Source organism: Dipodomys merriami, unplaced genomic scaffold (genome assembly GCF_024711535.1).
Source record: "Dipodomys merriami isolate MVZ:Mamm:240054 unplaced genomic scaffold, mDipMer1.0.p SCAF_1, whole genome shotgun sequence".
In the NCBI taxonomy this organism is placed as follows: domain Eukaryota; kingdom Metazoa; phylum Chordata; class Mammalia; order Rodentia; family Heteromyidae; genus Dipodomys; species Dipodomys merriami.
In genome coordinates, this window is record NW_027202270.1 from 16,420,199 (window position 1) to 16,475,924 (window position 55,726).

The 55,726-nt window shown below is 48.7% G+C and overlaps 2 protein-coding genes across 5 annotated transcripts; one reads left to right on the forward strand and one right to left on the reverse strand.

Moving 5' to 3' along the window:
- The first annotated feature begins 24,490 nt into the window (after positions 1 to 24,490).
- Positions 24,491 to 44,361, forward strand: Ptprn (protein tyrosine phosphatase receptor type N). 2 transcript variants are annotated; one of them, XM_070016515.1, is made up of 23 exons: positions 24,491 to 24,666; positions 26,129 to 26,179; positions 26,410 to 26,523; positions 28,058 to 28,154; positions 29,760 to 30,018; positions 30,104 to 30,458; positions 30,864 to 30,995; positions 32,873 to 32,907; positions 34,564 to 34,838; positions 35,042 to 35,128; positions 35,397 to 35,476; positions 35,661 to 35,725; positions 36,314 to 36,532; positions 36,943 to 37,143; positions 37,243 to 37,390; positions 37,539 to 37,612; positions 37,845 to 37,922; positions 38,032 to 38,151; positions 39,066 to 39,232; positions 42,622 to 42,675; positions 43,205 to 43,269; positions 43,455 to 43,528; positions 43,731 to 44,361. In XM_070016515.1, the coding sequence occupies exons 1-23, from the start codon at positions 24,552 to 24,554 to the stop codon at positions 43,800 to 43,802; spliced, it is 2,937 nt and encodes a 978-aa protein (XP_069872616.1). In that variant the 5' UTR covers positions 24,491 to 24,551; the 3' UTR covers positions 43,803 to 44,361. The 2 variants fall into 2 exon arrangements, with proteins under 2 accessions (XP_069872616.1, XP_069872624.1); XM_070016523.1 differs by having other exon boundaries at positions 34,567 to 34,838.
- Positions 44,362 to 46,028: 1,667 nt separating this feature from the next.
- Dnajb2 (DnaJ heat shock protein family (Hsp40) member B2) lies at positions 46,029 to 53,161 on the reverse strand. 3 transcript variants are annotated; one of them, XM_070016543.1, is made up of 9 exons: positions 52,786 to 53,159; positions 52,241 to 52,350; positions 50,621 to 50,674; positions 50,334 to 50,456; positions 49,566 to 49,658; positions 49,254 to 49,356; positions 49,028 to 49,098; positions 48,088 to 48,288; positions 46,029 to 46,196 (listed from the first exon to the last, which is right to left on the reverse strand). In XM_070016543.1, exons 1-9 carry the CDS (start codon positions 52,848 to 52,850, stop codon positions 46,114 to 46,116), a joined length of 903 nt encoding a protein of 300 aa, XP_069872644.1. In that variant the 5' UTR covers positions 52,851 to 53,159; the 3' UTR covers positions 46,029 to 46,113. The 3 variants fall into 3 exon arrangements, with proteins under 3 accessions (XP_069872644.1, XP_069872654.1, XP_069872635.1); XM_070016553.1 differs by having other exon boundaries at positions 46,029 to 46,937; positions 52,786 to 53,158; XM_070016534.1 differs by having other exon boundaries at positions 46,029 to 48,288; positions 52,786 to 53,161.
- Positions 53,162 to 55,726: the final 2,565 nt, after the last annotated feature.

Below are 55,726 nucleotides of genomic sequence, written 5' to 3' on the forward strand. Positions count from 1 at the left end.
CCCAGCACTTTTTATGCTTTTAAAAGCGTTAGTGCTTTATTTTTTTTGTCAGTCATGGAGCTTGAACTCTGGGCTCAGCTCTTGTCCCTCAGCTCTTCGGCGCAAGACGTGCTCTACCACTTGAGCCACAGCGCCACTCCGAGCTTTCTTCTTTTTGCTTATGTGGTGCTGAGGAATCGAACCCAGGGCCTCATGCATGCAAGGCAAGTGCTCTACCACTGAGCCACCTTCCCAGCCCCTACTTAACTTTTTGGATAGAGATTGTTGTACTGAAACTTTCTGCCTCCAGTAGGATGAGTTTTCATAGATTTCATGTTACTTATTTTATCTAGGCATTTACATTTATTTGCATAACTTTCAAAAAATAGTGTCTTCTTAAAGCTTTTTCTCGTAATAATGTCTTTGTTACTTCTCCCCTCCCTCTCTCTTTCTTCTCCTTTCCTGTTTCTCCTTACCCTTCCTCTTTTTCCTCTTCCCCTTTCTTAGTACTTTGTCTGATTTGCACATTTTCCTAAGTGCCAGCATTTTAGCCTCTTTGTCAGTGCTAAGTATGGGGTAGCATTTGCTGGTGTGCATCAGTGTCCTAGTTTCTAGGCTTTTCATTGAGTGGTGGTTGTGCTTGTAGGCTAGGGAGGGTGGATGGTAGGGATAATGCTAAGGAACTGAGCTCACCGTGATAATGGTAATAACTGGATTTCAGCCTAGAGGAGGCCAGGCAGCAGTGCCTTGTCCTAGATTTATAGAATTTTTCTTTTTTCTTTCTTTTTTTTTTTTTTTTTTTTTGGTCTGTTGTGGAGCTTGAACTCTGGGTCTGGGAGCTGTCCCTGAGCTCTTCAGCTCAAGGGGAGTGCTTTACCTCTTGAGCCACAGCGCCACTTCTGGCTTTTTCTGTTTAGGTGGTGCTGAGGAATCGAACCCAGGGCTTCATGCATGCGAGGCAAGCACTCTACCACTGAGCCACTTTCTCAGCCTCCTTTATAGAATTTTTCTGTCCCCTAACTATGCCGTACACATGGGTTGTAAGCATTTGCCCCTTCTTCCTGCCTAAATTGGCTAAATGACTTTTGTAGCATATCCAGTGGACGGCTGCTTTTCCTCTATGAGGAGCCCAGATATTATGTGTCATGGTAGAATGCTGAATATATCTGTAGCAGACATCCCCAAGAACTTACCTTCTCTCACCTTTTTGTTGCTGTGCCAGTCCTGGAGCTTGAACTCAGGGCCTGAGTGCTGTCCCTAAGCTTTTTTGCTCAAGGCTATCACTCTACCACCTAAGGCACAACAACACTAATCTTTCTGTTGGAGATAAGAGTCTCATAGACTTTCCTGCCTGGGCTGAGTTAGAACCATGGTCCTCAGAATTAGCCTGCTGAGTAGCTAGAATTACAGGCGTGAGCCATGTTCCTCACCTTTTCTATTTCAGTGCACTGCCAGTTTTAGCATGTCTTTTCCTAGGGACTTTCTTTTGCTGCTTGACAACAATCTTTCTGTCCCCTGGGCAGTTGAATATACTAGGGAATGCATTCTTACCACAGCAGCTCTGACCAATGGCTGGCAAGACTGTGTCCGAATGCCCCAGCTCCCTCACTTCTTGGGTGAGGCAGATCTGAGGTATGCACTTCATGCTGACTCCTAGGCTCTCCAGCAGAATTAACCTCCAAAAAATTCACCTGGGTGAGCTAGAGGTATGGCTCAGCAATAGCAATAGCGTGCTTGCCTAGCAAGTATAGGCCCTGAGTTCAAAGCACAGTACTCTGTGTGTTTCCTCATTCTTTTTTTTTTTGGGGGGGGGTCCATTTGTGGGGCCTGAACTCTGGGCCTGGGCGCTGTCCCTCAGCTCTTCAGCTCAAGGCTAGTGCTCTACCACTTGAGCCACAGCACCACTTCCGGCTTTTTTCTTTTTGCTTTTGTGGTGTTGAGGAATTGAACCCAGGGCCTCAGGCATGCAAGGCAAGCGCCCTATCACTGAGCCACCTTCCCAGCCCTGTTTCCTCATTCTTATAAAAAAAGAAAAACAGCATTTAACAATAGCCCTTGTATCGGCTGCCTACCCTTCCTATTCTTACCTCTAGTTTCCTACCAGTGTTTTCCCTTTACCACCCAAGTAAATTTGCATTCAGAGCCTTGTCTCAGGGTCTGCTTCTGAGGAAATCTGTACTAAGAATTCTCTTGGTACTGTGAATTAGACAAGGACAGATGAGAAAGAGAAAAAGACAAAGGTAGGGAAAAGCAGGAAGAAAACATCACTGATGTGATGTGTCTATAGGAAATCTCACCAAAGATATATTATTCAAAATAAGAGAGTTTATCAAGACAGCTGGCTGAAAATCCATATACCCAAATCAATTCCATTTCTATCTACTAGCAATGAATGGTTAGAAAATGACTTTTTCTGAGAGCTTGCTTCAACTCTAGATGAATCAAGTACCTGAATAAATATAAAAGGTATGCAAGACAGAGATTAGCTTCAAATATTTTGAAAGGTTTGTCTCCTTTGTCATTGTAAAACTCATTATGAAAATAAAAGTCAGTGACCAGCACTGGTGTTCACACCTATAATACCAGCTACTTAGGAGGCTGAAATCTGAGGATCATGGTTAGAAGCCAACCTGAGCAAGAAAGTCTGCAAAACTGTTATCTCCAATACCACATAAAAGCTAGAAGTAGAGTTTTGGCTCAAGTGGCAGAGTGCTAGCCATGAGTGAAATAGCTCAGGACAGTTCCCAGGTCCTGAGTTCAAGCTCTAAGACTGGTGTGTGTGTGTGTGTGTGTGTGTGTGTGTGTGTGTGTGTGTGTGTGTGTGTGTGTGTGTGTGTGTGTGTGTGTGTGTGTGTGTGTGTGTGTGTGTGTGTGTGTGTGTGTATGCACGTTCACGCATGCACACACGCAGGCAAAACAGAAGTAGAAAGAAAATATCAGTTATCGTAAAAAGTTGGCATCTAGATTCAATATAACTGATAAAAATGTCAACATATTCTTTCATACCCAAAGCCAACTGGCCTTACCAGCTAGCAAAGCTTATTACAAAACTATAGTAACTAAGACAGTATATTATTGGTTCAAGGATAGTCTGACAACTAACAGAACAGAAGAGAGACATAGATACATGGATATCTCATACTTGATTTATGCCAATGGTAGCAATTCAGATGGTCTTTCTGTTAAAGTAGCTATGAAAAGTGGATGTCCTTGTGGAAAAATGAAATTGGAAACTTACCTCCTAAAATACACAAAATCAATTGAAAGTAGTCTCTGACCTAAATATGAATGACAAAATGAAAAGCTCATAGAAAATATTAGAGGAGATATCTTTATGGCTTTATTAAGGAGCAAATTTAAACAGGATATGAGAAAGCACAGAAGAAAATATTGGTAAGTTTGATCTCATTAAAATTAAGACATCATTAAGAGAATTAGAAGACAAGTCAGTGAAATAAAATCACATAGATCTAGAAATAAATAGGAAAATGAGACAATGGGAAAAATGCTTGACCCCTAAGTATTTCACATATGAAAATATGCTCAACCTGGTAGTCATCAGAGAAATAGGTCAATCATGTAAAACTGGACATTTTTGAGCCAGGTGTGGTGACTCAGGTCAGTAACCCTAGCTACTCAGGTGGCTGAGATATGAGGCTTGTGGTTTGAAGCCAGCCTGGGCAGGAAAGGCTATGAGACTCTTATCTCCAATTAACCAGCAAAAAAGCTGAAAGTGGAGCTGTAGCTTAAGTGATAGAGTGCCAGCTAAGAGACAGAACCCAGACCCTGAGTTCAAATCTCAGTATCAGAACACACTCACAGAGAAGCAACTATTCACTTTCCAAGAATAAGAACAAACATTTAAGGAACAAATAACTTCAATGTTTTACAAGTTCCTTTAGAAAGTAAAAGATGAGGTAACACTTCCTAACTTATTCTAGATGATCAATATTACCCTGATACCAAAATCAGGCAAAGGCATTGCAAGTAAAAGGAAAAATGTATGCATTATAACTTTCCTCATAAGATTGAAAATCCTCAACAAAATAGCAAACTGAAAAAAGGACAAAGTTAAGTTTAACCAAGAAAAGCAAGGTTGGTTCAACAATCAAGATAATCTCTCATATTAATAGACTTGAGGACACAAAACCCCACATGCTGATTTCAATACATGCAGAAAAACAGTTGACAAAGCCAATAATTTTGCATGGTTACAAAAAAAATAAATACCACCCAGCTATAAAGGGATTTCCTCAGCCTGAAGAAGGGAAACTTTGAAAACCACAATCTCCGATCACCCAGTCCCAAGTAGCTAGAAAGCTTTGAGCCATGTCATTAGCCTGTATATTTAATTTGAGAAATGTCTATCCAGGTCAGGCATGGTGATGTACTGCTGTAATCCCAGTTCCACTCCCTCCTGTCCTTTTTTTGGCATCTGTTAGGATCTGTTTATGAACTACAGGAAAGAGATTCGGGATAGAAAAATGTACAAGATGGAGTGGAGAGTGGGAGATGATGCCTTGAGGTAGTCTGTCTGACCCTTCCTGGGAGCAATTTAATAGTTACAGGCTTCAGAAGGCAGATCTGTACTGCACTCAAATTACTACTACCAATACTGTCCACCAGGCAAGTCATGTCTGAGTGTTCAAAAAGTATTGTTTAATCCTCAACCCCTTTTGATTCTCACAGCAATCATTTAATTTTTTTCATGTAACCATGTAATAAGCAAGCACCATGTAAGAAATGCATATGCTTGGAAGACAGGGATGAGAGAGAATGAGGGAACAGATGACACCATGCAAAAGGAAAGGTACTTATTTCCAGATGTATTTAAACGTAACCCCATTGTATGTCACCTCTAAGATAACAATAAATTGGGGGGGGGATGCATATGCATGATATCCTTTGGTTCTCTCAACAGCTGGTCATTTAATAGAAAGAACACTGAGATTCCTCTAGTTCAAGTTTCTTTTTTTTTTTTTTTTTTTCTTTGCCAGGGCACTGTCCCTGAGATTTTTCTTTCTTTCTTTTTTTGTTGGTCATGGGGCTTGAACTCTGGGCCTGGGTGCTGTCCTTCAGCTCTTCAGCTCAAAGCGAGCGCTCTACTGCTTGAGCCACAACGCCACTCCCGGTTTTCTAGTGGTTTCTTGGAGCTAAGAGTCTCATGGACTTTTGTGCCTGGGCTGGCTTTGAACCGCGGTCCTCGGGTCTCAGCCTCCTGAGTAGGATTACAGGCGTGAGCCACTGGCGCCCAGCTTCTGGTAAGATTTTCTACATGCCATCACACTCTGGTTTCCTAGGATGAGACTCATCAGGAATTTTGAAATCCTTCATTTAGATCCTATCTTTCTCTTTGGGGCTGCTTGCCATTCCTCACCTTTGACTCCTGGCTTCCCTTCCTCAGAGGTCAAGATGGACCCTGCTGAAGTGGTTTCAGCTAAACTACGAGGCATTAGCCATGACAAATCCCTGTTACAGGTGATACCCCGGCCTTGTCCTGGAAGGTCGAACCCACCAACGATGTGGGAAGAGTAACAGGGCTTCCCTGAGGGCAGAGCCTACTGGAGAACCTTCTGGATAGATGGGCTAAGTGGTGGGAAGGAACAGCCAGCCCAATCTTGGTTCTACTGTTTGTCACAAGTGAATTTGGACACAAGACTTAAGGTCTTCAAGCCCTCCTCCACACCAGTAACATGGACATGGTAATGATTCCCATCCTCCATGCTTCCGTGAGAATTAAAGAAAAATTAAGGAAATTTTATGAAAACTGTCCACAATTCTGTGATTGAAAGTCCTCTTTTCCCCACTAGAGGGCTCCCACTTCCTCTGTGTCTCACAGTTATGCATCCCATGGGATGTGGCCACTGGAGACCCTCAGTAGCCTCTTGTTCCACAAAAGCAAGCACAGGCTCAGGCTTTGGAGCCCCTGCAAAAATCTGCTTTAGACATTTCCAGTGTTTTAGAAAACGTGACAGCTCTGCTTTGCTAAGAGAATCATAGTACCACAGGACCCCAGGACCCCCTCACCCATCTTGACATACACACACATAATACAAACATGTATGTGTGTCTCTTTAAACACAATCCTCCTTATCTGAAGTTTCCATATCCCTGGATGCAAATGACTACACTTGAATATGGAGAATCAGGCTTACATCATTGCATATGTACTGACACAAACTGACTTTTTTGTCATTATATATATATATATGTGTGTGTGTGTGTGTGTGTGTATATATATATATATATATATATATATAAAACAACCGTTTATATAGAATTTCTATTATATCATGTATTAAAAGTAATCTGGAGACGATTTAAAGTGCATGCGAGAGAACTAGGGGTGTGGCTCAAGCACAAGGTCCTGAGCGAGGCCTTGAGTTCAGTCCTCAGTATGGCAACAAATGAAAGAGCAAGAAATATATGGGAGAATGTGCAGAGGTTATATTCAAATACCATGCCAATTTTACTTAAGGAGAGTGTGTGAACTCAGGGCCTGGGTGCTGTCCTTTAACTTTTTCCTTCAAAGCTGATGCTCTACCACTTGAGCCAAAACTCCACTTCTGTGTGTGTGTGTGTGTGTGTGTGTGTGTGTGTGTGTAGTTAATTGGAGATAAGAGTTTTATGAACTTTCCTGCTCAGGCTAGCTTCAAATTACAGTCCTCAGATTTCAGCTTCTCGAGTAGTTAGGATCACAGGTATGAGCCAGCAGCACCCAGCTACATATGAGATTTTAACATCTTCAGATTTTGCTATCTATGGGAAGTCCTAGAATTAATTGCCAGGGATAACTATCCCTTGTCCAGGAAGCGGGGGGGGGGGGGGGGAGGGGAGGAGAGGGGAGAAGGGGGGAAGGAAGGGGGTGGCGGCGGAGAGAGAGAGAAGTGGAGAGTGAACTTTTTTTCTTAAATGAACCCCATAGCCATTCACATTCAATCTCCCCTTAACTCTGTGGAGTTAAATCACCTAACAAGACTCTCAGTTATCTTCTTAAGCTACTAAAGCCTCTGATTTCTTCTTTTTTTCCTTTTTCTTTTTGGAAGTACTGGGTATTGAACTTACAGCCTTACCCTTGCTGGGCAGGCACTCTTCTATTAATCCGTGTCACTACCTCCAGGGAGTTTTTTGGAGCCCAGATATGAAACTGTCCACCTGGTCCTCCAGACATCTTTACAGAGAGAAAGTGGTCAGGCTGATGAAGTACTGTCTCCTGATAGCCAGCCTTTCCCCTGCGCAGGTACACTATCCTCTGAGAGGCCCTGGTAAAAATCCGACTGACTCACAATCAGACTCCTCTACACAAAGGAAGGCCTGAAGTGGCATGAACTTAGGCCTACATAACAAGAAGGCAGCTGAAAGAAGAGTCCCCAAGGCCAAGAGACTCCAATACAGTTGCTGTAGAATAGGCAGAGCACCTGTGGTAGGAAATGGGTCTGGAGAACAGGTCCAGGACTGCTCTGTTCTTATAATAATCCCTAGACTAGGAGTTCAAAATTTTTAATTAAAAAATATTTTAAGGGAATTGAATTTTACCCAAAGAACAGTGGGAAATCCTTGAGATATTTTAAAATATGACAGTGATAATTTTCAAAAACCTATAAAGATACACTGATATACCCCAAAAAGACATCATGAAGTAGACAAGAGTATAAACAGATAGACATGTTCCAGGTAATTGAGGGGATCCTGAATAAGATGCAGCTGGCACAGCTGGGAAGCTCCTAGCTGGACTTGTCCAGGGCAGCCTGCTTCTCAGGAGGTGCTGCAGACCATTTGCCTTTCACAGAAATTAGTTCCAACCCTGGTCACCATGGCAGCTGGGTTCCTTGGCTTGGATTGGTCCCAGGGCCGTATTATTAGCCCTATTACTAACTCTACGATGGGGATTGGTTACCATGGTTCCATCAAGTATGCAAACAAGGAGCTGCCATCCTTCCCCAGGCTCCTGGGATCTGACCAATGACTAATGTGTCTAATGGAAAATCTAGGGTAGAGATGGGATTAGAGATGGGGGACCAGGGGGAAAGGCCTGAGACACTTGTTGCTGGGTTTATTCAATTGAGACTGCCATTGAGACTTGCTCTGTGTTTGGTGTGGGAGAGGAGGGGAGGAGTGGGAGTGGCAACCGTGCCTGGGTGCATTAATTGAAATTTCCTTGTTTCTTTTCATAGAATATCCTTACTACAGCTACTCCGAGTCACAACCCCATAGCTCATTAAGGCTGGCCTCTGTCTGCTTCCTTGATGCTCTTGGGAAAGGCAGTTACAGACTCAAATCTGCATTGGTAAATCTCTTTTGTTTTTCTTAAGGCAGCTCTTTTGAAGATTTGTACGGAGTAGGATGGATGGGCTTTGGACCTGATTTGGGCCTCCAAGGTAAAAGAGGTGGGACCAGAACAGACCAGGGTACCACATCTCCTGGTAGTCTGGTAGGTCTGGTTTCAACTACCCTTTTCCTCCCAGCAGTCATTTATGAAGCAGGTGGGCTGCATGGGGATTCGCAGATAGCATGCTTTCAAAACTGTCTTTCTGCCAGGCGTCGGTGGCTGATGCCTGGAATCCTAGCAACTTTGGAAGCTGAGATTTGAGGATCGAGGTTCAAAGCTGAGAGATCCCACACATCCAGCCCAGGGGACCACACAGAGGCAGGCAGGCACAGGAGAAAGATTATTATAAGGTTTATTAGAGGAGTCATATTTCCCCCAAGAGGGAGCACATGCCTCGGTCACCATCCAGGTAGCAGCAGGGTCTGGGGGATGGGAAGTGAGGTAGATGGGAGTTCAGGTGGGTCTGGGTGGAGAGAGGGAGAGGCCAGCTGTGTGGTGGGAACTCCAGGAATGGGAGGGGCCAGGTGTGGGTGGAACTGAGGACCAAAGGTGAGCATCATACTAACAAAAGCCAGCCTGGGCAGAAAGTCCATGAGACTCTTATCTCCAATAAACCACCAGAAAAATGACGCTGTGGCTCAAGTGTAGAGTGCTAGCCTTAAGCTGAAGAGCTGAGGGACAGCGCCCAGGCCCAAAGTTCAAGCCCGATGGCCAACCAAAAAAAAAATGTTTTTCTGATCTTTCTTCCCCTGCAGAAAGGAATCCTTCCCTCCACACCCCAGGTCAGGCCAGCCTCGGACCCTGCTCTGCCTTCCAAGGTCCAGAGTCCCATCTCTACATGAGAACCCTCTATGGAGAAATCATGCCATCCCCGCCCCCCAAAATCCACAGAAAGAATTCTGTAACTGAAGGCTATGCATATGGATAGCTATGGTCAAATGCCCTTAGGAAAGGGAAATCTGGCCACCAAATGCTTAACCTGGGCAAACTGCAGCATGCCCCATACTTGCAACTTCCTATTTCCCAAGGCACCTTCATGGCCAGCTCATTGGATCCTCACAAACAGCCACTCAGAGTGCAGAAAAAATTTAAATGCTCTCCAGCACATAGATACTGTCAATACTTGTCCTCTTCCTCTAATTTCTGCCTTTAAGGACATAGCTAAACACAACACTTTATGTATACTTGGTTCTTATCAGCTACATCTTCCTCATTCCTGGCTCTGGATGTGACCTCTAGCAATCCAGCCCTGCTTGAATTTCTCAGGCTGGCTCCAGATGGTTCACCTTGCTCAGATGTTTTTTAGGCAGCTCTCTGCCTATAAGTACCTGCCAACATACTTTGTCCATCTTAACCTGAAATATGAGCTCAAAGTTCTTTCCTCTATTATCTGACCCTCGCTTGAGTTTATCACTTCCTTCTCAGTGTGCAAACTCCATATCTGACTTTATTCCTCATGTGTACCTATCACCGCTTCACTTCCAGGTCAGTGTATATGTCTTAGTTATCTTTGTGTCCTGAGTACTTACACAGTGGCTAGGTATAGGACAGGTACTCAACAAGTATTTATTGGGTAGAGTTGAAGAAGTAGAGAAAAGAGCTACAGCTGGGAGGTTGTACTGTTCCACTTGTAAAACTGGTATTAAATTATGTCCTCACAAATGTATCTTTTGACCTGGGTAGACTACAATCCCTGACTTCACATGTGAGTAAATATTTCAGTAAAAAGGTAACTTTTGAAGTCATTCTTCAGGTCTCAGTTGAATTTCAGTAGAAAGTGATATATGGGTGATATTATCCTATCAAAGAACATGAGGAAATTGGAGCAAGAAGACACATTGACAAATGAAAAAATCCTGCCCCAGCTGGAGGTAAATCTGGAAAAGTCAGTCTAGGCTGATTGCAGAGAGCCAGAATTTATGATTCAGACCTTAAAGAGGCACTAAGGAATCACCAACATCTTGTAGCCATGGAATAACACAAAAGCTTGATTGGAGAATAGGAGAAGGAGGGAGAGATATGATGAGAAAGAGATAGCCAACAGTGGTGAAGAGGAGAGAGGCAAAGACTTGCATTGCTGTAAGGGCCTGAAATTGGGCAGGGAGGGAGCCAGTAGGAAGGAGGCTCCTTTGCATATGAAGAATAAACAACTGTCTGGGTATCAGCGGGGAGAGGAGTGGGGAGTGAGATGTAACTTTTAGCAAACTGTTGCCTGGAAAAATAACTGTGCCGATCACAGGAAGAGATGACTGGAGAAGCAAGGAATTGGGAAAGAAGGCTGTTTACTCCTAAGAATTAAAGCCAGAGGTTAATTCAGCAGCCATCACTCTAGCAACTTTCTATTCTACACCCTTACTTTCCTCAGTTATTTTTCCATTATCCCTAGATAATTCTCACAAATGTGCTGACATACTGTTAGAAATAACAGAACAACCAAACACTTGGGTTTGTTCTTGGAAATGATAGATTTGATCATTTATTCCAACTCTTTTTTTAATGTGACAAGTACATTTAACAGAAAGTTTTTTGGTTGTTGTTTTTTTTTTTTTTTTTTTTTGGGTCCGGTCGTGGGGCCTGAACTCTGGGCCTGGGCGCTGTCCCTCAGCTCTTCAGCTTAAGGCTAGCACTCTACCACTTGAGCCACAGCGCCACTTCCGGCTTTTTTCTTTTTGCTTATGTGGTGCTGAGGAATCGAACCCAGGGCCTCAGGCATGCAAGGCAAGTGCTCTACCACTGAGCCACCTTCTCAGCCCTTAACAGAAAGTTTTCATTAAAAACCGCAAAACTGTATTCATTGTTACCAAGGCATAAAATATTTTGAATTTATTAATAGAATTTGTTACAGGAATTACTTCCCAAAACTGTTTATCACAGCTGGATTGAAAGAATATTTAGGAAATGTGTCAATTTACCACCTTATAAGTCTACTGGAAATCCTAAAAGATTTGCCTTTGTGGAGTTTGAAACAAAGGAGAAGGCTGCAAAAGCTATCGAGGTGGGTCTAGGGTCCAAAGTGCAGTTCTCTTCTTCAGAGGTCTATACCAACTCTTCAACGTAAGACAAACGTGTTTAGTCTCCCACTCCATCCAAAAAAGGTCAGGCCAGGTGCTGGTGGCTTATAACTGTAATCCTAGTTGTGCAGGAGGCTGAGATCTGAGGATAGCAGTTCAAAGCCAGCCTGGGCAGGAAAGTCCATGAGAGTCTTACCTCCAATCAACTACTCTGAAAAAGCTGGAAGTGGCACTGTGGCTCAAGTAGTAGAGTGCTAGCCTTGAGCACAATGATGCCCAGGGTCAGAGCCCAGGCCCTGAGTTCAAGCCCCCAAGACTGGCAGAAAACAAAAAGATCAAAGAGTCAGGCTTGAATGAAGGTCATTTATTTTGGACTGTGATCCTAGAGACAGATGTGTGGAGCAGTAGTGAAAAATGAAAGACTGCAACAACCCGGACCGAGTCCTTTGTCTCTAAGGTCTCAAAGATTGGGTCCACAATCACAGAGAAAGAAGTAAAACGACAAAGGTTGAAGAAAAGCATGAGCAGAGTTCCTACTATACAGGAAGGGGTCCAAGGAAAGGCACTATGTGAGGTTGATTGTGCAGGGGTTAATAAGATGGTTTTAGAAGAGAGCTATGTGACTCTCAAGATCATTGGACAGCTGGTGGGCCATTACCAGTTTCCACATCCAATCAGAGGCTCCACATAGCCTGCACCAGTGTGCCCTTTAGCCCTTCTGACAAGGAGCCCTTTCTGGCACACACACCTCTGGCGGTCCAATTAATCCATTGTTTGCATCAAGTCTTCCAGCAGCAATGGGCTATGACTTGATGTCCAGGAGCCTTGCATGTGCAACTGCTCAAGGCCATGATGATAAGCTGTGTAGGGGCTTGCACACAGGACTGCTCAAGGCCATGGTGGGATGCACAACCGCTGTGGGAGGGGAATCTTTGCCCTGCTAACCTAGCCAGATTCTTTTTTCTGCCCTCAGTAGGTGTTTTCAAGGACCCAATGGAGCGTGAGTATTAGTTGGCTACAATAGCAAATAGCTTCATTTCATGTCCTTGGATTTTTTTTCTTCTCTCAAGTATTTGTTTTTCCCATTCTTTTGTTTCTATTGCTTCTCACTCAAAATATCTCATCTCCTTTTGTGCAAATTCTAAAAATTATAAACTACCCAAACATCCAGAAGATAAATATCATAGTCTCATGACTATTTTTTTTTTTTTGGGTCTGGTCGTGGGGCCTGAACTCTGGGCCCAGGCGCTGTCCCTCAGCTCTTCAGCTCAAAGTTAGCGCTCTACCACTTGAGCCACAGCGCCACGTCTGGCTTTTTTCTTTTTGCTTATGTGGTGCTGAGGAATCGAACCCAGGGCCTCATGCATGCAAGGCAAGCGCTCTACCACTGAGCCACCTTCCCAGCCCCAGTCTCATGACTATTAAAGAAATTGCATCCATATTTTTAATTAATTTTTTGCCACTCTTGGGGGGAGGGGCTTGAGCTCAGGGCCTGGGTGCTGTCCCTGAGCTTCCTTGTGCTCAAGGCTAGCACTCTACCACTTGAGCCACAGCACAACTTCCAGCTTTTCCTGAGTAGTTTGTTGGAGATAAGAGTATTTGAATCAGGTATCTTGAACCAGGATCCTCAGATCTCAGCCTCTTGAGTAGCTAGGTTTTCAGGCGTGAACCACTGAAGTTGAGAAGTTACTAGGTTTTTTCCACAATGTTTATCTCCTCTGATCCCCTTTATGTCTCTCATTCTGATTATTGCTCCATCATTTTGTATTTTTTTTACTTCTTATTAGAGGAATAACAGAACAGCGATCAGTAGATGATAGGTTGGGAGAAATAAGTCCAGAACTGACTATATAGTTCTTTGCAGGGAATAATAGAGGCCTTGGCTTATGCAAAGTGTAGGGGAAAAAATCACCAGAGATTATAAGGAAGGGAATCAAATCGTATCATGTATAATTTAAAAGACTACCTTAAAGCTGCTGGAGAATGTGCCAATAGAAACAAGAATAGAACTGATAGACCTAGTACAAAGTATTGTCTTGGCTTAAGGTGGTGGACTGTAGTGGCTTGGGATTAGCAATTACAATAGCGCTGAGCTCCTCTAGTGAGATGAGCACTTTACCCAGAGCATCCTGAACCTCTGGGCCAGAGGAGGAAGATCTGCACTTCTTCCAAGGAAACTGCTTCTGGCTTCTATCACCATGGCAGCTGTGCTTCTGCCAGGACTGGTTGCTGGGGTGACACTATCAGCACCAAGTGACTGATTCCCACAATGAAAGTCTGTTGCCATGGTGCTGCTGAGCATGGAAATAAGACTACGGTCATTCTTCTCCAGGCTCAGAGCCCTTGACTAGCTCTGTACCTAAGGAGAAATCAGGAAGGATAAGAAAATTGGGACATGCACCTAGGAGCCAATGGGAGACCAGCTGACAGGCTTTTCCCCAAGGGGAAAGAGACTGCCATTGGAGCCTACAATGGAAGAAGGAGGGTCATACCTTGTGGAGGGAGAACCCCAATGTGTATATTTGCAAATTCTAATTTGAGTTTTTCAGGAAGCAGAACATTGAATCCCAATCACTGGATCCCATTGTGCCCTGAATTAAAATATGTAAGGCCCATACACAGGTGATACGTGAGGAGTGGACATGGAATAGCACAGTTCCTTATGCAGATAGAGACTAGGTTTCTGATTCTTTGCTACTTCCACACATCACTCATAACAAGAAAGCAGGGTGGTATCGGATCACTGCTGGTCTCTATTCATACTTTATGGTAATCTCTTTCCCCTTGGGGAAGAATGTTCCTCCCTAGGTTCAAATAGGCCCAAGAATCTGCTTCATTCTGTGATATTGCTCTCATCACTAGAATCCCCCATTCAATAAATCAAAAAGAAATTCAGTACCAGTGCTATGCACATGAGTCATTTTGACAGCTGTTTTTCAGGCAGAATGAAATCTTAAAAGGGAGAGAGAAATACCTGTGCTCAGCCCACCTGAAGACCAGCAGGTCCCTTTCTTCTTGGAGCATTGTGTTTCCCAAAGCAACTTCATAGTCATTTGCTCCTAAGCCTCAAGTTATCTCTGTATTTAAATGGTATCCCAGTCAAGTGCTTGTGCCTCAGGTAATCCTAGCTACTCGAGTCTGAGATCCAAAGGATCATAGTTTGAGGCCAGCCTGTGAGAAACATCTGAAAGACTCCATCTCCAAAAACAACCAGCAAAAATCCAGGTAGGAGGTCTGGCTCAACTGGCGGAGCTTCAGCTGAGCAAAGGGAACAAGTACAGGCATGAGTTCAAGCCCCAGTACAAGCAATAATAATAATAAAAATAAAAAATTCCATCAAACTTTAGCAAAAGTAGTTATAAAATTACTATTGTAATCATATTAACTAATTCCATAGAACTCTTCAATTAACTTCCATGTCCTGAGCATGGCAAAAAAAAAAAAAGTGTCAGATCCTCTTATTAACAGCTGTATTTAAGAGTACAGCTAGGCACCAGTGGCTCATTCCTGTAATTCTAGCTACTCAGGAGGCTGAGATCTGAGACAGGAAAGTTCATGAGACTCCGATCTCTAATTAACCATCATAAATTCAGAAGTGAAGCTGTGGCTCAAGAGTGCTAGTCTTGAGAGAGAGAGAAAAATCCCAGGGACAGCACATAGGCCCTGAGTTCATGCCCTAGGACCAGTCCACCCCCACCCCACCCCCAAAAAGCATCAAGGAGGATAAAAACAAACCAAATTCCTTGAGTGTCTACTGTTCTGACACTGTTCATATTTAAACCTCACAGAGGATTCATGAAGTATTACACTCCCCGCCCACATCTTACAGGCATTTGTTTCTCCAACCTTGAAACTGGGAGTTTAGGTGGTGACCCTTGAGACTGGCTTATATCACAATTTAAAAAAAATGCTTAAAAAGCAGGCGCCAGGAATTCCAAAAGGTGCACGTGGGGAGAGGCTATAGGGGAAGGCAGAGTGGGGTACGCGTGGGGGTGGGAGGCAGGGCCCTGCTTGCGCTGGATGGAATTGCAGAGAAGGACACTGCGGAGGCCAGGCCGCGCGGGCAGCGGGAAGCCACAGCCACGCACAGCGTCTCCGGCCCTGTCTCTACTTTCACTGGCAGGACATTGTAGCGCCATTAGTGCCCATGATCAGGAGGAAGCCTGGGGAGTTGCGAGCTGGACCAGAGAGGGTCAGAAGGCCGCAAAACTAGGAAACTCAGGACAACAACGCGTCTGGGGCATAAAGAGAGAGCAATGTAGACAATATCTCACAGAGAGCTGCGGGAGGGGCCAGGATTTAAGATGAGCTGGCTCAGGGGAAGACTGGGGACTGGGGAGGGGGTCGGGAAGGCAAATGGGCAGAGCTCGGCCACGGTTCAAAACCAGCTGCACCGAAGGGCCACGGATTGGCAAGGGACGGGTAGCGGGGTCCTGGCTCCAGGAAGAAGGCTGGACCAAGATCAACCCAGAGAATCCTGGTGGCTGTGATCTGATTTCCAATAAGGAAGGGGTGGCTAGGCTGGGTAGAGCAGGATGGAGGGGGAGGAGTTCGGTCCTTCCTGGCACGCGTCACGCGGCTGGCTCCCCGGGATCCGTGGGAGACGCGCTGCGCAGGCGCGGAGCCCCGCGCAGGCCCCGGGGCCGCCGGAGCTGGGCGCACACTCCTCGGCTGACTGACGCCCACTCTCCCCCCTCCCCACGCCACCCCAGCCCAAGGCAGAGGATTCGCCAGGAACTGTGGGAGGAGCCCCTCCTGGTGGCGGAAGAGGGGGTGATGGGGAGAGACAGAAGATGGCCAAGGCCTGCCAGAGAGGTCTCTGCCTCTTAACCCCCTGGCTATGAAGGGCTCCGGCCATCTGTCAGCACCACGGACAGCGCTGGCTCCCGGGCGGGTCCTGGTCCAGCAAGTCAGGGTGAAGGTCCTGGGAAGCTGTCCCTGAGAGCTCCCTTCCTTTCCCTTCCCTTTTCCTTCGGGGGGGGGGGGACGGGGGGGGAGAGAGAATGCTGGAGGCTCTGCTCCTTTCTGGGGCCAGGAAATTGTTATCAAGAGTATACTTGGGCCAGGCGCTAGTGGCTCATGCCTATAATCCTAGCTACCTCAAGAGGCTGAGATCTGAGGACCACGGTTCAAAGCCAGCCCCAGGCAGGAAAGTCTGTGAGATTCATACCTCCAATTAACCACCAGAAAATCAGAAGTGGAGCTGTGGCTCAAAGTGATAAAGCGCTAGCCTTGATTACGAAGAGGCTCTGAGTTCAAGCCCTGTGACTTACAAAAAAAAATGTATATTTGATTGAGGAGGACAGTGTCAGTCCCCCACTTTTCAAACCTGTAATCCCAGCATGCAAGAGGCAGAGCTGGAGGACTGAGAGCTTGAGGCCCTGTCAAAAGAAAAAAAAACTCCACAACGACTCATGGTAATTCCACTTATAGGAGGAAAAAGAGGTGGGGGGAATTCTCCTTTAAGCTTACTTCCTTTCTTCTGGATGAAAAAGGTAAGCTTAGCACTGGGAACTATCTTGCCTCCTTCCTGCCCTGGACCAAGATCAACCCAGAGAATCCTGGTGGCTGTGATCTGATTTCCAATAAGGAAAGATGTGGCTAGGCTGGGTAGAGCAGGATGGAGGGGGAAGAGTTCGGTCCTTCCTGTCTGTCATGGGGCTTGAACTCAGGGCCTGGACACTTTCTCTATTCTCTTTTCCTCTACCCCTTTGAGCCACAGGACCACTTTCAGTTTTCTAGTGGTTAATTGGAGATAAGAGTCTCATGGGGACTTTCCTGACCAGGCTGGCTTTGAACCATGAGCCTCAGATCTCAGCCTCCTGAGTAGCTTGGACTACAGGCGTGGGACACCATCACCCAGCTTCCTGTCCTTCTTTTAAACACATAAAGTTGTAGCTTTCAGTGAAAGGATCAAGACCTTCAAGCCTTGTACACACCAATATTGCCAGCCCTTCTGTTCCCATGCATTCTGAATGAGAAAATTCTGCATCCTCATATACAAACAACTGTAGATTTAAAATATTCAGTGAAAAATGTGTCTGTACTAAACAGTTGAAGACTTTCTTCTTGTCATAATTGTATTAGGTATTATAAATAATTGAGAGATTATTTAAAGCATACAAAAGGATGCTTGTAGGTGATAGACATATATTAAGCCATTTTCTATAAGGGACTTAAGCATCCACAGATTTTGGTATAGGAGGGGTGGTCCTGGAACCAATCCTCTGAAGATACTGAGGGAGGTAGTACCTTCTATTTTGAAGGATTCCATATTTCCTTCTTAATCTCTCCTGGCTTCAAGACTTCCCTAGGATGATTCACCACTTATCTGATTGTCCAACCCACATGTATAGCCCTCCTATCCTCTTTGTTTTTGGGTTTTTTTTTTTTTTTTGGGTCCGGTCATGGGGCCTGAACTCTGGGTCTGGGCGCTGTCCCTCAGCTCTTCAGCTCAAGGCTAGCGCTCTACCACTTGAGCCACAGCGCCACTTCCAGCTTTTTTCTTTTTGCTTATGTGGTGCTGAGGAATCGAACCCAGGGCCTTATGCATGCAAGGCAAGTGCTTTACCACTGAGCCACCTTCCCAGCCCTCTATCTTCTTTGTACCCAAATTTCCACAGGGTTCTTTTTGCCAGTGTCTTTGGTTTTCTTTTAATATATATTTTATTACTATTGTAGAAGTGATATACAGAGAGATTACAGTTACATAAGTCAGGTAATGAGCACATTTCTTTTTGAACCATGTCACCCCTTCCCTTGCCTCTCCCATTTTTTCCCTCCCATTCCAACCCACAAGTTGGATAGTTCATTTTCCACATGGTGTCTAGTGAGTATCACTTCTGTATTTGTTCACTGTTTGTCCCACTTCTGTGCTCCTCCTTACCCTCCCAAAGACAAGCTAACAAGACAAAAGGAAAAGACAACAAAAACAATAACAACAACAACAAAATCTCCTGTTTCCATTTCTTGGAGTAATCAAAACAACATTGAGATTGCACCCCACCTCAGTTAGAATGGCTATAATCAGGAAAACTAACAATAACGAATTCTAGTGAGGATGTGGCCAAAAGGGAACTCTTATACACTGTTGATATAGAAAGCAGTACAGAGGTTTCTCAGAAGACTAACCATAGAGCTTCCCTATGACCCAGCAATTACACTCATGGGCATATAATCAATAGAACATAAAGAAAGCCACACTAAAGCTACCAGCACAAGCATGTTCATTTCAGCATTGTTTACCATAGCCAAGATATGAAATCAACCCAGATGTCCCTCAGTGGATGAATGGATCAAGAAGATGTGATATATATATATATATATATATATATATATATATATATATAATGGAATTATATGCTTCTATCAGAAAGAATGATATTGTACCATTCATAAGGAATTGGAAAGACTTGGAAAAAATAATCATATGAAATATTTTTCTTTTGGGTCCGGTCATGGGGCCTGAACTCTGGGCCTGGGCACTGTCCCTCAGCTCTTCAGCTCAAGGCTAGCGCTCTACCACTTGAGCCACAGCGCCATTTCCTGCCTTTTTCTTTTTGCTTATGTGGTGCTGAGGAATCAAACCCAGGGCCTCAGGCATGCAAGGCAAGCGCTCTACCACTGAGCCACCTTCCCAGCGCCATGAAATATTTTTTGAAACGAACTCCAAGTGTCCTTGGTTCTTATCTCGAACTTAATACCAAAGGATAATGAACCCCAAGGGCTGAAGAACAGAGATGGTGATGATGGAAAGAGTGAAAATGACAAACAAAGGTTTAAGGGAAAGAAATTATCTAACTCAGGCATGACAGCAGAGGAAACCTAGCAGCTTCTTTAATCTGAGATTTGGAAGGCTCTGGCCAAGGTCCTTGCTGACACCACCATTTTGCCTTTAGATGATCACAGCCAAGCAGAAATAGGGCAGCTCTGCCCCTTCCAAGAATTTACTGCTCCAATATTCTGGCACTAACAATTTGTCCTCCACCAGATTATATCCCAGGGTAATTTGAAGCTGCAGAACAAAGATTGGAGCTTATTTAATCCCTCAGTGAGGGATTATCTGAATTGAGAATAAGTTTCATTTTCCCCAAATGCCTCAAACTTACTTGTGCTCACCGCTTTGGAGGTGAGAAGAAAAGAGGGGTGAGTCTTGATGAATTGAGTATTTGCCCTTGAATACACTGGAAGAGGCCAGCATCCAATACCAGTCCCAATCCCCAACACTGTCAGAGTTTTTCCAGAGCCAGGACTCCCTAGGTACACAGGAGAATATGCACATTCTTCAGTCTTTGAGTAGGAAGCAGGGAAATTGTATAACATAGGAAAGGAATGAAAAGAAACATAGTCCACTGGAGACAGATGGAAGGCCCTTCCCTAGAGCAGACTTTCGTGAATTGAGAAAAAGTGGGATAGAAAATCTGCCTAGAGTTCAGATTCCTATGTGTAGAATTCTTTAGAGCACTAGTTCTCCAAGTGTATTTATTTTACACCAACAATACCAGTTGTCAACAGGAAATTTGTCAGAAATATTAGTTATTGGTCTTCACCCTCAACCAGCTGAGTCAGAAAGTAAATGTGGTCTAGGTTGGTGGGTCACTTCTCAATCTCAGCACTTGGAAAGCTGGGGCAGGAGGATCATGAGTTTGAGGCAATCCTAGGCTACAGCATATTTGAAGTCAACTTGTGCCACATGATGAGACCCTATCTCAAAAGGCAAAGTAGCCAAGTACCAGTGGCTCATACATATAACCCTAGCTACTCAGGAAGCTGAAATCTAAGGATCATGGTTCAAAGCCAGCTCAGTCAGGAAAGTTCTTGTGAGACTCTTATCTGCAATTAACCACTCAAAAACCAGAAGTGGAGCTGTGGCTCAAAGTAATAGAGTACTAGCCTTGAGTAAAAGAGGTCACGGACAGCCCCAAGGCTTGAGTTCAAGCCTCACAACTGACAAAAAAGACAAGGCAAAACAAACAACAACAAACAATCCGCCTCTGGCTTGGGACTGGAGGCTCTAGTCTACAATCCTAACTGCGCAGGAGGCTGAGATCTGAGATAAAGGTTCAAAGCCAGCCCAAGCAAAATAAAAATTATGAGACTCTTATCTCCAATTAACCAGCAAAAAAGAGTGGAGGAAGTGTGGCTCAAGTGGTAAAGCACCATCCTTGGGTGAAAAAGCTTGCAGTAGAGTGGGAGGCCCTGAGGTTCAAGCCCAGCACTAGTACAAAAAAGAAAAATCCTGGATGTTGGAAAGAGCAATCTTGTTTTAACAAGCTTTGTGAGATATTTTGACTCACACTAAAATTTGAGAATCACCACCTCTGTTGTTCTTACCCCCTAATCTTAATTAACCCTTACCATAGCACCCAATGAATCATCAGATTTATTGGATATGACACATCAAGCTCTATGCTGAGCAGTATTTACATACCATCTCATTTTATTCTCTCCATGTATTTGAGGGAGAGGTGACCCTGGTCCCTGATCCCTGGAGTGGGTCATAGTATTCCAGGTGGTAATTAATCACCCCATCGTTAAGCCTTGCAGATCTGTTCTGGAAAGATGACATCACCCAGGATCTAATGACCCAAATATCAGTAGATATTGCCCCCCCACCCCGAGATACATGCCCGAAGAATGGAAAGGCAGTTTTTTTCCCCAATAAAGCAACTGCGATTAGGTGTATGAGGCCTGGGGTTTATAGACAGAACAGGGAAAGTCAGTACACAAAAACTCACTAGTAGGAGCCAACAGGAGTTCTGGGCTCCAGAAGCCCTTTCTAGGATCAGCAAGGAACAATTCCATGATGTATTATTATCCCTGGAAAGGAAGAAGTAGATGTTAGCAAGGTTCTGTCTCCTTAGGGGCAAGCGAGAGGAGAAACTTTGACTTATTCCCCAAGGTAAGATGTATGCATCTTCTCAAGAATTGTGAATCCCTGAATCTGTTCATTACAACTTTCCCTCTGGGTCTTTCTTATCCCTTTCTGCTTCTTTCTGACTCCTGGCTTTCCTCATCACAGAGACTAACAGTCAAGGTGAACAGGGATGAGTGCTTCTCCTCCAGAGTGGTCCAAAAACCTTGAGAGAAGAGGTCAAGGTGAGTGGCTCACTTTTTCTAGGAATGCCCTAAGACTTGTTTAAAGTATGAAAGAGGAAAGAGATGTTGGAGTAAAGACAAATAAGCTGAAGAAAAGATCTTCCCTTTCTCAATCCAAGGGTTTCTGTAACTCTCACATGTTCTCTGTAGGCATCCATGTGACAGTGGAGAGGCAGAGTATAATGTAACTGCTGGCAGCCTTTAAGGAAGATATGAAGTACAGAATTATGCATCAGCCTTTATTTTAATTAGGGACTGAGAATTTCAGAGTTCTCAAAGATAGTAAAGGCTCCTCCCTTTTCACCACATATTCCCTTCCTTGTAGATAGCAATGGATAGTAAAGGTCTCTTGGATAAATGGGAGGCACACCCCAGAGCCCTCACACTCAGCCTCTGCCTGGTCTCTACTTTGACCCAAGCAAGCCAAATACACAAGTCTCAGAGGCAACTCCTTGGACATTTTGAGCTCTAGAATCCAGTGATTGGAATCCCAGTGGATTCCAATCTGGATGGATCCAATCAGGATGGATCCTGGGATTCCAATCCCAGGATGGTTGTGAGATTTACATAAAACTGGACCCAGGTCTCCTGATTGCCAGCTCTTCCCCCCCCCCCCCCCCCCCGCCCCGGCTTAGTTCCAGCCCTTTCTCTCAAGGACAGCATGAGCGTGGGGCTGTAGATTACTCCCCATGGAAAAAATTTTTTTGAGAACTAAGACCTAAATGATAAAAGGTGACATCTAGAGGAAGATATGAAAGAAGAGCACCCCAGAGAGAGAACATTACAAGAAAGCCTTCTTGCCGTGAGACAAAGAGTACTGTGGCAGGGGCTGGGAAGGTGGCTCAGTGGTAGAGCGCTTGCCTTGCATGCATGAGGCCCTGGGTTCAATTCCTCAGCACCACATAAGCAGAAAAGGCCGGAAGTGGAGCTGTAACTCAAGTGGTAGAATGCTAGCCTTGAGCTGAAGAGCGCAGGGAGAGCACCCAGGCCCAGAGTTCAAGCCCCACAACAGTCAAAAAGAAAAAGAGAAAAGAAAAGAAAAGAAAAGAATACCATGGCAGGTTAGAGGAACAGGCAGAAAAGTCAGTGACACAGAATCAGGGGGAAAATATACAACAAAGGGGCCCATCAGCTGCACTGGACATTGATGAAAACAACTAAGCAACTCAAGGGCAGCAATGGAAGGGAAGGAATGAGAAGAAAAGAGGGAAAAGCTTACACTAAGCAAAAGGAAAGAAATATATGTATCACCCAATGTGGAAGAAATAGTTGTATTGTCAAAGCTCATAGAATTCACAAACATTATAGACCATAATGACACTTTGCCTTGTGAAGATTAAAATGTATTTGTGACTTTAACTAAGTATCACTATCTCACAATACTGTGAAATATCTGAAATTTATGTAATCACTTAATCTCAATAAAAAATTATTTTTTAAAAAAAGTTAGTGACAGAGATAAAGCTGGAGAAGGCCAGGACTTACCATGCAGGGGCTTAACAGATCACAATAGAAGGTTTGGATTTCATTCTAAATATAGTGAGAAATTAGCTGAAATATTTTAAGAAAGGGAAAACCATAGCATAGCCTATGTGGGCCTTGAACTCTGGGCTTGGGCATTGTCCCTTAGCTCTTCAGCTCAGGACTGCTTGAGACACAGCACCACTTCTGGCTTTCTAGAGATTTATTGGAGATAAGAATTTCATGGAGTCCTGCCTGGGCTGGTTTGAACCATGATCCTGATCTCAGCCTCCTGAGTAGCTAGGATTACAGGCGTGAGCCACTGGTGCCTGGCTTAGCCTACAATTTTAAAACACCACGGTAGTCAGATGCCAGTGGCATATGCCTGTAATCCTAGCTACTCAAGAGGCTGAGATGTGAACACTGAAGTTCGAGGCCAGACTGGTAGGAACCTCCATGTCTCTTATCTCCAATTATCTACCAAAAATCCATAAGTGGAGCTGTGGCTCAAGTGATAGAACATCATCTTTGAGTAAAAAAGCTCAGGGAAAGTGCCCCCCCACACACACACATGTACAGGGGTACAGCTGGAGAGAGGAATAAGCTCTAATGTTCTATAGCATTGCCCAGTAACGGTGGCTAACAACAATGATTTGAAAACTTCAAAATCGCTCATATAGAGGGTTCTGAATGTTCCTAAAGAAAGGACAGATGTCTGCTTTTGCCTGATTAGCCTGATTAGATTATTACTACTTGCAAACATGTGTATACACGTATTGAAGTAGAAGATTGTGCCCTATAAATCTGCACAATTCCTATATATCAATTAGAAGTATTAAAGAATAAAACCCAAAAGACAATAAATAAGTACAGTGCAAAAAGTGGTGTGTGCCAATCCACGCGGTTTTAACGTGTAATTTTTTAATATTTTTTGTAAAGGTGATGTACAGAAGGGCTACAGTTACATAAGTACATTTTTTTGTCACACACTGTTACCCCCTTCCTCATTTTTCTCCCACTTTCCCTCCCTCTCCCCAGTTTTAAACATTTTAACCAGGTAATTCTCCCAACAACCTTGAGGTGGGTGCAGCCAGCCTCAGAAAGCCTCCGGTCCATAGTTAATTAAACTCCTAGCCGGTGGCACTGTTCAGAGCCGATTCCAGGCACGCACATCTAACCCTACTTGGTCTTCAGGATGACGCCAGAACCACGATGAAGGCACGTAAAGAGTTTCTATTCTCTTCTCTTTTATGCTCCTCGTTTTAGGGTTCAGGCTCTCTTACTCACGTATCTTTCCCCATGGAATTGTAGCTCTTTTGACCACTCTGGGGCGGGGAGATGGAGGCGTGCAGGTCGAGGCCGGGTGGGGTGGGGGGGAACCAAATGGGAATTCTGGCGAGCGTCTACTATTTGGCGGGGGAGGACAAGGTTGAGTAGGCACCCAGCTAAGATGGGGCTCTGACGCCACCTGTGACGCAAATCGGCGTAAGAGCCGGGGGTGGAGATGTCGTCACCCCCCGCCTGCGGTTGGCCGAGGCGCCCGGAGAGGGGCGTGTAGACCCCGCCTTATAGGGGGGTGGGGAGCGGCAGGCCCCGCCTCGCTCCCCCGCAGGCTCCCGCCGGCGTCGCCGCCACACTGGCGGGGCAGCGAGCGAGCGCTCGGCGCCGGGGAGATGCGGCGCCCGCGGCGGCCTGGGGGTCCCGGAGGCCCAGGGGGTCTCCGGCTGCTCGTCTGCCTCCTGCTGCTGAGCGGCCGCCCGGGGGGCTGCAGCGCCATGAGTGCCCACGGTCAGGAGGAAAACTTGAGGGGTGGCGGGAGGGAGGGGACGGTGCGGGGCTGGTGGCAAGGGGGTGGGGGTGGGGCGGGAGAAGCGTCTCGAAGGCGAGAAGGTCAGGCAGAACGTGTTCGGGGTCGGGGTCCGGGAGGCACTGGAGGCGAGGAAGAAGAGAGCGAGGCTGGGAGGAAAAGGGGCGTAGGCCTGGAGGAGGGGCTGGGGCTGGGCGGGCGGGACCGAGGGGAAGGGGGCTGGGGGGGGGGAGATAGCGGATCCGAAGGAGGAGCGGGGGTGCGCGCCAGCGGGGGGCTTTGGAGAGGTGCTCCAAGGCCGTGGGAGAGGCAAGGGGCGCGGGAGAGATGGCGAGCAGTGATGGAGGAGTGGAGGACGCGGGGGGGGGGGCGCAACGAGTGGGGGGGGAGAAGAGAGCCCGGAGATCTCGGGGTGCCAGTGGAGGGCCGGCCGGGGAGAGGCTGAGGCTTCTCTTTCAGGCTAGGGAGGACGCTTGCCCGGCTTCGGTCTCCTGTGAGAGGGGGCGGAAGAGGATGAGGAGGGGGCGGGTCCTCCGCGTCCCCCTCCCCAGCGCCAGGCCTGGTGCTGACTCACGTCGGTGCGGACACGGAACCAGCGCTGACTCACGGGCCGGGGGTGGGGGGTGGGGACCGGGGTAGGGGCGCAGCCTCGCCATCTGGCGCCCTCTTTCCCCCACCCGGTCTTGGAGGCCAACGCAGGGTGCTTCCTGTGACGCCGCGGGTCCTGGGGAGACTCCTCGCCTGCCACCTGTCCCTCTCCTTAACTGCCTCCTCGGCAGTCCTAGGCGCCGACAGGCCGACACTTCAGCACCACGGACAGCGCCAGCGCCCAGGGCCTGGGGCCGCGTGGGGAGAGGGGCTGCCTCCGAGCACAAGCCCACCCACCTCTTTCCCCCCGCCCAGTGGTGTGCCGCCTCTTCTGAGATCATTCTAGTTAGGGCGCTTTTGGAGAAGTACCTCTTCCTTCTGAATCTGGCCCCGAATCCTCCGAAGTTAACGATCTTCCACCTCCACTCCCTCCCTCCAACGCACTTGAAACTCTTTTCCTCAACTCTTAGTTAAGCAAATGGAAGCTTTTTAGGGCCTTGACTAGAGTCTTTAAAATTCAAAGCCAGATCCCACGTGTTTCTGCTTTTAAGAATTCTAGATAGAGCCAGGCACTGGTGGTTCACACCTGCCTTGAGCAAAAATGCTAAGAGTGTGCTGGCCCTGAGTTCAAGCCCCAGTACTAGACACACACACACACACACACACACACACACACACACACACACACACACACACACATTCTACTCATCTTCCCCTGCTATCCTTCTGCCCTTCCATTTAAAGCCATCCTTAGAATAAAAGAGAGGGCTACGTCTGTTCCCCTGTATCCCAGCCTGTCTATTCATGTGACTATTCTGTATGTGTTTGAGCCTCTGCTCACCTGTCCCTTTATAGGCTGTCTGTTTGACCGAAGACTCTGCTCTCACCTTGAAGTCTGTATTCAGGGTAAGTGAGGCCCAGGCATAGGGTTCACAAGACCTGGGCAAGGGGGTAGGGAGTAATAATAAAAAACAAGTTGAGAGGTATCCTAGAAAGGGGACTAGGCTAGGGCAGAGAAAAGAGCAGAGCCTTAAAGCCAGCAGAGGAGATGGAAAGAACACTGTTCATTTACAATCTGACTCTGAAAGACCTCTTGTCCAAGCCCCTGATAACATCACTTTTGTGGTCTGACTTAGATGGCTTGTTTGGACAGTGTCAGACGGGCGTGGGGCAGGCCCGACCTCTGCTGCAAGTCACTTCTCCAGTTCTCCAACGCTTACAAGGTGTGCTTCGACAACTCATGTCCCAAGGTGAGGTCTGTGTGCCTTGGAGTAGAGAGATCAGAACTTGGTTAGATATGGGCGGGAAAGGGAAGGACCACCTGACCCAAAGAGTTCTCATTTCTCACCCACCTCTGTAGTCTCTATCCAGAACTTGCTGAGAGGAGAGGTTCTGACAGGGGACACTGGATTTAGGTGTGCAGAAGTCACTGGCAACCTTTAAGACAGCAACCGTAATAGAATAAAGTCCAGAGCACAGTGGATTAAGAGGAAATTTGAGGAAAGGAATTGGTCACAGCCAAGATATGTCAGTCTTTCAAGGAGTCTTGCTGCAAAGAAATAGGTCAAATGTGGGAAATAGGCTGAAGGGGAAGTGGAATCAAACAGTGCTGTTGTTAAGATGGAAGAAAACAAGTCACATTTGTGTGCTAATGGGAATAATTCATCAGGAAACAGAACTGTGTGGGAAATGGGGCAGAATTGCAGGGAAGGTGTTCCTGAGTAGGTGAGGGGGGATGCTTAAATGGAACGATTGACATTAAAAAGGAACACTGATTGTTCTCCTGTTCACAGGCAAGAAGGCAGGTTTAGATGTTGATAGATCCCAGAACATGAGTCAGGAGCAGAACAGAAAGAATAGGGATGGAGAGTAGAAGGTTATTTCTTTACAATAGGTGACCTTTCCTGAGAGCTGGGTTTCATAGGGTAAAGGGTCTAACAGAAAATCTTCCCAGGAGCTGGGTACCTGTGGCTCATGCCTCTAATCCTAACTGCTCACGAGGCTGAGACATGAGGATCGAGGTTCAAAACCAACCTGGGCAGGAAAGGCTACAAACCTCTTCCAATTAGCTCCCAAAAAGCTCAAAGTGGACTTGTGGCTCAAGAGGTAGAGCAAAAAGAGATCAGGGACAGCACTGAGTCCCTGAGTTCAAGTCTCAGGACAAGCAAAAATTTAAAAAAATCTTCTCAGGATGGGATAGTGAAAAGGATGGCGGCGGCAGTAGTGGAGGTGGTGGTGGTGGTGATGGTGATGTTGATCATGATCATGATAATGACAACCACAAGGATGATGTAACTGAACATTGTTGCACAGTGCTTTAGAATTTTCTGAGGATTTACATTTTCCTCATCGTATTTGGCCTTTGTAATAATCCTATGACATATGCATTATTCTCACTTCACAAGTATAACTGAGGATCAGAGCCAGGCAGTGATGGCTCACACCTGTAATCCCAGCTACTCAGGAGGCTGAGATCTAAGGACAGATGTTTGACACCAGCCCAGTCAGAAAATTCCATGAGACGCTTACCTCTAAAAAGCCAGAAATGGTGCTGTGGCTCAAGTGGTAGAGTGCTAACCTTGAGCAAAGAAGCTCAAGGACAGTACCCATGCCCTGAGTTCAAACCCCAGAACTGGCAAAAAAAACAACAACAACAAAACCTCTGATCCTCAGCTCTCAGCCTCCTGAGGATCTAGGATTATAGACTATGTCTATAATCCTAACCAGGCCCAGCTCAGGCCCCTAGACTCTTGAGCTAACCTCATCTTCTCCTTCCCCTGACAGGATTGTCCTGGCATGATGACCTCACCCAGTATATAATCTCCCAGGAGATGGAGCGCATTCCCAGGCTTCGTCCTCCAGAGTCCCGTCCAAAGGACAGGTAAGCAACCTTTCTCCACAATCCATGGGGCTGAGGCTGGTGGTGTGGTCTTCCTGATGGACCATAAGGAACAAGAAGAAAGAAACCAAGGTCAACAGGCTGGAGTTCAGGTACATGCTCAGGAACAGTCTCTCTCTTACATGCTATTATATGAGTAGGAGCTGAGCTCTCTGTGGATACAGAAAAACAGGACTTTAAAAATATCCTTTAAAGGCCAGGTGCTGGTGGCTTATGCCTATAATCCTAGCTATTCAGGAGGCTGAAATCTGAGGATCGTAGTTCAAAGCCAACCTGAGCAGGAAAGTCTGTGAGACTCTTATCTCCAATTAACCACCAGAAAACTGGAAGGGGCACTGTGGCTCAAGTGGTAGAGTGCTCGCCTTGAGTTGAAGAGCTCAGGGTCAGCACTCCAGCTCAGAGTTCAAGCTCCACGATGACCACCACCACCCCCCAAAAAAATCCTTTAAGAGTTGGGTGCTGGTAGTTCATACCTGTAATCCTAGCTACTCAGGAGGCTGAGATCTAAGGATCATGGTTCAAAGCCAGCCTGGGCAAGAAAGTCCATGAAGCATTCTTATCTACAATTAACCACCAAAAAGCCAGGTGTAGAGCTGTGGTTCAAGTCATAGAGCTCTAGCCTTGAGCAAACAAGCTCATATATCTTCTTTGAAAAATGTTGCCACTTGCAGAAGCATGACAGCAGTCATCATGGGTGAACAGAATTTCCTCCGGTGAAGTAGTGTCATGTTGAGTTTCTGTACTAGGTAGGGCATTTCTGGCAGGGGGAACCATCATCTTCCTGTGGCTAGGGCCTCCAGAGGCTCTATTCAGATCCTGCAAAATGTAGGAAAAGACATGAGTCTTGTCTGTGGAGCTCAGGTGGTGACACCAGATGAAGAACTCACATTTAAAAGGGAAGGTGGGGGGTTTAAATGCTTGAACATACACTTGGAGAGCCAGGCGTGGGGACACAGGACACAGACACAGCTGGGACACACACTGCAGCCACAGTCCATCTGGTGGCTCTGGCTGCCTTCCCTGCTCTTGTTCTCCCATTCTTCCGCCCCACACCTCCCTAGCCTTTGCAGCTGTGTGTCACATATGCAAGCATGCTTACTCAGGAGGTAGACATCTCAACCCAGGCCTGGCTCATCCCCGTGCCTTTGTGGCCTACTTTTTCTCATTTCTTCCTTTTCTTGTTTTGCTTTTTATGCTGTGCCTAGGGTTTTAAACTCAGGGCCATAGTCACACCCCTGTTTGCTATTCATTTATCTTTTAGATAGGGTCTTATTTTTGCCCAGAGCCAGCTTTAGACCATGATTTCTTACTTCTACTTCCTCTGTAGCTATGATTACAGGCAAGAACCACCAAATCCAGCATGGTTGTTGGAATACGGTCTTTTTGTCCACACAGGCTTTGTCCTTCCAAGCCTTACCTCCTACATATCCAGGATTACAAGGGTGAACTACCAGAACTGGCCCCACCACATTTATTAAGAGATCAGACTTTCTCTAAAATCCTAAGCCTGTCTGACTCCTACCATCTCCGTTTTAGAAGTCCCCCCCCCCCCCCCCCACACACATACACTTTGCTTTTCCTCCCCAGATCTGGCATGGTGTCCAGGAGACCTGATCCCGCTGGGGAGCTGCTTTTACAGGGTATCCCCACTGGCTCCGCCCCTGCTGCCCAGGGGCTTCCTCGACCTCCAGCAGGTGGGGGTGGAGCTGGGGCTGGCTCCCCCCTGTCCCCTCTGCAGACTGAGTTGCTGCCCCCTCTCCTGGAGCATCTGTTGCTGCCCCCGCAGCCTCCCCACCCTGCTCTGAGTTATGAACCTGGTCTGCTGCAGCCCTACCTGTTCCAGCAGGTGAGCCCTTGACTCTGGAACTACCCCAACCCCAGTCTTCCCAGTCCTGCCTTCTGCTCTTACCCAGATCTCTGCTTTCCCACAGTTTGGCTCTCGGGATGGCTCCCGGGGCTCGGAGAGCTCCACAGGAATGGTCAGTGTTGGCCCTCTACCCAAGACTGAAACTCCTGCCCTCTTCAGCAGAACTACGTCCAAGACCATGTTTGGGGCCCACCCTGGCCACTCCTACAGGGACCTTCCAGGGCCCTCACCTGCTCAGCTCTTCCAGGACTCAGGGCTGCTCTACCTGACCCAGGAGTTGCCAGCAGCCAACAGGGCCAGGGCACCAAGGTTACCAGAACCAGGGGGCAACAGCCCAGCAGAGGACTCCTCAGAGGGCTATGAGGAGGAAGGACCAGGAGCTCAGGAAGAGAAGCCCTCCTCCCCAGCAGTGCAGCCAGGTAACAGTCTTCAGTCCCTACCTGCCTGCCTGTGGAGGCAGCTTTGGGAGAACCACAGGGATTCTTTCCTGATTATTCACACATGTGTTACTTGTCCCTGAAATCATTCACACAGTTAATGTCTACTGACAAGCCAGTCTACGCCCGCACTAGCCTAGCCAGAGTACAGTGGGCTCAGGAGCTGACATGACTCCTACAAATGACTAATCCAGATGTCCATGCTGGGCCTGGAGTTTGGTGTTAGCTCACAGAGTTCTTTCCCTCAAAGTGCTCACAAGGGCAGGCCAGGGGCGTACCAGTATCCTAGTAGTTGAGAGTTCTTAGTCATCTTATCCCAGTCTCCCATCCTACCCCGCCAAGTTCATCCCACCCTCAGCCCTAAGGTCTGTACCTGGCTCTCAGCAGATGGGACCCTGCAGAGACTGGCTACTGTGCTGGCAGGCTATGGGGTGGAGCTACGGCAGCTGACCCCTGAGCAGCTCTCCACCCTCTTGACTCTGCTTCAGCTGCTGCCCAAGGGTGCAGGAAGAAATCTGGGTAAGTATCCAGGTGGCAAAATCAGCAGCTCTAAACTCTACTAGAGGCCTCTTGCTCCACTTCTCAAAAACCATATGAAGAGCTGGGAATGTGGCTTAGTGGGAGAGTGCTTGCCTAGCATCCATGAAGCCCTGGGGTCGATTCCTCAGTATCACATAAACAGAAAAGTGGCCGGCTGGCTTTGAACTATGGCTCTGTGGCTCAAGTGGTAGTGTTAGCGTTGAGCATGAAAAGCTCAGGGACAGTGCCCAGTCCCTGAGTTCAAGCCCTAGGACTGGCAAAAAAAAAAACAAAACAAAACCCACACTGGGTGCCAGTGGCTCATGCCTATAATACTAGCTACTCATGGGGGCTGGGAAGGTGGCTCAGTGGTAGAGCGCTTGCCTTGCATGCCTGAGGTCCTGGGTTCGATTCCTCAGCACCACATAAGAAAAAGGAAAAAAGCCGGAAGTGGCACTGTGGCTCAAGTGGTAGAGCGCTAGCCTTGAGCTGAAGAGCTGAGGGACAGCGCCCAGGCCCAGAGTTCAGGCCCTATGACCAGACCCCCCCCCCAAAAATACTAGTTACTCAGGAGGCTGAGATCTAGGGATCACAGTTCAAAGTCAGCCCAGGCAGGAAAGTCCGTGAGACTCTTATCTCTAATTAACCACCAGAAAACTGGAACTGGCACTGTGGCTCAAGTGGTAGAGTGCTCACCTTGAGCTGAAGAGTTCAGGGACAGTGCCCAGGCCCAGAGGTTCAAGCCCCATGAAATTTAAAAAAAAAAAAAAAAAAAAAGCTGGGTGTTGGTGGCTCATGCCTGTAATCCTAGCTACTCAGGAGGCTGATATCTGAGGATCACGGTTCAAAGCCAGCCCAGGCAGGAAAGTCTTTTATCTCCAATAAACTACCAGAAAACTGGAAGTGGTGCTATGGCTCAAAGTGGTAGAGCTAGTAGTTCTCAAGGATGGTGCCCACAAAAACAAATAAACAACAACAACAACACACACACACACACACACACACACACACACACATGAAATGTGGTTCCTGGAGAGAAAGAGTCATGGTCAAGATCAAGAGAAGAAAGTTCTTTTAAGATACAGGGCCATTGGCAGCAGAGAACAAAGGTGTAAAATGAAGAGCTGAGGAGTCAGACCAGGAAAAGAACAGAGGATAAAAGTAATGGAAGAAGATAGCCGGGCACTGGTGGCTCATGCCTGTAATCCTAGCTACTCAGGAGGCTGAGATCTGAGGATCGCGGTTCAAAGCCAGCCTGGGCAGGAGAGACCGTGAGACTCCTATCTCCAATAAACCACCAGAAAACCGGAAGTGGCACTGTAGCTCAAGTGGTAGAGCGCTCGCCTTGAGCTGAAGAGATGAGGGACAGCACCCGGGCCCAGAGTTCAAGCCCCACGACCCACAAAAAAAAAAAAAAAAAAAGTAATGGAAGAAGAGACCAATAAAGGGTGTATATGGAAAGAAGGAGGCATCAAGAGGGGGTAGTTTGGGGCTGAGGATGAAATGAGGTGTTTGGATGCTTGTTTAGTATGGGCAAGTGGTCTGGGTTCTGTGGGGGATGGATTGGTGCTAATGAGGCTGAAGGAAATTAGCCCAGAGCTGAGGGATGGACAGAGGAAGGACTGAACAAAGTGTCCCTTTGGAAACTACAGCGAGTGACCAAGGGAGAGGTTTATAAAACTAACTTATAAATCCAGATGTAAAGAAGAATGAGGCCATGCTTGGGATGGGATATTGCCAGTGTCTCCAGCCAACTGACTAAAGAGGCCACAGCAGATGGAACAGGCTCATGGAGTCTGGTCCTCTCTCCTCTCTGTGTTGCATGGACTTCAACCTTGACCCTTTCCTTACACTCATGACTTTTTTTGTCTCCTCAGGTGGGGCTGTAAATATTGGAGCTGATGTCAAGAAAGTGAGTTTCTAACTTTCCTAACCTGTAAAGGTCCCATGGCAGTGGACACCATCCATCTACCCCCTCCTTTTGGTGAAATTTAAATCTCATGATTGGGAGGGTGGGAGCAGAGTCCAAATTCCATATCCTCTAGTATATCATTTTGGGGAAATGATGGCCCAAACACTTTTTTTTTGTGGGGGGGTCCGGTCGTGGGGCCTGAACTCTGGGCCTGGGCGCTGTCCCTCAGCTCTTCAGCTCAAGGCTAGTGCTCTACCACTTGAGCCACAGCGCCACTTCCAGCTTTTTTCTTTTTGCTTATGTGGTGCTGAGGAATCAAACCCAGGGCCTCATGCATGCAAGGCAAGCACTCTACCACTGAGCCACCTTCCCAGCCCCGGCCCAAAGACTTTGAATCATTGCCTCTGGTCTTACATCAACTTGTTAGCACAGCTGAGAGTAGAAGACACAATTATTATTATTATTATTATTATTATTATTATTATTATTATTATTATTATTATTATTATTATTATTATTATTTCTGGTCCTGGAGCTTGAACTTGGGCCTGGGCACTGTCCGTGAGCTTCTTTTGCTCAAAGCTTGTGCTCTACCATTTGAGCCACAGCTCCACTTCCAGCTTTTTCTGTGATTCATTGGAGATAAGAGGCTCACAGACTTTTCTCTCCTCAGCCCTCAGATCTCAGCCTCCTGGGTAGCTAAGATGAGTCACTGGCACCTGGCCAGAATTCTTTTTACTTTGTGCCAGTCCTGGGGTTTGAACTCAGGGCCTAGGTACCATCCCTTAACATTTTTTTTTCTCAAGGCTAGAACTCTACCAATTGAATTACACTTCCATTTCTTGCTTTATTTTTATGGTTAATTGGAGATAAGAATCACAGATTTTCCTGCCTGGGCTGGCTTTAAATATCAGTACTCAGATCTCAGCCCCCTGAGTACCTAAGATTTCAGGTGTGAGCACCTAGCTTTACAAAACAATTCTTTTTATTATTATTATTTTTTTGGTTGGTTGTGGGGCCTGGACGCTGTTCCTCAGCTCTTCAGCTCAAGGCCAGCCCTCTACCCCTTGAACCATAGCACCACTTCTGGCTTTTTCTGCTTAGGTGGTCCTGAAAAATTGAACCCAGGGCCTCATGCATGCAAGGCAAGCACTCTACCACTGAGCCACCTTCCCAGCAAGGCAGAATTCTTGATCCACTCCTTTTTCTGCTAGGATCCTTTCATGGATCCATGCTCTGAGGATTCCTTTGGCACAGGGGAAGTTGGGAGCAGTCAGGCTCCTGTCCCCCCATAACTAGAAGCTGTGCGCCTCTGCTTTAGGTGTTGGACCTGTCAGATGCTGTGGCTGAACACTAGTCTAAAAGCCATTGCCCTCCTGCCCGGCCTCGGCCTCATCCAGTTTTCAGGTTCCAGAGTCCCCTTCCACCCCAACCCCATCTGTGGATTTATAGACCTCATTCATTCAATCCTGTATTCATCCATTTATCCACATTGACTTGCATTTTCTGGCTAAACTCTCTCCCCAAAACTGCACGAGACCTTGGCGATACAAGGCTAACCAATTTCTAATCTCCACAGTAGAGAACTGAAAGCCCCAGAGTGTAGGTCTTCCTCTTGCCACTCACTAGAGGCCACACCCCCATCCTTTCTTCTAGCAGACAACGGAGGACCAAATGCAGGGTGGAGACACAGCAGCGCCTCCACCCCCCATGCCCTCCCTGCCTGGACACCCCACTGCCAGCTCCACCTCTAATAAGGTCCAGCTGATCCCTGGCTCCTCTGAGCCTCCCAAAGCTAACAGTCCCCCAGGAGTCCCACTTGTCCTGTTGGAGAAGAAAAGCCCACTGGGCCAGAGCCAGCCCACAGTAGTGGGGCAGCCTTCAGCTCGGCCAGCAGCGGAAGAGTATGGCTACATCGTCACGGACCAGAAGTAAGGACTCCCATCTGGGGAAATCTTCTGGCAGACTATCTTAGAAAATGGGCTGACTTGCCTGGCAGGAAGCAGAGAGCAGAAATCCAGATGTGCAAAGGTCTGGGAGGTGGTGGGCAGCCCTGCACCCCTGGAGGTGGCCTGTTTCAACAAAGTGATGCTGAGTCTTCTCCTCCTCCCTCTTGTGTGCTTCCTTCCTCCAGGCCCCTGAGCCTGGTTGCAGGAGTGAAGTTGCTGGAGCTCCTGGCCGAGCATGTGCACGTGTCCTCAGGCAGCTTCATCAACATCAGGTGGGGCTGGGATCCTGGTGGAGCAGGCAGGGGTCTGGAGGCATGCCTGAGCACGGTGGTGCTGAAGGGAGTTGGGGAGGAAGGGAAGACAAGTTTTGCATAGTCAGAGATGCTACATGAAGGTAGAGGCACACCCAGCCCCATCCAGTTTCTGCAAATCACCAGACACCACTGTGGAGTACCCTGACCTGTTCCAATAGAGCTAGCTTCTTTTAAAGTCTGAGGCCAAGGCGGGGGCTGAGGTAGTAACCTAGCTCCTGTTTGGCAGTGTGGTGGGACCAGCTCTCACCTTCCGAATCCGGCATAATGAACAGAACCTGTCATTGGCAGATGTGACCCAGCAAGCTGGTAAATACCACCCCAACCTCAAGCCCAGGCTTGTTCCCAGCCCCAGACCTAATACCCAGTCTGTGGCTGATGCTCCCTTGAAATATTCCCAGTCCACACGGGCCTGCCTGCCACCTGGCATAGGACTACATAGGGTGGAGACCACAGGGGGCTGGAGAAAGCCTGACCTGCATCCTCTTTGCAGGACTAGTGAAGTCTGAACTGGAAGCACAGACGGGACTCCAGATCTTGCAGACTGGAGTGGGACAGGTAGGCACTAACTGGAGAATCCCTCAAAGCCAAAGAGCCTGACACTGCCCACAAGAGGTGAAGGCAAACTTGATGGGAAGCTCTCTGGCCTACTGCCTTAACCAACAAGCCCCTCCCCATACAATTCTCTATCTGACCACCAGGTGGCCCCAGTGGCCCCTCTGCAGGACCAGCCTTATATAGGAAGACCTATGCTTAAACCGTAGGCCTCTTCAAGCCATTACATTTTGAGGGAAAACCTTGCCAAGGGAGGACATTATACTCAAAATATGTTTCTATTCTGTATCCAGCCCTGCTGTCTCACATTCTAACCATCTATTCCTTGTGTCCCCTCTCCACTTCTCCACATGGATCATTTAATGGAAACCCTCCTGACAAGGTTCACTCACCATGTTTCTGGCACTTGAGTTGGTCTGGTGGAAATTGAGGACAATCTGAGCCTTCTGCCTGTTAACTCCCATACTCCTGCCCTCACAGCTTTGCCCCAGGCGGTGTCGTAGTGGGATAAGGGCATGGGACAGGGGTAAGGAGTAGTGAGGTCTCCCCCAACTACTGTCTGCCCCCCCCAATCTAACTTTGTTCCCACAGAGGGAGGAGGCAGCTTCCGTCCTTCCCCGGCCAGCCCACAGCACCTCTCCAATGCGCTCAGTGCTGCTGACTCTGGTGGCCCTGGCAGGTGTTGCTGGGCTACTGGTGGCCTTGGCAGTGGCGCTGTGTTTGCGCCAGCATGCTCGGCAGCGGGACAAGGAGCGATTGGCAGCCCTTGGACCCGAGGGGGCCCATGGTGATACTACTTTTGAGTACCAGGTATGGTGAGGGGCGGGGGTGAGGACTGGGCGTGGGGACCTGGGTCTTGTACGGAGTGAGGGTGAGAGTGGAACAGCGGGATGACCTGCCATCCTTGGCAGTGTCCAGGCCCAAGCAGGGGTATTATGGGCCATTGGTTGGATGGGCAGAAGCCGGAAGCAAATAGTCTCTGAGATTCTTCCCAATTCTGTGATTTCCTGACATCCACTGTGTACTGTCTTGTCACAAGCACATCCAAGCAGAAGACGATGAAAGGGAAGAGGTCAAACCTTCCTCCCAGAGGAGACATGGCTCATTTAAAGTCAACCAAAAACAAGTTTAAAGACTCAGACTTGAACTCAAGGCCCTGTTGAACAGCTTCAGGGCCCCCCTACCCTGAATCCCCACTTGAACTTTCCTTGATCCTACAGGACCTGTGTCGTCAGCACATGGCCACAAAGTCCCTGTTCAACCGATCAGAGGGTCCTCCCGAGCCTTCTCGAGTGAGCAGCGTGTCCTCACAGTTCAGTGACGCAGCCCAGGCCAGCCCCAGCTCCCACAGCAGCACGCCATCCTGGTGCGAGGAACCTGCCCAGGCCAACATGGACATTTCTACAGGACACATGATTCTGGTCAGGAAAGGGGCCAAGTCCAGCATGGGGAGGGAGCAGGATGGTGGGAACGGCAGGACTGGCGGTGTGGGCCAAAGCCAGGCTGTGGTGCCCCCGCAGGCATACATGGAGGACCACCTGCGGAACCGAGACCGCCTGGCCAAGGAGTGGCAGGCCCTGTGTGCCTACCAAGCGGAGCCAAACACCTGTGCCACTGCCCAAAGCGAAGGCAACATCAAGAAGAACCGCCATCCTGACTTCCTGCCCTGTAAGTGAGCTGGCCAGCCCTGCCCCACCATCTCTACTGGGAGCGCTGAAAGGGCTTCTGGGAAGGGGCGGTGCTCCACCCAATATGCATGGCAGAGGTGGTGTGAAGACTCCAGTGACCAGAATCCTGTTTGGGTTGGGATGTACAGATGACCATGCTCGCATCAAGTTGAAGGTGGAAAGCAGTCCTTCTCGGAGCGATTACATCAATGCCAGCCCCATTGTAAGTGGTCCTGACTCAAGCCCCCAACTTGCCCTGGCCCCATCTTGCCTCTCTTTGCTCCATCCCCTGTGGTTGCCTCCCACTTTTGGATTTGTGGACTGTATCCTACCAATGAAACAGGAGCTTCAATGGAAGCTTCGGTCGACCATCCATTTGGTCCAGGCCCTTGCACCAGACTTCTGCATAGTGGCGTCTCCCATTCTGGCTCATGATATATCCTCCCTGCCTCCAGATCGAGCATGACCCCAGGATGCCGGCCTACATAGCCACACAGGGACCGTTGTCCCATACCATTGCAGACTTCTGGCAGGTAGGCTCGTGGAGTGGGGACGTTAGTGGCCTCTCCAGGGACCTGGGGCCCTTGTGGCCATCCAGATCCCAGGGAGGCTAGAGTGAAGCTAACTTGGATCTGTCCCTAGATGGTATGGGAGAGCGGCTGTACCGTCATCGTCATGCTGACCCCATTGGTGGAAGATGGCGTCAAGCAGTGTGACCGTTACTGGCCAGATGAGGGCTCCTCCCTCTACCATGTATATGAGGTTAGCAGGAGCCCACAGCAAGGGGGCAATGGGAGTGGAGAACATGGGTGGCGGCCTCCTCACATTTGAATGTATGCCTGTGCAAAAGTTAAATGTACATACAATGCATAGCTTCACAAACATACACATACATATTTGTGCCTGCATATCCTAAGGTCAAAGGCATTTGTAGGGACATCTGATAAAGGTATGGAAATAAAACCACTCATAGGAGCACTAAATATGTGAGATGGGGGAAAATAAGTATATTGGAACTTAAGACCTCCTTTCATTGAACCTAATATAGCTCTGAATTTCCTGGTGACAAAAGCAAAGAGAGAAATGTCACCAGTTGCATATATTGCTTATGTAAAATAGAAACAAACTTTTTTCTCTCTCTGGGAGAGAAGAGAGGTAGGAGGGAATTGGGCAGACAGGCAAATCAAGGAATGGAAAAAAGAAATCCCAAACAAATGAGGGAAGGTAATAAATTTCTCATCACAGGTCAGCTGGAGAAATCAGTTTTTCTGTCACCAACTGAGCACTCAACTTCTTTTTTAAGCCTTTCATTGGTCCTGCTAGTAGGTAATTTTTTAAAAAACCACTGAGAATATAGAATTTCATCAAAATTTATGGATCATGTAGCAGACACTTTGGTACATACACCTGGGAGAAAGAGGAAGAAGAAACTCTGAGCTCCAGATGCCCAGAGTAATCGTCCTATCTGGATGGAAACACTACCTGTTATCTAAGCAGTATTTAAACAGCCAGGGTTCTTGGGGACAGCTGGGAAGAGTTGAGTGGGCACATTTCCTGGAGGATTTAGGATGTAAACTGCCTGGGAAGTGGGAGGATTCTGAGAGCTTAGGAAGTCTTGAGCGTGGGTGGAGGCTGGAGCGCCCCATCTGGGGCTCAGACCTGGGTGGTGTCCGCAGGTGAACCTGGTGTCGGAGCACATTTGGTGCGAGGACTTCCTGGTGCGGAGCTTCTACCTGAAGAACGTGCAGACCCAAGAGACGCGCACCCTTACGCAGTTCCACTTCCTCAGTTGGCCGGCAGAGGGCACTCCCGCCTCCACCCGGCCGCTGCTGGACTTCCGCAGGTGAGTGGGCCCCCGTGCGCCATGCCTGTGCGCCATGCCCGTGCGCCATGCCAGGCTGGCTCAGAGGAGCCTTGGCACAGAGCTGCCCAGAACCTTGACCGCTTCTTCCACCACCCTCCCCAAAACCAAGACTGATGCTCTGTCTGGCTAGGTCTTGCCCCAGTCCTGTGTCTGGTCTCATACTGCTGTTCTGCCTCTCTCTTTTTCTCCCTGCATTCCTGTGTCTGAATGCTTCTTTACCTGCTTTCCTGCAAAAAGAAGCAACTCATTTTTAGCTCATTTTAGTTTCTCCTGCACTGTGGCCCCCGACTCTATCCCCTGTCTTGCTTTTCCCTAGGTCTCATTCCATATCTATCCCTGTCTCTGTCCCCTTTCCCTCCTCCCTCTCTTTTTTTTTTCTCTCATCTCCCCATCCTTCTATTTCTATCAATGTCTTTTTCTATCTCCATTTCTCACTCTCCACACCCTTCCTTCCCTCCTCAATCTCTTCCCTACTTCAAATGTTTTCCCATCTCCCTCCGTCTCCCCCCTTTTCAGCCTGTCTCTCTTCTCCTCTGCCCTTCCCTCTTCTCCTCCTCACTGCCCCTGTCCTCTCCTTTCCTTCTCTCCTTCCCTCACAGCTGCCAGTGTCATTTTTGTGATCTGCAGCTAGTAAATCTCACTCCAGTTGCATAGTCACAAAAGTGGTCATTGGCAGGTGTGGCAGCTGCATGGACAGAACAGACAGGGCATGCGGGCCCCGGGCACCACCCCAAAGGTCCACATAGGAGAGTTGGAGAAGGGATCCAGGAGGAGCCTGAAAGTGTTAGTGGCAGATTCCATGCAGTGGGGGGAGGGGTGTCTGGAACAGAGGCTAACAGAGATTTAGCCTGTTGGTGATATTGAAACTAAGACCAAGCCAGGCCTCCAGTATCCCTGTCTTTCCCCATGCAGACAGGTGGCTTAAAAGCCCCTATCTATGGCAGTAGCTCCACACTGCACCATCCTTTGGTCCCTGTTGCTTACCAGACTATCTTGGGTTTCATGCTGGGCAGAGGAACAGAGCTGGGGGTGAAGAACTGGGTTCAGTTATTGAACCTCTGACTGGGGTCTGTGCAGCCTGCGACCCATCTTGAAAGCAATGCCAAGGAATTGGAGCTATTTCCTTTGTCACACATTAAAAAAAAAAATCTCATGCTGGGTGTGCAGCTTGGTAGAGCAATTGCCTAGCATGGGCAAGGCCCTGGGAGCTATACAAGGAAAAAATAAAAGGAGCCAGGTGTCAGTGGCTCACATCTATAATCCTAGCTATTTGGAAAGCTGAGATCTGAGTGTCTCAGCCTAGGAGACTCTTTTCTTCAATTAGTTAGCAAAAAGACAGAACTAGAGGTGTGGATCTAGTAATAGGCAGCCATACCCAAAAAGCAGAATACAAGGTCTTTAGTACTCACACATACACCAAAAAAAAAAAGAAAGAAAAAAGAAAAGATCATAATGGAACTACTGCTGGATCTGTTTTAAGGCCACATAGGTAAGCTAAAAGGTTTCTGTGATTTAGACTAGAATTATGCAAAAGCAGCTGGGATGCAATGCCCAGAACAAATTGTGAGATGCTCCAGATGAAAGGCAAATGGAAAAAGGTCTTAGCCAGTGGTGCAAATAAGATTCTTCACCTTCCTGGAGAAGGAAAGGAGGCAATTTCATGTGCTTTAGGGGATTGGCAGAGATTCAATAGGAAAAGTGCATGCATAAAGTCTAGTTTAAGTACCTAGCACACAGTAAGGGCTCAGCTGATTCCAGATACTGTTGATTATCATTACTAAATGACTAGAAACAACTTGTGACCACCATATGGACTCCCATCAAACCATTTAAATTCACCTGGCCACCTAGCTGGAAGATTGCTAAATCCCTAGCTGCTTCTGGAACGATCTAAGAAGATCCTGGCCCAGAAGGGGTACCAAGAGTCTGGAAGTAACTCTCAGAGCTGACAGGTCACAAGGGACAGTGGAAGTCAGACAAGGCCGCTGAGGGTGAGAGAAACAGCTTTCCTTACTGAGCAGTGGTCAGCATCAGCAAGTCTCAATATAATCCAGCCACAGGATACCTAGGCTGAGGTCACACTGATCCAGAGACGCAGGCAGCAGCACAACATTCAGAGTTGAGGGTTTGCCAGTGCAACTCCACACAGGGTGACCTGACATCAAGCTGGTACACACCACTAGGAGACGAGGAGGAGAATGACCTGCATGGTTATAGAGGTTGGCAGATGGCCTGAGTCCATTGGAGCCCTCAAGTCACCAAAAAGCCTATTTCCCTAGGATTCTAGCAGAAGTAACTGTTAATATCATATATTATTAGGTGCTGCCATCTACTGAACACTTACTGCATGCCAGGTGTTACACTTCATTCTTTTATATTGTGCATGTGTGTGCATGCTGGTACTAGGGCTTGAACTCAGGGTTTGGGAGCTGTCCCTTAGCTAAGAGTCTCATGGACTTTCCTATCCAAGCTAGCTTGGAACTGGGGTCCTCATATCTCAGCCTCCTGAAGAGCTAGGTTTACAGGAGTGAGCCACTAGCACTCAGCTACACTTTGTTCTTTTCATGGATATCACCTGAGAACACAAGAAAATGATTACTATTATTACCACCCCTATTTTACAAGAAAGCTGAGATACTTGTTCCAGGTGTGTAGCTTGAGCACATAGTTCATAAGTGAGCAAGAAAGCTCATGCCAACGCAATGATTATAAATGATTATACATCCTCTGTCTTGAATCCTGACTCACTTCTCCCACGTTCTTCTCCCACTGCCCTGACCATGCGGGCCCCAAAGGAAGAAAGTACTGGGTGTCACTGGCTCATGCCTGTAATCCTAGCTACTCAGGAGAGGATCATGGCTCAAAGCCAGCCTGGGCAGGAAAGTCTGTGAGACTCACCTCCAATTAACCACCAAAAAATCTGGAAGAGCTGTGGCCCAAGTGGTAGAGCATTAGCCTTGAGCAAAAAATGCTCGGGGACAGTGCCCAGGCCCAGAAATCATCCTGGGGAAAGAAAGAGGGAAGGAAGGAAGGAAGGAAGGAAGGAAGGAAGGAAGGAAGGAAGGAAGGAAGGAAGGAAGGAAGGAAGGAAGGAAGAAGGGGAGAAAGAAAAGAAGGGAAAAAAGGGAAAGGAAGGAAGGAAGGAAGGAAGGGAGAGGGAGAGAGGGAGGGAGCGGGAAGGAGAGAGGGAGGGAGAGGGAAGGAGGGAGAGAAGGAAGGAAGGGAGGGAGGGAGGGAAGGAAAGGAAAGGAGAGGGAGGGAGGGGGAAGAAAGTGAGAGTGAGGCTGTGTGTGTGTGTGTGAGTGTGGGTGTGTGTGTGGGTGTACAGTGCTGGTGGCCACTGGCCCTCATACCATTTCTTGTTTCAGGAAGGTGAACAAGTGCTACCGTGGACGCTCCTGTCCCATCATTGTCCACTGCAGGTGAGACTGAAGGGGACAGAACACCCCAGGCCAGGTGCTCTTGGCTGAGTCCTTCCTGATTCCCATCTTTTCTGGTTCTGCTTCCTGTGCACAAAGCTCATCTGTTCAGCAAATGACAGCCCACAAGCCAAATCCAGCACATCCTGCTTTTTAGTGGTTCATGAGCTAAGAGTGGTTGTGAGACAGATTGTATGTGGCCCAGTCAGAAATATTTGCTTTCTGGTCCTTTCCACAAAGAGTCAGCCGAGGCAAGGGCTGGCCCACGCTGCAAAGTGCCAGCATTCCCACGCACTCCGGCTGCCCCTGCAGCTCTCATTTCCACTCGTCTCAGTGTCCAGGGATATAGGCTGCTCACAGGCTCGCCGCTCAAGGCCTCAGTCCCAGGGGCCAGGCCTTCCTGCCATCCTTGCTTGGCTCACTCATACTCTGCCCAGGACACAACCCTAACAGGTCAGCCAGTGTTGTCCCCACCCTCTGTCTCTACTCCTCCTGGATGCTTCACTAAGCTTGTCCCCAACTCCTGTCGCAGTGATGGTGCGGGGAGGACTGGTACCTACATCCTCGTCGATATGGTCCTGAACCGCATGGCTAAAGGTAAGGACCACGTCCTGGGGTGCCTGCAGCCCAGGCCCTCATGGAGGAGCTCATGGAGGAGCAGGTTGTCACACATCCAGGCTTCGCCCCATGCTCCAAGCTGCCCGCCCCAGGAGACCCTAGGCTTTCTGGGTCCTGTCCCCTCTGGACACCCCTGAACAATCCATGCCCTACTCCATCTCCAGGAGTGAAGGAAATCGACATTGCTGCCACACTGGAGCATGTCCGTGACCAGCGGCCTGGCCTCGTCCGCTCTAAGGTGACCATGTCTCCCTATGCCCTATGCCTACTACCTATGCCAAGCAACCCTACTGAACCACCCCCAGGGAAACCAGCAGCCTCTCCTTACCCTAGGAGGGCCCCTCCTCCTAACTGCCCAGCACTTCCACCCCCGTAAAGCCCCCCTGAGCAGGAGCAGAGGCAGGACTTCCCCCAACCATTCCCCCCACTGCCTTCTGCAGGACCAGTTTGAATTTGCTCTGACAGCCGTGGCAGAGGAAGTGAATGCCATCCTCAAGGCCTTGCCCCAGTGAGAGCCCAGGACCCCTTAGCAGGCCACCTAGACTCCATTCCCTGCCTGTGTGAGCACCTGTCTGTGTACCCACTCCTCAGCCCCTATCCACTTTCCCTCTTGGGCACTCCCTGCCCTTCCCAGGGCAGCATGGGAGGGAAAGCAGGAAGGGGCGGGCCTATCCAGCCTCCCACATGCCTGAGCCCTGGAGGGCTGGCTGGCAGTTGCCAGAAGGAGCAAAGAGGAAATGAGCAGAAAGTCTGCTCAGAGCCTTGTCCTGCCTGAGTACTGGGCTTCTCCTCGCTACTCTATCGTGGTTCTGAGGACCTCCTGGCCTGCGGTACCAATCCAGGAGGAGGATGTGTATCTGCTTTCCCAGCCCTGCTGTCGCTGACCTGCAGCCTTGATCCCCATGCTAGCACCCTGCCCTGTTTGTCCACTGGTGGCTCCCCCACTGCTCTCCTGCAATGGGCTGCTCAACCCCTCTCCCTCTAGCACAAGAGAACTTTCTAGAAAAATCTACTTTTGTATCAATGTGAATAAAGTTAGTGTGTTGTCTGTGCAGCTGCAAACTAGCCCCTTGTGCATTTCTTGTCTGCTGTGCTTCCAGACTCAAGCATAGCTGGGCTGGCCCGTAGGAGCCCAGGTTTGAATATCAGTGCCTCACAATGTGGCAGTTCTTTTTTAATTTCTCCCCATCATGCTTCTTTGTGCCCAAAAAGCTTCAAGGTGTCTTGGATATATTAGTTGAATCTTGCATATATTAATCTTCACCAAAGCATGAACAATGATGACTTTATGATAAAGAGATGGCGTGCTAGGAAGGTGGCTCAGTGGTAGAGTGCTTGCCTTGCATGCATGAGGCCCTGAATTTGATTCCTCAGCACCACCTAAGTAGAAAAACTTGGAAGTGGCGCTGTGGCTCAAGTGGTAAAGTGCCAGCCTTGAGCTAGAGCTGAGGGACAGCGCCCAGGCCCAGAGTTCAGGCAGCACGACCACCACCAACAACAAAAAAAGAGAGATGACAGCACAACACTGGTCCAGGAAACACAACTTTGTAAGTGGATGAGTGAGGATTGGAGCCCAGAGAGCTTGGCCTGTTCTTAGGCAGCTGCTTCCTGCCCTTCGGCTACAAGAACAGCCTTTTGTGTGCTGCGGGATAGAGGTTGGGCCCTGTGGAGGTGATTCCGCCACAAATGAGGTGGCATTGCAGCCAACCCTGTCTCCAGCGGGCCTGCCTGTAAAATGCCAGAGCAGGCTTCCACCCGTGGGGAAGGGAAGCGGTCTCCCTCTGTCCCCTAACTAGCTCCTAGAGTCTGCCACCTTTGAGATGTCAGAAGCCCTCATCTGTGTGTCATGAGGAGTCCTTGGACACTAGTGGTGGACACCGAATGAAGCAATAAGAGCCTTGGGCCCAGAACCAGTTAGGTGTTATAGCCACTTACCATGTTGAGGCTCAAAAGAAAATCAGGACCAGTACATCTCTACGGGCAGCAAGAAGGGTGCAGCCAGTGTAGCATAGGCCTCTAAAACTGTCTATGCTCTGCTGTAACTCCAATGTGCTCTGCATCTCAAACAACGAAGTACAGGAAAAACCATTTTTCAATTTCCTCTTAGGATGAAGGCTTTAAACTCCCTTCTTTCAGGGCAGGCTGCTGCTCTGCTTTGAGAAAAACACTAGATCCTCTACCTGGAATACAGAAGTAGGGGGTCCACTTACCTGTGTTGCAGCAGGTAGACTTGAGGTGTTTGCCTTGTGTTTGGGATGCCAGTGGGAGGAAGTGGCTCTTTTTTTTCCCTTGAACCTTGATGAGCTATTGCCCTTCCATGTGTCCTAGCTTACGCCTGAGTGTGAGGCAAGAAGACCTGCGAGGGGCTGACGTCCCCATCTGAGGTTCAGTTTAAAGGTTCTCATGTGTTAACAGCTTCCTGTGGCTCCCATGCTTTTGATCAAGTCTAAACATGGTCCAGTGCTAGCTGTGCTGCAGAGCCCTGGAAGGTGGGTCCCTTCATGAGGGGAACATTGGCTGCAGAGCTGTGAGCTCCTACGAGGTGAAGGTCAAGAACATGAGGAGGGCAACCTGGTCAAAGAGGAGACTCTGATGCCTACGGGCAAGGCTAGCACCTCCAGCTGCTTGGGCATGAAGGGAAGTGAGAGGCCTGAAAAGCCATCCACTTTCCCCACAGGGTCCTTCCCTCCCTTTTCCACCTTGGAAAAGAGGAAACACAAGAACACGGGGGACAGAGCTCTCAAAACTCGGCTTTATTGACTTCCAGTTTCCCTTAGTCTGAGCTCAGCCCAGCTGGATTTGATAGATCTCTGAGGTTCAATGTTACAGGGTCTGGCAACACCTGGCTCCACCAGTACCCTCCCTGGCCTCGGGCTCCCCAGGCAGGGAGGAGGAGAGGCGCTCATCTATGACGATGGAGAGAAAGAATGGGCAGCAGGGTCAGAGACCAAAGAAAGCCATTCCAGCAGTAGCATGCCTGGTGCTCCCATTGCATGCAGTCCCCAGCCACATACACCCCAGCCAGGGCAGCCTTCCCTTCCAAGCTCCGCCAGCCCACAGCCATCGGCCTTCAGGGGTCAAGCCCTGTCTAATCCATCCACTGCCTCCCTGGCAGGATCCTCAGATCCCAGGCTGTTGACAAAAGAACCTCTACCACATGCTGCAGGCCTCTCGTCTGCCCACTCTGACCTTGGGGCAAGCAAGAGGTGTCAGGGGAACTGAGGTTCCAATCATTCCCCTTCATCCACGTTCTCACCACCCCTAGCAGTACAATCAAAAGACAAGATCTCTCCCTCTAAAATGAGTGACAAGTCAGCTAGGGCTGGAACTACAAATCCCAAAAAGCACAGCTCCCTAATCACACATCACTTCCCATGGCACAATCGATCAGAGATGAGGCCTGATGCATTGCATTCTGGGACATGTAGTCCCCAAGAGACAGCAACAAACACCTAGGGAAGGGAGTTCAAAAGCTGAGACTACTGATGCCTCCCAACTGGCCCCACCCACCACCCAGGCCCCAGCTGTATGCCCTGCATGGGTGAAGGAGAGGAATGGAGTGTTCCCTCCCAGCACATGGGGGAGGGCGCTGTCCTGTTGGAACTGTGCAGCAACTCTGGATCCGGGACATCCAGCTCAGAACACATCTGGGGAGAGAGCAGGGATGGGTGACAGGAGAGAGGGTCAGGGGCAAGCCATGAAAGATGGAGCCAAGCATGCACACCTGGACTGGTCCTGTGGTCTTCCCCTGAACCCTGATGGATGGTGGGGAAAGTAGGTGGGGAAAGTAGTATGGGATATAGTCCCCACTTAAGAGTTTCCCTGGGACACCCTGGCCCTACTACACCTGTTCAGGGTTAGCCAGCTTCACCTCTGCCTAGTTCCATGGCCAGAGTAGGCTGAGGCAGCAAGAGAAAAGAGGAATGGACTCCAGTCCCAGTTCTCATTGGCTGAGAGGCTCCTGCCTAGCCAGCTAACCTGCCTGAAAGACCTCATGGGCCCACTGGCCCTGGCATCTTGTTAGGCACATTGAGGCTTCTTAGGGAAGGGAGTCCTAAGCTAGGTAGCAAGCAAAGAAAGCAAGCAAGCAATGCGGTCCACAGGGAGTTGCACAGAGCAGAGTAGGAGGAAAGAGAGGAGCACCAGAGAAGAAGCAAAGAGATGACCAGAGCACAACACTGTACAGACCCAGGGGTGTACAGGTCTACAGCTGGACAGGGGGAGCAGACTTGCAAGGAGTCAGCCAGCACTACTGCCCAGGGTAGCTGTCAACTTCGGCTCAGAGTACCCTAGGCCAAGTCCTCCTTCCTTGACCCCATCAGCAACACAGGTGGCAGAGGACTTTGGGCACAAAAGGCCCAATCCAAACCACTAGTGTCCCTCAGAAACATCCTGTCCAATAAATACATCCACACTCCTCAGGCCCTTCCACTGTCCTGGTGCCATCCACCCTGGGTTTTGTCCATAAGCCCTGGGCTGAACGCAGCAAATCCCAGATCCACACACTAGAGAGTAGTGGGTCTAGAAGGGAAACTTGGAAAGACAGAGTCAGGATCCTGCAACTCAGACCACTCTCCACTCTGCTTTCCTGACAGGAAGCTGGACCCAGGGCCAGAATTTGAATCAGGTTGGGCGGGGCCAGTGTTCAGAGAATAAGACAGCGAGAGGCCTTCTCCTCTGGGGATGAGGTAGGTTTGACTGCTTCACCCCTTGCACCCTCATGGGTACCCCCTGTGCTGGGATCTTGGTGCTGGGCCCTGGGCCGCCCCTGGCATTGTTGCTGTGCCCCCCGCCCACCTGCTGGCTTCTGCCCAGATGCTTCCATCTCAGACAAGCTGTAGGCCATGGCAAGCTGCAAGTCTTCATCCTCAGAAAGGTCACCATCATAGGGACGTGTGACAGTGGTTTGCTGGACCTGTGGGCGTCCCGACCTGGAAGTGATCGATTGCTGCTCACGACGGCTCAGCTCCAAGCCCAGTGCCAGGTCATCCGGGACACCTGCAAAAGGCACAGCTACTATTGAGGCTCCAGATACAAGACAAGACAACCTGCCAGGCCCCCTTCACAGGATCAAAATGACCCTGACCTCTTAAAAGTCTCTCTTTGTAACTGGCATGTATGCGTTAAGAATCAGAGAGTAAGGAGGTACTCAGCTCCAACAGGTAACATCTGGCTCTCCTTGACCAAGGTCCTCAAAGAAATGATGATAGCACCTACATGCACAAATCAGTCCAATGATTAAATAAGACCAGCATGAACTCAGCTCAGTGCTCTCAGCCTCAACAGGGAAGTGAGGTAAGAGTAGTCAAGGTGACAATCCTGGGCACTACAGTGTGGTAGGAATAATTCTGCTCCAAGATCCTGCATCCTAAGCTTGAATCCAGGCTTACCTTACAAATTACTTGGTAGAGAGGAGTGGGAGGTCACTTAACCATACTGCAGCTGCCTTCACAAATAAAAACTGGGCAAATACCATCTAGCCCGCTTATTCCCCAGGAAGAATAAAGATGCAATCTATGTGCATGTGCTTGAAAAACAGTCAAGTGCTTTGCACATGGAAGGTGAGGTCGTTGCTTAGCTGGGCCCTCTGAGAACCCTCTGTTCACGCCCTCACTCCACAGATAGCAGAGTCTGGCTTGCGGTTGTAATTCCCTAGGGCCCAGCCCAAATGCTTTAAAGAGAAGCTGTTTGGGGATGGGGCTTCCTGCCATGCCTGGGTGCTGGAACTCCTCCTCACCATTGATTGAAACTGACTTCAGCTGCCCATCCTCCTCCACCTCCACCCGCTCCTGCCCGTTCTCCATGATTCTGCAAGAAATAGCAAACAGTTATTAAATGGAGACAGTCCAGGTTCTGGCCACTAACAATGGGAAGGACATACTTTTTTTTTTTTTGCAAAGAGCTCATCTCTCCACCTCTCATCCCGGACCTCTCTACTTAAATAACCCTAGAAGAGTACTCACCTGCGTGTTGTGATGCGGTGTCCTTGAACAAAAGTGGTGGACGTAGAAACAGAGCGGAAAGCACCAGCCCCAGGGCTGAAGGAGAAAGATGAGGAGGAGAATTCTGGTTGGGACAAAGGAGGCAGAGGAGAGGCTGTTAGGCGAGGCTGTGGGCCACCTGCTAGTTACCAAAGGCCAGGAACCTTAAGTGTTTCCAGGCCCAGCAGGTGGCAGGGCTCTGCAGTAAAGGAGGCAGGCTAGCAAAAAAGACAAGCTGACACTAGGGGATCCGGGACTCTGACCTTACACAAAATGGAAAGGGATAGTGCTTACCCGAGTGCCCAGGGAAGGAGGAAGAGAAGGCAAAGAAAGGGCCTGTGTGTCGAGCGCTCCGGTTCTGCAGCTCTGAAAAGGGGCCCAGCTCATCTGTAACAAGTCAGGGGATTCATTAGCCATTGGTAGATTTCTTCCAAAATATGTGTGAGCCTTGCTTTTTGTTTTTTTTTTGGTCATGGGGTTTGAACTGGGGGCCTGGGCCGTCACTCAGCTTTTCAGCGCAAGGCAAGTGCTCTACCTGATCCACAGCGCCACTTCTGTTTTTCTTGTGGTTAATTGGAGATAAAAGAGTCTCACAGACTTTCCTGCCTAGGCTGGCTTTGAACCGTGCTCCTCAGATCTCAGCTCCCGAGTAGCTAGGATTACAGGCATGAGCCACCGATGCCAGGCTAGGAGATATAAAATACTTGACCCAAATTAATCATCCCCAAAAGTGTTGTCTGTTTTGTTATGTGCAATGCAACCATCATTGTCACATGATGCTTTTAGGCTTGCTCCCATGGTGGCTGTTGTTGTGGAGGCCTAACAATGTGTTCTTGTTGTCATTTAATAAGGCCAGTCTGTGAAGTATCTCTAGTAGGTCATGTGGGTTCTGGCATGTGTGAGTTTCTGTCCTAGCTCTTGCTGGACTCATGCCCATGACACAAAATCTTCAGCCTGTGGAATTCCACTTGTCTCTCAGCTATTCAAGGCTCCCCAGCTGATGGAGTACCGCCCTAAAGAAGGGGAGGGGTTGTCATCTGGAACCTTCCTTAGTTTACTCACCAAAGAGCTCTGAAAAAGGGTCTGCACTCCCAAAGAATTCCCGGAATACTTCCTCAGGGCTCCGGAAGGTAAAGGTGAAGCCAGGCACACCCCCACTAGTTTCTGCGCGAGATGGACCAGTTCCTATAAGAGACAGGATGAGGAAGGGGCTTAGCTGTACATCTGGCTCTCGGCTAGGGGAGCTCACTTAAGGCATGGCCAGCAGCCTCAGGGAAAGCAGTTATACAAGAATCTTCCCTACCCCACCTCCCCAAATCCTTTCCATTCATTTCTGTTAGTCCACCTACCTGCCCCTGTCAGTCCTTCCCGGCCATAGCGGTCATAGATCTCCCGTTTGTGCTCTGGAAAAAGAGACCTGATCACATCTCCCTCCTCCTGGGATGATAGCCTTCTTCTGAGGCCAGAATAAGCCTCACAGTCTTCCTAGAGACTAAACAGCACCTACATGGGCTGTTGTGAGAGCTGAGACAATGCACGCAAACAGCTTAGCATAGTACCTAACACACAGTTCAACAAATGTCAGCTAGGGGTTGGGGGTATAGCTCAATGAAGAGCACTTGTGTAGCCTGTGTGAGCACTGTGTTCAATCCCCAGCTCCTTAAAAAGTAAACATCAGGCAATTACTACTGTCATTAATAACAGCTTAACCTAATATCCCTTGCTGAGAGTCCTTCTGTGAGCAAAACAAAAACCTTCTGTAGCATATCACTCTGCTGCTCTCCTGTGATCCTGTCGGTGTATTATGTGGTTAGCATCATTCTTCCTTGACTAAAATATGATGCACTCTTAGGTAAGAACAGTGCCTGCTTGTCCTTACTGTTTTTCTAGTACCCAACAAGTGCCTAGTGCTGCAGTATTTAATAAATACTTTCTGGATTTTTGTTGCTTCAACATTTGTTTGTTTGGCCTCAAACTTAAAATTCTTCTGCCTCTAAATTCCAAGTACTAGGATTAGAGGCACATACCACTACAACAGGCCAGAATATCTTGGAATGAATGAATGAATGTAAAAACAGACCTGACACTAGAGATGTAGCTCAGTGGTAATTCCCTTCCTTGCCTAGATCTACAGACAGCATTTACTTAGCAAGTGTAAGGCCCAGAGTTAAAACCTCAGTACTACACACATACACACGTACGTATATACATATATATGCCCACACAACCATCCATATATATATATGTGTGTGTGTGTGTGCATATATATATATGCATACGTATACATATATGTGCCCGTACTTTTTTTTTGGGGGGGGGTGGGGTCCGGTCGTGGAGCCTGAACTCTGGGCCTGGGCGCTGTCCCTCAGCTCTTCAGCTTAAGGCTAGCGCTCTACCACTTGAGCCACAGCACCACTTCCGGCTTTTTTCTTTTTTGCTCATGTGTGCTGAGGAATCGAACCCAGGGCCTCAGGCATGCAAGGCAAGCACTCTACCACTGAGCCATCTTCCCAGCCCCATATGTGCTCGTACATATATGTATGGGTATGTACGTATATATTTGAACCCTGGCTCTACAAAAAAAGAAAATATCTGGATTTATATTCTAGCTCCATGTAACCTTGAGCAAGTTACCTCTCTCAGCCTCAGTTTCCTAGTCTGTAAAATGGGGTTGATAAAAACCTGCTTGGCAGGATGGCTGTGAGAACCCAAAGAGATAACCAAGGCCTGGTATCTAGGAAGTTTAATCACATGGTTATGTGGCCTGCTTGTTCCCTTCCCTGCTGCTCTTGAGGCCCTGGAAGGGCAGACAGAATGGCTCTGTGGGAGGGAACACTTAAATGTCAGGTTGGAAAAAAAAAATCATGAATGAGACTGGGGTGGCAGATGCCTGGCTTTGGGAAAGAAGGAACTGGGGCATGAAGTGAGGGGAGAGGATGTGCTGGACCCTGCCTGACCCCAGGCCTTACTGTCAGACAGCACTTCGTAGGCCTCAGCCACCTCCTTAAATTTTCTCTCAGCAACTTCTTTATTATCAGGGTTCTTGTCTGGGTGCCACTGCAGAGCCTTTCGCCGGTACCTGCAAACATCAAGTGTGGAGTGAGGGTCAGCCAAGGCGGACATTTCCCATCTGAAATCTCCCCTAGCCCTCCAACGCCTTTCAGCGCTAGGATTCCAGTCCACCCCAGATGCTCTGCAGCCATCTTCCACGGACTTCTCTCTCCCCTTGCGCCAGGGCTAGGAATGCATGTATGAGGCCTCTCTGGGCTCACTGGATGGGGCCACCTGTGACACCACAGAGGGGGCAGTGACCCTGGCCCTCCCCCTCACACCAAGTCAGGCATCTTTGCTAAGAAAGAGCTGGGGGGACAGGCGGGGTAAGGATCCCCCCCCTCCCAGCACTTCTTCCCTCTCAGGACCTGCTCCTTCTCTCCAGGGGTCCCCTTTCCTCCCCCCAGGGCGCGAGGGCGCCGGGAGGGTGAGAGATGTCCTGATGCCCGACGGAGGCACTTACGCCTTCTTGATGTCATCGGCGGACGCATTTGGCGGCACGTCTAGAATCTCGTAATAGGATGCCATGGCAACTTGGCAGTCGTCAGGCGGGCCTCCACCGGGCTAGAGGAAAGAAGGAGGAAGGTGGGAGGAACCGCAGCCCCTCGCTGCGGCCGGGGCCCCCAGGAAGGGGGATGCGGGAGGCGTCCGCAAGTAGAAGCGGGACCTTCGGGCCGGGCGTGCAGCCGGTGCGCAAGCTCCTCCCGCAGCCTTATCGGCCCCCGCAAGCCTGTGCGCAGCACTATCCGGGCGCAGGCCGGGAGGGCTCGATCGCAGCTCCCCAATGCCAGCAGCCAGACCGAGCCCAGGCCGCCCCTCCCCTGCCGGGAGTCCCGCCCCTGCCCCCCACGGGGAACCGTCTGGCACCGACAGCCCGGCTCGCGCGGCGGCTGCGTAGGACGCGCCGGGCCCAGCTGTGCGCGCAAGCGTGCGTCAGCGGCACAGAAACTACTAGAGACGGCGAGACGCCCGCTGGGCCGGCCGTGGCGGGGAGGGCCGCGGCAGGGGCTGCTGGGAGATGGGGGCGGAGCCTGCTGGCTGGGGTTCGCAGTCCCGCTTCGTCATGCTCAGGTGAGGGGGGAGGGGGCGGGGGAGAGGAGGGGGAGGCCGCAGCCCGCTCCATCCTCACGCGCGTGACGCACTCCGATCCACCCCGGAGCCACAGCAGCTCAGCGATCGGGGCGGCCGGCCCCTCGGCCCTCGGCTCCTCCTCAGTAAACAAGCTCGGTGATCCGTGGGTACTCACTGGAGGCCATCACCTCTAGGACTCTTCCCCTCTCCCCGCCCCCACCAGGGCCTAGCCCCTCCCCTTCTTCAGATCCCTGCTCCAGCTCCTCAAAAGAGGCTGCCCTGGCTTCCCAGAGTAGGTCAGACCTGCTTTTTATAGCATCATCCTCTGGCGTTCCCTTCATCAGGCTTGTCAGAGCCACAAATTAGCATTTATTGGATTGTCATTTGCCCCCCCTCCACTAGAATGTAAATTTCACAGGCAGGACTAGAGTTGTGCCCTCCCCCCCCCCCACATGTATATATGGCACTAGTCAACTAGTCAGAGTTCAGAAATATCTACTGGATGACTTAAATAAGGAGCCTCTTGGTGACAATTGTGACATATTTGAGAGTGGTTAGGTTAAAGGGGACGTTAAGCCAGAAAACACGCACATTCAAAGGTTTTCTTTGTCCACCAATCTTGAATAGGGCAATTCCACCACAAAATGAGTCTCATGAAGTCCAGACGTCAGGAGACAGGGAACCTTCCAGAGCTGGCTCCTGCTATATAGCATCTGACCAATAGACAGAGTTAGTTGAGGAGGAAGAAGAAGAAGGAAGAAAGAATGTGGCCCAATTACTGCCTCCATCAAGATGAAACTTGATAGTAGCCCATCAGTCTAACCCATTGGTAACCCCAGGGCTATGGGAACAGGTAGACCTGGATTTGCAAGCTGGCACTGCTCTGTGACTTGGAGAAGCTATGAGGATTTTTTTTCTACCTAAATATAAGTAACACCTAGGGTTGTTTGAAAGCCCAAAGAAGCATAGTACATACTAGGTGTTGTCATTACAATCCCTTCGGGCATCACAATTTACACAAGGAGTAATGGTTATATGAATCCAGAAAAGTGTTTCAGAGTGGGTGACCTGGGAGACTTCACCAAAGAGAAGAGCTTGAGTGGGATTTGAGAGCAGGCAGTATGTATTTGTCCTGATTTCCTGGCTGCCCTTAATCTGAACCTCTTGCCTACATTTGGGGAATTTCCATTGCATGGGCCCTAATGGGAGGTAGGCCATCTACCACAAAGCTTGGAACTCTCCCAGAATTCCTGGATTTAAGGGTGTAGGGGAAACAAAAAACAAAGAAACAAAACAAACAACAACAACAAAAAAACACTGCTAATCAGGACTGCTAACTAGGACTTTCAATCTGGAGCAAGGTCTAAGGAAGCAGGTATGGGTAATTGAGAATTTGATTCTGTATGAAGATGGTTGTCATGGGCTCCGCAGCAGCCTCTAGTGTCTGGAGGAGGAAAGTCAGCCTCAGTGTCTTCTGAGGGAAGGCCAAGACAGAGTGAGTGGACAACGATCTGTGTAGGCTGCCTTTACCCTGACCTTTCCTTAGGTGCTTGCCTGTGTGGTGAGCCTTGTTTTCTCAATCTCATATTAATATATGCAATTCCATGTGTTGCTAATGTCATGTAGGTTGTTTTAGGAGGGTTTTTTGGCGCGGGGGGCGGGAAGAGGAGAAGAGGGCAGGGGAATTTGTTGCTTTTTTTTTTTTGTCGGTCGTGGGGTCTGAACTCTGGGCCTGGGCACTGTCCCTCAGCTCTTCAGCTCAAGGTTAGCGCTCTAACACTTGAGCCACAGCGCCACTTCCGGCTTTTTTTGCTTATGTGGTGCTGAGGAATCAAACCCAGGGCCTCATGCATGCAAGGCAGGCACTCTACCACTGAGCTACCTGCCCAGCCCCTGTCACTTTTTTTAATTTGAAAGAATTAAGTGTCTGCTGTTTACAATAAGAGTACTGATAGATGCAAACACTGAGGGTTTAGGTTTGGTATAAGAGGAAAATAGGTTAGATCACACCAAAGTTTTCCAAGTCTCTGTGTTTTCTTTTCTCCTTTCTCTTCTCTGGTGTTCTCTGTCTGTCTCTTTCTCTCTCTCCCTACTTCCTCTCTCTCCCTCTCCCTCTCTCTCTCTCTTCCTCTCTCCCTTTCTCCTCCCTTTCTCTCCCTCTCTTTTTGTGCTGGGGTTTGAACACAGGGCCTTACTGGTTAGACTGGTATTCATACAGATGAGCCATGCCTCCAGATCTTTTTTGTGCTGCTTTTTCTGAAATAGGGTTTTACATCCTATCCAGGCAAGTGCCTGGACTGAAATCTGCCAATTTTAGGCTTCCTGTTATAGCC

Excerpts from the sequence above, each read along its gene's own strand:
- Dnajb2 (XM_070016534.1), bottom strand. The coding sequence starts at position 52,850 with ATGGCATCCTATTACGAGATTCTAGACGTGCCGCCAAATGCGTCCGCC. Across the intron at positions 49,357-49,565 it reads CTCCTTCCCTGGGCACTCGG|AATTCTCCTCCTCATCTTTC; the intron begins GTAAGCACTATC and ends TGTCCCAACCAG. Across the intron at positions 48,289-49,027 it reads GAAGTCAGTTTCAATCAATG|GTGTCCCGGATGACCTGGCA; the intron begins GTGAGGAGGAGT and ends TGCCTTTTGCAG.
- Ptprn (XM_070016515.1), top strand. The coding sequence starts at position 24,552 with ATGCGGCGCCCGCGGCGGCCTGGGGGTCCCGGAGGCCCAGGGGGTCTC. Across the intron at positions 28,155-29,759 it reads GAGTCCCGTCCAAAGGACAG|ATCTGGCATGGTGTCCAGGA; the intron begins GTAAGCAACCTT and ends TTTCCTCCCCAG. Across the intron at positions 36,533-36,942 it reads ATACTACTTTTGAGTACCAG|GACCTGTGTCGTCAGCACAT; the intron begins GTATGGTGAGGG and ends TTGATCCTACAG.